A 72,089-nucleotide genomic window follows, 5' to 3' on the forward strand; every position below is an offset into this window, starting at 1 on the left:
ATAGGTTACCTTGTTGTTTTACCTATCAACATGGGTTAATCAAATTTTGCCTTTGCTTCATACAACATAATTTTCCATCTGTGATATGTGGTAGCTAAAAAGTATAGTGTTAAGAGAGACATGGAAGTTTTACCTGAGTGGTTCAATATAGGATCATTTATTTGCACTTGAGGGTTATCACAGAAAACACATGTTTAGTCTCGATACCAAACTGAGATTTAATTAATAATGCCAGAAATGGGAGAATCTGTGCTAGCCTTAGGCAAAACAACCACTATAAATGTTTTTTATTTGTTTGATTAATGTGCTAAAGCCAATGTTTGCACAAGCAACTTAAAATATATCTGCAACAATATCAGTATTTTCAGTTTTAGTGATAAGGATAAGGATCCAAATACTTAACACTACAATTGCAGTGTCAAAAGTCTTACATAGTTAAGAGTCTTTATGTCCTTGATGCTAAAGTTGCCATAGATGAAGTAGGTCCTGTAAACAATTTGACAATTATTTGTAGTCTGATTTCTTTGCACTTTCCTCACATTTTTACTGCAAGTGAAATTGCCACTGTTGCATTTTGTGTGTTGCTCATTTTGCCTATGAAAAAAGTTTGAGGTTATGCATAATTTTTGACTAGTTTAACATCATTCAAATATACTGCCTTTTGCTGCAAGATATCCGGTGGTACTTTTTAAAAACTATATTGTTAATCTTTTCTCACCTTGTTCTACTTCTGAATCTATTTCTTTTTACCAAATTTCACATTCTGTTCTGGTTAATTTAGTCCTCCAGGCGTTCAATAAGATCACATTTAAGTCTAATGAATTTCCATTAATATCTGCAAGTAAAAATTAATTTAATGTTTTAGAATATAAATTAAATCCAGGTCCTTTTAATAAGTCTACTAAGTACAGCGGAAATAGTAGTGGTTCTACTGTGCAAATGATGATTTTTCTGCATACACAGAGAATAAGACAGATATTAAACAAACTTTCCAGGAAGGAGCTTTCTATACATACATGCATGCATGCATGCATGTATACCATACATTGTACATATATATATACTATGCATAAGAACCGTAGCGGTATAGTGTTTAGAATGCAGTATTGCAGGCTAACTCTGCTAACTACTAGGGGTTTGTTTCTCACTGGCTCAAGGTTGACTCAGCCTTCCAGCCTTCTGAGGGCGGTAAAATGAAAACCTTGATTGTTGGGGTCAATATACTGATGCTGTAAATTGTTTAGAGAAAGCTGTAAAGCATTATGAAGTGGTATATAAGCCTAAGCGCTATTGCTATATATATTTGCATACACACAAACACATTTGGTTCCCATGTCAACATCTCTCTTTGATATATCCACCTGCCCCTTATATTGCATTGTTTATTTAAATATTTGTTATAGGAAGATTCCACCTTTCCTTATAGAACTCAATGTGGCATAGACACTTATTCCAATTTTACTTGCGGTGCCAACTTTGTGAGTTGATAGGCTTAGAAAGTATAGCTGGCAGTTAGTGAGATCCCTGGATGCAGGCAGACCTGAACCTGGGTTTTCCCAGATCTAAATCTAAAACCTTAAAGTGCTTCAGTTGTGCCTGCTGGGGAATTCTGGGAGTTGAAGTCCAGACTTCTTACAGTTGCCAAGGTAGAGAAACATAGATGAATCTTGCTTCACAGGACTGCAGTTTAATAAAGATAGCAATCAACTGTGAGTGAATTGTGATAAAGCAACTCACTCCCACAGAGAATTTTACAATCCATGAAAACACTGGTGCTGCCCAAACTGCTGTAAGCGTCGACAAGAATAATTAGCAAGCCGTTCTCTATCCACCGCACAGTTGGAAACAAACCTCTATCCACTTAGCTGAAAGAAAGTACCCTGATCTAGAAGAAAGTACCTTCCAAGTGGTCATGTATAGAATTATATTTGACATTCCCCAAGAGAAACAGTGGACATATAACTTTTCTATGTGGTGGTTGTGGATTATTTATTTTCCTACAAGTTATTAAAATGTATAATAAAGAGTAGTAAAGGAACTGATCATCTACCCAAAGGAAGAATGGTAGCATGATTACTTTAGGGTTATTTTGAAAAGCTGATGAGACAGCAAACATTAGTGAATTCTATTAAAAAGATTAAGCACACACACGTGTGTGCGTGCACATACACATTCTTTTTTTTTAAAAAAAATACATTGCTAGCATTGGAATGGTTGATATGATTTTACAACTGAAGAGGGATGGAAATTACAGAACATCTGCAATGAAATTGGTTTTCTGTGAAAAACTGATGCATCACTTACTGCCAATGACTGGAAGGAAAAATACTTGTTTATACCCTTATGTAATGAATTTTTATGAGGTGAAGTTTGCTGTTTATAAAAAAAATACACTTTAAACTGCCAAAGATGTAAAATAATAGAATTCCAGATTCAAAGCAATGCATTACTGCAAAGACAATTACAAGTAGAATACTATCTGCTCCCAAACACCCAAGCTATTCCATTACTCTTATAATGACATTAAAGTGTTTCATCCATCCAGTTAAATGGGGGTGGGAAGAAAATGGATGGGTGGGGGGATAAACTGCATTCCAATTCAAAGTAGAGAGAAGATCTGCATTCAGGGTTTCTCAGTTCCAGTATGTCTTTTTCTTCCTCCTGGAAAAAAAGACCCAGAGAGACCAAAAGATTCATAAAGAATAAAACTATGTTCCTTAGCAACTGTTCCAAAAAAACAAAGATCAAATGTTGAGGTGCTTTTGCAGTGGACAGAATCCAGATTTAAGATGCACCTCTGCTTCGTTTTGGTATGCCAGTTTTACAACTGAAAGAGGGATGTTGAAACCCAAGATGTTTTTTGTTCTTTGGTAGCTGTAAAATGGTTTGTATGATTACATCTCTTACAGTTAAAATAATTACACTCTCTAAAGACAAGAGAACAACTTTAAATAGGAGTGCAAATTAACTCATGTTCTTGCTTGTGGCTAAGGTGGGGAGACTGAAGCACTGTGCCAAACTGGTTGCTACACTAATGATTACAACAACTTAATTACCCTTAGTGTGCTTAATATCAAACCCCCATGGATTCTTGTCAGAATGCAAACTGTAACTCTAGTCCTTGTTGGGCAATTGTTTGAGAAAATTAACTTGCTTAGTTAGCAGGATGTATATATCATATTGAAGGTCAAAAGTTATCCGATTGAAACTGTTATGCACTGGATGACAATGAGGATAATGAGATGATGTTTTTCTGGCAGAAAACCTCTGCAAAGGTATCTTCACTGCCAGGGTTTTTTCAATGTAGGTACTACTGGAGCAATCAATCATTGTCCATTCTATGGTGGAATCGGACACTGTTATTTTCCTAGATAAGTGATTCACTGCAGTGGCTAGGGACTCAGAAGCATTAGGTTGTGCCATAGTTCATACCCTGCTTCCAATCGAAAGGCAGGCTACGGAGTATTTAAGAATAACATTGTTTTCCTGTTTTCCTGTTTTGCAATCCCTTGACTGATCATCAAAATGGTTATTCTTGGAGAACTTATTGAACACCCATTTTGGAAAACACCTTCTATCAGTACTACGTATGAGGATGGCATATTCTTCTGATGACTTGGCAAGTGTTGATGTCATATGGTCCTGGGTTAATTTTAGTTTTAATCTTTGGATTCCATAATTTGATTCCAAATTTTTCTCTGACTACATGTTGAGATACACAATTACAAATCAATTTTATGTAAGACTCTGTAACTTGTACAGTTAGAATAACATATGGAATTCAGAAGTGCTCCAATCTCGAAAGAATGTGATGATGCTTCATAATAATGAAATACATATGAACTTTGTAGGAAAAGTAACCACTTGGGTACATTGTGTTTACCTATCCAGGCAAACCATTCTTAATTTTTTTTATTGCATTTCAAAAAGATATAAAATACAAAGAAGTCGTAAAAAAGAAGCTCAGGGGAAGGGAGAAGGAAAAAAGCAAAATTGGGAATGCAGTTAAAAAAAAGGGAAGGAGCTATTAAAGAAAATAACTTCTGCTTTTTTGGTGCAAATACAAATATAAAATAGAATAAACTTTTGAACTAAGTTAAATTGTTAACATATCATACTTTTATCATTAAACAAATATAATAATCAAAACCAAAAGTTAAAAAAGAAATTTAATTTCTTTCAATTTCCACAAAAAGTCGAGGACTGGTTTCCAAGTAGAGAAGAAGCTAGACAAACTCTTTTGTCCAATCAAAGCATCAATTTCACCATCTCCATTATTTCATTATCCATTCCTACGTTAAGGATACTTATGAATCTTTCTATCACTGTCCATAAAGAATCTTTGCTGCTATTATCATGCATAAAAACAATGTTCTATGTTTTTTTTAAAAATCTGTTTATCCATCAATTCTTAATAAAAAGCTTTGGCTTTACTTACGCATTTAATTTAAAAATATTAACTGAATTAAAATACATCTAAATTATTTGAATTGAAATGTAGATCTATTCTGATAATTCTTAGTGTTCTTAACATCTACCAAAAATGATAAATGGTACTTTCAGACTGTTTACATTTCCAACATTTGGCAAACTCTTATACATCTTAGACAATTTATTAGTTGTTATTAAGTACCAATGATATATTATCTTATAAACATTATCTTTTTAATCAATAAATTTGAAATACATTTTATTTTTATCCTTTACTATACACATTCTCCTACTAATCCAACATTATACTCCAACAAAAACTTTTTGCTTATTTAATCATACAATCTTTGACATATTCATCTTTAGTATTAATTTTCAACAGCAGTTTGTACACTTTAGCAATCACGTTTATCATTAGTACATACTTATCTCCAACTCAAAGTCAGTTTTCTCATTGGTAAATGCATAACTCCTTATCCAGTTTAAATCTTCTATTAGCTGGACATAAGCCAACCATGGTCAAGGCAGACCATTCTCTTTAAAGATGTTCATGCTGTTAAAAGTTAATCTAGTGCAATCATTTTTCCAGATTCATTGACCCTTCAGAAATGGCTTTCTCCATTATTACACCTACCCTACTGGTAAAAAAAAAAAAAAAAAAGGCTAGGATCACTACAGGAATGGCAGAAAAAAAGTGGCTGTAATGTAGGCTGTTTGAATTACTTGATGAGGATCAGTAACATTTCTGTCTGTCCCTATTTCTGCAACAAAACCAGGACAGTTAATAATTAAATAAAACCAATTTCTATCTCACAAGCTGTGACTAAGATCCTGGTTACATAGAATTGTGAAATGCCACTTATTGAAAATAAAATTATGATCTATATTAAAAAAGAGGTATTTTTAGAAAATAAGGAAGATAAGATTATTTGCTTTATGGGAGTTGTTCAATCTTACAGGAGCAAAACCAAATAATAAACTCAAATACAAACTTCCTTTTGAATTGGGCTATGATGAACTAGAAATGGACTAAAGGCGCAAGTCAACCAGAAAGAACAGGCTGTTGATGCTCCTACTGTGCCAGTTGTCCATTTTATCAAAGCAGAGCATTTAAAGTAGCAGTAATTTGTGAAGATCAATCCAGAATCAATCCAGAATCCAGAACTCATTTCCATGTCAATTTGTAATCTGTCAATTGAAATTTAATTGCAAACTAAAATTTAAATATAGAGGTAAAATCTCCTTTGAGTTGCCACATTCCTGACTTTACAAATATGTCCATGAAATCTTCAATAGTAATACAGTGGGGTCACAATATCAACATTTGTTGCCAAAATGTTTATGAAAGACACTGAACAGGTGGCTTTATAATCCAGGCACTTACGGATAAAATGTTTTAATATGTTTCTACCTTTGTTGCCTGGCTGAAAGGGAAAACTTGATGAAATTTCTAAACCAACTAAGGGAGCAACACCAAACCCTAATATTTACTACGGAAATTGTGAACAATAGTAGTTTGCTATTTTGGAAAGTTCTAGTGTAAAGTAATGTTATGAGCTTCTTAAACTCTGAGAAAGCAGTTAGCAGTTTGCAAAATATTATTAGCTCAGTACATTCTGTCAGGAAAATGGTTAACCAGCTACCCTATCCATCATATGGGTGTTAGCAAAAAAATTAAGCAATCCAACCTCCAATCAGTTAACAGTTAACTTGGGTGCTAAAATGGAAATAGCCAGTTGTTGATACTTGTGTAACCTACTCTCTTTTTCTCTTTCAATAAATCTACTTAAAGAAGATTTTGTGAGAATCCTGCTTTCTGTTGCCAAGAGCTTGCCAAGAGATAATGATGTAAATCTAAACTATAAAGTCTATAGAAAAAGAGACATAGACCATTAGCTCAATACTGCAAAATACCAAGACCCCAAATAAAAGACCAGTTAATAGGTCACCGATAAGGAGGGCTGACAAAATAAGTGATGCCACTAGCAAACCAAAGGGAATTCAAAGCTCTTCTAAATAATGGCTGCACTATACAAAGCTAAAACAAAAACAAGAGAAATATCAAAATAAACTCCAAACAGGATTATGAACAGCATGCAAGGAAGTGCTAGATAAGAGATAAAAGATCAGGAATGATAGAACTATTACCCTTTAATAAAGATAAATTCTCCAAAGTAAGAAATAGGAAAGTGTAAAAATTTAATAGCTGTATAAAAACATTGGATAAACAGGATATTTTACAGTTAAAGGATATGAAAGAACATTTAGCTTAAAAACATAGGACAGTTAAGTTTAGCTTAAAAACATAGGACAGTTAATAAAACCAGTCAGAATGGCCAGAAAATAGGCTTAGAAATGTCAGCTTCCTGGCACAATGTAATGTATATTTCAGATTTAATATTTCCACTTTCAACATGTTACTTAAAAAAACCCTGAACTGAAAAGTTGCAAACGAAAATAGTCATTTTTTCATAACTCTTCAGATTAGTCCATTAGATTTTCCACTTCCTCCCACTGTTTTAGAACAAGATATGCATAAAAAAGTTAGTTTTCAAATCTTCTGAATCTTGCATGTTTTGAGAAAAAAAAATGCAAAAATTAGGTAAAAAGCACCAAATATGACTTTATCTTTTAAAAATCAGTTTATTAGGTTTCAAGTACATGATATTATTAGCACACCTGTTTATAATAAATAAAAGTCTATATAGGAATGAATTATAGAAAGACAATTGTGGTGGTGGTGGGTAACCCAACTAAAATATACAATATATGTAAATTATTTCTGTCAGTTTTACGAATTATATTCGTTTTAGGAAAAGTCAGTTATATCTCTTTCATTTCTAGCTTATATTTTAATGGCTGGAGATCTTGCATCTCAATGCCACATTTAGGACAGGTAAAGTATATATCTGATAAGAAGCAACTTTTAATACAATAGTAACAAAAAACATGTGAGCAACCAATAGTATGAGGCATAGTAGGCCATTCCCTGCACACAGAACATTCCTTGTGACTTATTTCTGATATATTTTCATTAATGAAGTTTTTCCTAACAGGTAAAGACCAAGAAGAAATCTTGAGCTTGAGTTTCTGCATGTTAATAAGTGGCAAAAAGAACACCAGAAACTCAGCAAATCCATGCCACAAGAGTTCTCGGTTCATGTATTCAAATGCAATTGGACGGATACCCTGTGGCTGGCAGAACACTGATCTGATTCCTAAAATACGTTCAGTAAGTGTAGCAAATTTTCCCTTCTGAAGAAAAATTAGGAAGTTTAGCAACTCACAGAGTCTGAGAAGCCTGACTATCAAGTTAATAAAATATTTTGTCCTTTGGAATGACTCCAATGGACGTTTGCTAAATAAATCATAACACCTTTCTTCCAGCCATTTCCCGCCAACAGTACAAATAAGATACCATAATTTCTGTTGCTTGCTCAATGTCTGGTATTTCTGTATCTGGGATAAATCATTTGTGTATTGAATGTTCAGTAGAGCCTGTCCCACTGTTGCATTCTTGGAACAGATGGTGAATCTCCACAAAAAAAGCCATAGAGATGCTTTAATTTCTGGTTCAAAGTGAGCCAAGAGTCCAGGTTTAAATCCATGAAAACAGCAAGTGAACTGGGACCAAACTAGCTGTTCCAAGGCTTTGTTCAGTTCAAGTGCATCCAGCTGACTAATTCTGAGGACAGGAATCACTTTGTTTGCAATGTTGTCCTTCAATGCCATGGTCAACACGGTGCCCTCTATAAGAAAAAATAAATTCATCAACATATTTTCTATTACATTTTGTTGTCCTTTAGAATATTTATTCTTTTCATTTTGATAAAAGTTTCATGAGTTAGACCAGTGAAGAGCAATTCAGGCTATAAAATGTAACTATCCCAATCTCACCAAATGGAAAGCAAATATTTTAAATCTGGATCTTCAGTTGTCATGTTAGACATTAAAATTGAAATAGTCAACATACGCCCACTCAGGTTAAGTCCTTTGCTGGTGGTTTTTCACCAGCACATACAATGTATGTTCAACTGTACACGTTTTCACACAAACCAGGATCCTGATAGTACATGTTACTGCACAGAACACACACTGGTTTCTACTTCATAATGCAAATGTTCAGATTTAAAACAAATATAATAATCAGGACAAGCTTCCCTGAGGGATAGCATGTTCTTAATTACCATTCCTCCATCCCAGGTATTTGAGGTCAGAGGTCCATAACATTTTTTAAGGCCAAAGGCCGAGTGTGGCCTTTGAAAGATGTGCTGAAGGCTATACTCCAAAAATGGTTACAAGATAAAAATTAAATTTTATTTCATTCCATTTATATCTAGATTTAAATAAAATTAAATAGTTAATATAATTGCCTTCTAGATAGGTATTTAATCATTTCTCCCTTCTGTAAATTAATTACAATTTGGCATCGACTTTTAAAAATCTCTGAAATGTCATTCAAAGCTTTTAGGGGATACATTTGGTCTTAAAATCTGTATTTCAGGTGCACCTATAATTCTTGTGATTGGACAGTTAATATCCAACCAGGTTTTGTACAATATAAAACATTTTTATACTTTTAAAAAAACTATTTTATACTTTTAGACTTAGGTCCACCTGTCATTATATTAACATAGTTAAATCAGAAGGTGCTATTTATCATTTTTATTCATGCCTTTCAATTTATTTGAGTCTAAGTTTCTAATATTTTGTTATCAGACTGAAGGGCCAACGAGGTACAAAAGTGAGTTAGAAATCTAATAAATAGCCATTGTGTTAGGATACAGCTAATAGAGGGGTGGCTTTGAATCATACCCTTTCTTCTCACATTCCATTCCCATGGGCTGTCCCAAAATTTCCATCATAAATGTCAACTGCAAGGACTGCAACATTAGTGAACTAATAATTGTCCGAATTTTCTCCTCCTCTCATTGCCCTTATGTTTGACTACCTGAGCACAGGAAGTTGCCATTTTTTAATGACCTGCAATTCATTCCAGATGAAAATTCTCATTTTAAAAATTTCTTTACATTTAAGAAACTTTAGCTCGTTTAAATCCCTTTTAAAATGATAGTTTGCTATGCTTTAGACTTTAATGATATTGAAATTCAGGTTCTTTAAGAAGTGCTTTCTTTTGATTTATTGTTAAAACCTGGCATTCTAGAGTACTTCTGGGCTCCGGTGACCAGGTAGATCTGACTAATATTGTACCTAATACACCATCTTTATATAGGCTTTCCTTGTTTGGTGACTGTTTAGTTACAACAATGATGAAAATGTATCTTTTTCATCAATCCTTATATTTATATAGGTTCTCCAACACCTTAGGACATGCCTCCCAAAAAACATCAGTTTGCCTATAGGGAGAACAGATCGACAGACGATGCCATAGCTACTACCTTACATTCTGTAGCCAGCCATCTGGAGAAACCAGGAAACTATGTCAGGGTGCTTTTCATTGACTACAATACCTTCAATACTATCCTGCCAAACATCCTTATCGAAAAGCTGACTGACTTGGATTTTCCCTCTTCCATCTGCGACCTGGATCAAAGACTTTCTGAGGGACCGACCATAAACAGTGAGGGCTGGGTCTGTCACATCCACCTCCCTGAAGCTTAGCACTGGCTCCCCACAGGACTGTGTACTCAGTCCCTATCTGTACTCACTGTACACATGATTGTGTATTGTCTGACTCATCCACTGTGATTAAGTCTGCAGATGATACTACCTTATTGGCCCTTATTACAGGTGGAGACGAAACAGCGTAAAGGGGAGAGGTTCAAAAATTACCCTCATGGTGCCTAGAAAACAATCTGCACCTAAACATCAGCAAGACAAAGAGTGTTAGACTTCTGGAAGAAGCGAGACGAACCTACTCCACTTTACATCGAGGGGGGCTGTGTGGAGAGAGGTTCCTCCTTTAAATTCCTGGGAGTCTACCTCAGCAGAGATCTTACCTAGAAAATCAACACAACCCATGTAGCCAGAAAGGCCCAATAGAGACTCCATTTCCTTAGGGTCTTATGAAAGAATAAAGTGGAACGACGACTGATGACTTCCTTTTACCAGTCCACAATAAAAAGTGTCCTCACATATTGCATTACGGTGTGGTATGCAGGCTTGACAGCCGTGGATAGAAAGACATTACAGAGGGTGGTGAGCACAGCACAAAACATTGTGGGCTGTTCCCTGATACCACTAGATGACATCGCTAAGGTTCACTGCCTTAGAAGAGTGAGGAAAATTCTCAGGGACAACTCATATCCTGGTCAGCACATCTTCACTCTCCTATCATTGGATAGGAGATATAGAAGCATAGCCAGCCGCACCAACAGGCTGAAGACAGTTTCTACTCATGGGCTGTCAGACTTCTGAATGGAAAATAACTTCATGTCAACATAATATGATAGACTTGCGGGGCTGGCGCGTTGTGCAACAAGGTCACATATAGTGTAATAAGACTGGGACTCGGTTAGGGACTTCTGTCCTCACTGTGAGTTGTGTTGGAGGGGAGTGAACAAAAGGAGGCTCAGCCAATCTCATTGTACACGTTGTACTCTGACAAGAGTAATAAAATAATAATAATAATAATAATAATAACAACAATAATAATAATATTTACAACCTTCACAGTTCTGTAAAACAAAGGGTTAGGGTTATGAAATAAGATCATAAATAGAGTTGCAGTTTCTTTTAATGGCCACTCTGCTTAATGACCAAGTTGCTGGTCCTAACTGTAGTTGTTAAACGAGAGAATATCAGCACTGCTACTTGTATCTTCTATGATCCCTGTTTCATATACTGTAAGATGTAGTGACATGGTTAACACTGTTTCTGCATAGACTTTTTCACTTCCAGTTTTGAAAAGGCTACCATCAAAAATGCCTCCAAATGTGGCATCAGCAGGGACTTTCACTCGAATTTGTATTTGTATTTTCTGTGAAATGTTGTCATATTAACTGCCAGACAGTTATGAAGTTATATAGTGATTTTCCGCTTCACAATGTATTAAATATATAACCAGGGAGTTTCTAGGCTATGCAGCCCTACCCAGACCATAACTTTACACAAGTTGTGCCTGACATCTTCACTGCTCTTTTAATTACCAGGTACATTGTACTTAATTTGTTTTAAAATGCTGTTATTACTAGTATTTTTATTTTTACCAAACTAAAGGTTCCTATTGACCAATAAACATTCTAGAAACAACAAATTGTTGAGTAACATTAATTAAATAAGTATGTTTTTCTGATATGTGTTAACATTGCTTACTGTGTATTATACAAATTATGAATGAATGTATTTTATTTAGAAATGCATTATTGACAGAAATCTATCAATACTAAAGTGGGTATTGTCAAGGGCCTGTCGATATTAATGTAATTATGATTAAGGGGATAACATGGATTTTAGCTTTAATACCAAATAACATCTCCTACATTGCTGCTATCAATATAAGCATTATTATTGACCTGTTCTGAGGCTCAGAACTAGATGTATTTCCATTAAGCATATCTGTCAATGAATCCTGCCTACAAAAATTCTACATTTAAATTTACAGGCCTGTAAACTTTGGCAGCAGAAATGTATGAGTTCAAGCAATCTCCAGAGTGTCATTCCTCCCACGCCGTCCCAGCAATTCTGCTGTAATAAACTAATTTATGCCAATCCAGTGACATTGCCATCTCACGCCTACTCTTTAAAGGATAATTAGCAGAAAACAAACAACATTTTCATACCAGAGGGGCACACAGTCCAATGCCTACATAGCAAGCCTTAAAAGATCTTCAGAATGTAAAACTTAAAACATACCAAGCTGTCCCTCTTGGTGTTCTAAATTTGACTACTGAAATATTTTAATTGTGTTTGTGATGCACGGAACAATTTATAAGTTAATGTCTATAAATAATACACCAGTGAATTCAAATATATTTTCCAGGAGTTTTAGTCCCATGCATCAGTTACATCAATCAGGTAGTATTGAAATATGCAGCCAATAATCATTGCAGAGTAAACTGTGTCTTCAGCTGCCTATCAATGTCACATCTCATTGATAGCACTGTCTTACAAAAATGTACCATAGTGTGTGGGTACAAAAACCTGGAAGGATTGGAATACTATTTTCATTTACATATATCAGGATCTATTCCCAGGTCACCTTAGTTTATGAGAGCATGACAGCAATTGCAGATTTTTAAAGCTTTTTTTAGTATAATTAACATAAGCATTAAATACGGAATTTCAAAGGGAAAGTCAGCCTGTGTGATCCATTCATCTGGATGCCAACTAGTACCCATCCCTATGCCAATAAAATGGGAAGAAAGAGTTAAAAGAATTTCTATTAAATAAAACTGCACACAAACTGGAGTGGAGAACCAGAGGCTGCTGTGCTATAACTTCCAATATCCCTCATGCTGGGACTGCTGGGCATTTTAGTCCAACAATATCTGCATAGTGACACTTTCTCACCCCTAACATAATGAATGCATGGGGACAAAGGAAATGTACTGTATATGTAGTAAGTGCTATTTATAAATATATATTATTAGAGAATGAGCTGTTAATTTTTAAATATGTCTCTGTCTTAATTTAAAAAAAATTTCCAAGGAATTCAGAGTATTCTTTTCAAATTCAGATGCTAGTTAAGAATGATCAAAGCTACACAAACATCTACACTTCATCTGTCTATCACATACTATATGGGTTGGTTGTAGGCTATCTCAGATCTATGGATTTTCAAACCAATTCATCATAAACAACCTTCTTAAAGACCTGTGAGAGCTGAAATTGGGAAAATGGAAAGCTAGAAGGCTCAGACATAAGCATTATTGCAGGTGCTATTTACTTCCCAGTCTGGAAGCAGAGCAGCAAAAAATCCATTTCTATGAAAAAGCAAGAGAAACAAATCTATGATTTAAACTCTGAGGCTCATACGTATTGCATACACACTGATACACACACTCACTCACTCACTCACAAGCATGAATCACACATAGATACATATATTCACATGGCTGGATTCCTGGTTTCCATAGCAGCTGATATTCTGCATAAATATAGTTTCCTCCATTTTCAGTAATAGTTTATATTTAATCCTTAATTAAACTACATAGCATTCTTGAGGGTTGTGCTGTTAAGCTAACTATTGAATGCAGGGAATTGAATAGTGAAGAGGAGTGAAGAAACCTGTGCCTGCATGTAGTCTGACAAGACTGTCCTTTGTATGTATACATCCAAGAAAGACAAGTAGGAAGCTTCAACAAAAGCCTCACCAGAATTATATATTATCTTTTCATCGCTATAACATTGGTTTGTCATTACTATGTTTATAGCTTAAATAACCTTCAAAAAGATTAATTTCATATTATATTTTGACTTTCTATATGCTTCAATTAAATGCCTTCTATCATTTGAAAGTATACTACAGACTAAGATTTGCTAACCACTCTGCACAGCCTGCCAACATTTATAAACTTGAATAACTTGAACGTTTATCGAACATTACTTGAATTTCTGAAAATATTTTTAATGATTATTTTTACATATTTAGTCTTTTTACTATAACGAAAGGAAAAAAATGAAGTTTTATAACATGTTATCAACTGCATACAAATTTAATAAAACAAATAAATCTAAATGGAATTAGAATTTGGTTACTTGGTTTAGTAACCATTTGAAGTTACAATTCACTGGAAAAGTAACTTTGCAATCAGTCTGTGCACTTATGACCATCATAAGAATCCTCATGGTCACATGACTGATATTTGAGCACTTTGCAACCAACAGTTGTTTATGACTGATCAGAATTCATGTCTATTTTTAATGTATATGTTCACTATCAACGAAGTAGCACAGACATCTACTTTTTACCCTCCCCTCTTTTTGGGGGGAGGGGTACTTTAAATTCAGTCTTACCTTCTCCAAACTACATGGATAAATCTACACAATTTTCTTTGGAACTTTTTAGAAATAGTTGCCCATTGTCTTCTAAAGGTGACAGTATGTGCTTCAGCAAATAGCTAGTCTTTTTTAGTAATTACAAGTATGGCTTCTAAAACTTCTGCATACTGTAAAACAGTTTTGTAACAGCCTTGTCTTCAAAGGCTAAAGGCTGTTACAAAGCTGTTTTACAGTGTGCAGAAGTCTTAGAAGCCATACCTGTAATTAATAAGAAAACTAGCTATTAACTTAATAACTAAACATCTTTATAGGTGCATAATAAAAAATATCTATTAATATCAGGCTATAATATGTAAAGAAGTTCCTGAATGAGTCACTGTGACATTTCGTACTACATGATGACGTATGAACCTATAATGGTTTCAGATAACTTAATTCATGTAGTCTCCAGTGGCATTGCCTATTGGTACATTAAATTTCTCTATAAACATTCCAAGTTTAGAATTTCATGCATTAAAGGCTAATTTTTAGCCTTCCACTAATAAAATGCACACAATTTCTATAACATTTAATAAGAATCTTCCCATTTTTGATGAATTTGTAAAAATGAATCACTTTTCAAAACCTCATTCCTTTTTACATCCCACATAAACAGGGAGATACATTCTTACACTACTGCTTAAATTAAATGAAAACTTGATAAAACTGATTTCCTAAAACTGTTTATTGTAGCAGCAGAACATCAAATGTTTAAACCACCAAATGTTGAAACCAATTTTTTATTTATACATAGGAAAGTGCAGAAAATAATTTCTGATATTTTTGATAAGGATAATGGCAGAAAGCAACTTACAATGTCCTCTAAAAACTCATTCACATGTTTATCTTAAAATCTTATTTTAAGGGAAGTATCATGGACTTCAAAAGGAAATTAAATGTGCCTCCTAATGTAGCATTAATATCCTTATAGCTATTTCTCTTGGATCAAGATTGAGCATTGTACATTGGCCATACTTTGAATATGTGATTTAAAACTAGAACCTCCCTTCTTGTATGTCATCAGTTTAAGAAGTTTGAGATATTTCTGGCATATAATGAATGAAATGGGTACAACCACACATATAATATAAAGAGTGGCTCTGAATTTAAAAAACAAATTGTAGTGGGAATACCAGTTAGTGAAATGCCATGGAAACTTCAACAAACCCTTCTGTAAATTTCCACTAAACACCATATAGATATAGTATTTGGTAGAGTTGTGTAAAATCATGCAGTTCCACCTGAAAGCCTCACTTCAAATAGATAAGAGAGACAGTTCTTTGGTTCAGAAAATAAAAAATCACCTTGTATCAACTAGAAGCACTGAGAGGGTCAACTTGATTTAGCCAGTAACTTCATTCTAGCAGGAAGGGCTTTTGTGTAGGAGCAGCAGCTCTTTATAATGGCAAGACTGAAGCAGTATAGCCCTTCTGATGTCGTGCTTAGGATGGAACCTCTGCTTCAAGTTGTGGCATCCCTTTCAAGTTGCATACAGCCTTAGTAATCAGCAAACCCTGTTCATGGTGATAGGACTGTATCATATTAAAAAACAGGAACCTAAGTGAAAAGAATCTTTTAAAAATATTTTAGTTCTAAGTCACCCCAACCAATTAGGCACATCACAACTACTATATACAGTGAAAAACCATAATATAAATGGCAAACAGTTAAAACATATATCAGTGGTACATGCTTTTCCTGGAACTTGAAGGAGTGGGGGCTGCTCTTGCTGTTTGCAGCAGCCAGGCTGATTCTATCTTGGCAAGGCATTCCCTGATATTTTACTTTCTATTTATTTTACTCTCCTAATCAAGTTTTTCAAGATTAAGGTGGTTTAGCTTTAAGGAACTAGGACTCTTTTCCATGAACAATAATCCATTTATACAATCTCTCATTTTATGGGTTGCTGTTTGAAGTAGGCTGGGCAGGCACTGCTCAGTCTTGGGAATAATTTTTGAGATATCCCCAAGTTTGGCTTCACCTAACAAGTAGTCTTTACACACAGATTGTTTCCTACAATCAAATTCAAATCTAGAGCGAAGAACATTGGAGAGCTGATTACGTGGGTTGTGAAACTCTGAATGGCTCTGAGCAAGACCACCAATAACATTTTATAACCATTGCCTGACATCTTTTAATAGCACAATCCTAGGCTTTGAGGGAGATGGGCAGTTAGTAAGTGAGGACTACCTGTACAGGTATACTAAGTAACTACCATAAAATCATTTCCTACTAAGGAAGAAGGAACTGTATAAAACCGGGGAAGGTGCAATTACAACTACTTTATGGACTTTTTTTGAACCAGTAACACGAAGCGCCATGATTTTCAAGCATTTTTAATTCCAGTAGTTAAAGCAACAACGCAAGTAATAAAACACAGTAAAGACATTGAGCGAAACAACAGTTAAAACCAATCACATTTCCAAGTCAGCTTATGAGCCAAATGGGTTTTGTTTTTTGGTTTTGTTTATGCCAATCAAAGGAAAGTCCCAAAGAATTTAAGAACGGCCATGGAGGCGGCCCTTCTTGTGCTTCTAACACATGTGTCCCACTGGGCCGAATCCCTAATTCTGTTTTTCGGAATATTTGCTATTGTCCCTTTCCCAACCCGGGGGGGGGGGGACTTTCCATCGATGAAGCCCCTATCTCGATTTTGGGTCAAACATTCGCAGGGCTGTCCAAGGATAAACCTGACCGCAGCCAGCTCACCCGGGGAGGAAAAAAAAGGGAAAACAAAAGCGTTCCCCGACAGGCAGAAATTCAATTGGATTGGCTCTTCGACGCAGGGCAAGAAGAAAGCCGTTCGTTGCGTTTCTGCCTGTCCCAGGGGCGGGGGGAGGTAAGGAGACCCATTCCCCTCGCGGTTCAGAGCCGGTCTGCCCGGTGGAAGGAAAGCCCCTTGGCCGCTCTCCCTCCATCCTCTTCAGCCACGGCTGGCTCGCCCTCTCCATCCCTCATTGACTGACCTCGGCTTTCCTCCTGAGGGAGGGGCTTCTGGGGAAGCGCCACCGCCGCCTCGGCCTCCACAGCTCGCGGCTCCAAGGGGGCGGGGGAGGGAAGAGATGACCCGGATTTCACACCGAGCAACTGAGTCCGCTAGCCTAGAGCGGCCGGAGTCGCCTTTCTTCTTTTATTTCCGCTTTCGTCATCTCCATGGCCCTCCGTGGTGCCGCGCGCCCCAGCATTTTCCGGATGGGGAGCCGACAATTGGAAAAGAAACAGGAAACGCTGATTAAACTCGCTCCCATCTCCTAGACAGGTTGCTTCCTGGCCGCTTCTGAGTCTCCGTTTTGTTCATAGAGATAGGGAAAAAAAACGAAACTTCTCCATTCCCCTCGCCAGGAGATTCTTCATTTGCTCTTTTAGGGAAGGAGGAGGGGGAATTTTAAGGAATTTGTTTTTAGAGGGGCCGGTAGGAGCTCACGGTCTGCTTCACTGGACTCGGTTGTTGTTGTTTTTTCCCTTTCCTTTTCTGGCTGGATAATCTGGGAACTTGTAATGATGATGCCAGTAATTGCGGATCAGCAGAAGGCTTTAGTTTTGCTCTTGAAGAGCATCAGCTCACCTTGAGAAAGCCCGAAACAACTATTGGGTGGGAGAATGGAAATGTTATATCCTCTCCCAAGCAGTCACTCTGTTTGGTGGTCTACGGCGCTGAGTCGTTGTACCGAACCAAATTTGCGATAATGAAAACAACAACATTGCCTTTCATTCTGCCACATTTGAGGACTCTTGTTTAAATCACTCGCCCCATCCTACTCATGTCCCCAGACACCCTCCAAAACAGAATAGAATAGACAAATAATAAAATAATAGATAATAAAAACAAGTAACTTGTGGGTTACAACTAAACTAAAAGAAGACACGGCTTTGAAAGAGCGCAACCCTTATTTTGTTGGGGGGGGGGGGAGGGGTGCTACGGCGATAACACCATTTCACCGGCTCTCTCTCTTTTTGTCTCTGCAACTCTCATTTCCGCCCCGGGGGAGGGGGAGAATGAAACATGGCTTCCTAAAGAGACCCGGAATCTCGCTTATCCGTATCGGGAACTAAACTCTTTCAGCTCACGATCTTTCCAAAGGCTGTTAATAGAAAAGAGAGAACTGAGATCCGAAGCCCCTCGATGGGAATCGGCTACTTGACGAGCAGTGTACGAGTCCAATCCCAGCTGAGGGGCGGCACTAAATAGTAACCAATGAGCTACCGGTTGAGAAAAATAGGACTCGGAACGAGAGGGTTGGGCGGGACGATTCCAAATACGTCACTGGGGAAAAGACTCTTTGGAGCCCAACGGAGGTGGTTAGTTTAGCGCAGGTGGGTTGGTGCATCCTTGGCTGGGTAGTAGTGGTTCGCTCAAGCCTTCCGCGAGGAGAAAATGTACTCATTGACTTTATTTGTCCCGCAGCAAATAATATTTGAAGGTAGACTGCCTGTGAAGTCGGAGGCTCCATTTAGTTATCATTAGTAAATAACCTTGGGAAGCATGACCATGATTTTGTTTTTTGTTTTTTTCCCGAAGGCATCCGTTTCTAGAATGCCACATTTTATTTTATTTTTATTCAGTGTTTTTTTTTTTTTTGGCAATGCCACTCCCCCCCCCCCTTTTTTTTTTCTTTTTAAAGGTGACTTGTTTAGCCTTGCCAATAGTGCAAAAATGTTTGGGAGTGGTGCAGGATATAAATTTAATATTTTTATTAAAATTGTAAATATATATTTGAGTCAATAATAATTCAGAGATTAATTTCCTCCCATTGTCAACCCGAGAAATTTAGAGTTCAGATCATTTCAGGAGTTTGAAACAGTTTAATAGTGTTTTAAAAAAATTAGTTCATGTATACAAGTCATCCTCGGTTAAAGATAGTAATTGGGATTGCTTTCATTAAGTGATGCAGTTCATGTGATTTGTGCTTTTACAACTGCATCACTTGGTGATAGTAATCCTGGTAGTCCCCATTGTCGTAGTTAAATGAACATTGCAGGTTGTTAAGCCTCTCTTGCAAGCAAAGTGGCAGGCAGGTAAGGCTAAATGAGTGTAGCAGGACAGGGTAGTTGGCAGGTAGGAAGAGTGTGTGTGGCCCATGAGATGCAGCTTTAGGGGGCTGGGGATGACCACTATCAGGTGGAAAAGATATGTAAGTAGCCCCTGCAGTGCAAGAGTGGCTGGGTTGGGGGGTCATTGCTGCTAGGTGTGGAAAAGTGCACTGGTGGCAAGTATGGCCAGGCAGGTGTATGAATACTATAGCATTCAGGTGAGTGCTGCAGGCACATACATGCTATCAAATATGAGATCTCTGGGATTTTTTATTCCATAGCTGGGTCTCCTTAGGATGAAATGGTGTGGGACTAAGCATAAGTTACAGTACCAACTTGCAACCTTCCTTGCTGGCTTCTCTTTTGACTTTGCTTGTGGGAAGCAGGTAAGGAAGGATACAAATGGTGATTATGGGACACTTCAACTGTGTAAGTGCAAGCCAAAGATTCACATTGCAGTCATGTGACCATGGAGCTGCTGGAATAGCCAAACTTTAAGACTCAGTCATCCCAAAGGTGCTTTTTCAAGAGGCAACTGGACTTTCTGGTTTTTGTTTTATTAACATATATACATATATGGTAGCACTTCTTCAGCTTCTTGGATGAGAAGTAAAACATCTTCAAAGAAAATCCAAAAAGTCCAGTTGCCTCTTGAAAAAGCACCTTTGGGACAACCATGATGACTGAGAATCTCCATACACTAAGACTCAGTCATAAATACCACTCATTCAGTATCATTGTAACTTTGAACTGTGACAGAATAGTGAGTAGTCATTAACTGAGGATTACTTATGTATAGCATCTTGTCAACAGTTGCTCCTCTTTCACATGCCTTGCATTTTTTCTGACCATATACAGTATGGAGTTACGTACTTGGACAATGAACCTCAACATGCGTTTCATATTAAACAACATATCTTTCTGTACCATTGCATTAATAGCAACAGAAATGGATTAATCATTTTTTTAAGTATGCTACCACTTGGCAGCCATGTTCCGTGCTGGTATAGAACTCATATTCCTATGCATGTTTTGAAATAACTTTGAATATTACTTTCATGAGTTGGGGTTGAACATTTTGTACTGGCTCTAATTGACCCATTTGCTCCTTAATATCTGCACATGATTCTCATTAAAGCTAATGGAGCTATATAGATTCCTAAAGGTAAAGAAATAACTTAGAAGGATCTGTTATAGATATTAATGATCTCTTAATTGCAGACATGCTGCAATTTAAAAATGGGGCAAGAAGGAATTAAACATTGCAAATATTTAGCAATTTATTTACCATAAACATTTGTGTAGTTGAAGTTACCATTAAAAGTTAATGTAAGAAGTATTTTCTGATGACCCTAGATGACTCCACTTTACATTAATTTTTCCTGATGAATTAGACAAATGGAGTTTGCAACAATAATATTATATCAAATCTGAACTCTAATGCATGTATATCCTGTCAGTGGGTCAAGGGGCCAAAGCAGATCCTAATGGGTACCAAGAAAGGAAAATACAGCTTTGGCAAAGTGTTGTTGTTTTTTCCACAGGAAGAGGAGAAATATTTCACCATGGATATAACGTGTTTGTTATTGACTATAAGCTTGTGTAGAAAGTGGAATGTTAAAAGAAAAAAGTATTCAAGAAGTATTTGTAAATTAAATGGATTTTTCAAGGTATTTTAACATTTAATTTGAAATAGGCAGTCCTTCAATAATTGCTTTCTCTTTCCCCTAGTCCAGGAATGTCAAACTCACATCATCATGTCGTCGTCACGCGATGTATTGGGACTTTTTTCCCCTTCTCTAAACAAGGCGTGGGTGTGGCCAGCGCGTGATGCATCTGGTTCGTAGGCTGGGAGTTTGACAGCCCTGCCCTAGTCTGTTGGTCATAGCTTGCATCATTCTCTACTAAAATTTCAGACCAGGGAAAAGAGCCTTTATCTGGATTTTTCATTGGAGGTGGCAATATTATTAGAGATGTATGTTTTCTCTGCTTACTTGTATTGGAGTTTATTAATCAGGAATCTAGATAGTTATCTTCTAATTTAAGAAAAGTAACTTGAAATAGTAACAAGAAAAGTACTGTATTATGGTTACATGAAATCCCATACCTGGATTTCAAAATAAAGCTTTGATGGCTTGGCGCCCCAATGGGGACATTTTATTCTGGAGAAGGCCGGTGGACTAAAAAAGAAGATTCCACCTCTGGATAAGTTATGTGTCTGGTTCCTAGTTTTGTCCAAATCTTATGTTTCTAATGCTTTTTACATTTCTAATATTTTATGTTCTTGTTTTTATAGTGATTTAAACTGCTCAGAGTCACTTTGATGGTGGGATGGATGGCATATAAATTTAACATTTTTTTAAAAAAAAAATAAGGTCACTTCCCATGTCTGTTCTTCAGTCCCAACTTCTGATAATCCCATAGCTATGTACATACATATATGGTAGCACTTTTTTTCTACTTTACTTATTATGGGATAAAGACAATAGTTGTGATGAAGAAAATTGGACCCTATAGTTTAGAGACAAAATATATGTCATGATGTTGCTCCAATGTACAATACTTATATCAGATGTTGAACAGAGGTATGTAATGGTGGTATTTGGACGATGGTGTCAACATATCCATCCCATTTTGTTATCACCATTTGTTGTGGTTGTTGTTAGAATAGATACATAGAAGAGTTGTAGTAGTTCTTAAATTGGTTGCTGAGATTCAACTGTGGCACTACAATTCTGGCTAAAAGTGGGGCTATAGTAGATGATTGGCTGACATTAACAATTGGCTGAAATTATAAATTGTATTAATACATAAATCACAGTTTACAAAGCGCATGGCTAGATTAACCCTATACAGTAAACCAAAACCAACCCAATCATATTTTGCTTAATGGAATACATGCCTCCAATCATATCAAGACCACCTAGGGAAAATTTGGATCTCCTCAGATGTTATAAATTATGACGTGCTTACTATACTCCTGTGTACTATTCTCATCTACTAGGATACTGCTCTTTGAAGGCTTCGTGGTTTTCCCAGACATCAAGGGTGATAACTGAACAATTTAAAGAAGGGTAGGTAGAAACAAGTTTGCATTTTATAGAACTTGGTGGTAATTTACCGTTTGCAGGCAAACATGTAGTTATCAGATAAGCTCAGCTTCCTCTCCACCTTCTTTGAGTTAAACTCTGCTTGCATTATCCATCATTTTTGGCTCGTGGGAGAGCTTTGAAACCTATCTCCTTTTTTCGAACTTCTATGTAAAAAATTACTCTTGTCTTTGTGCAGTTCAAATCCTTTTGTTAATTATACTGAATCCAGGTTTCCACTAAAACTCCAACTGTAGTGTTATCAGCATGTGATCTATCAAGGCCCCATGATTTCTTCTTCAATGGCTTTTGTAAGTGTAGTGCTTTTTCTGTAGACTTCGTTATACAAAAGGTGTGCTACTGTGCACTGTTTTGATCAAAGTTATATGAGTATTATTTTTTAATAATAATTTCTAGTTGTTTCTAGTTATTGTTGTTTTAATTTTAGCAAGTTGGTTCCTATTTTTGTCCTTGCATCTCAATCTGCGCTGGAAACTAGAATTTAATCTTAATCAGAAATTAAAATGTTAATCTGTTTTGTTTAATGAAACACATATTAAGTGATTTCAAGTGCAGTATAACAGCAAAATACAGAGAAATATATTTTTTGCTTACAGATACTTAATAGTGCCCATTAAATGTCTATTTTAAATATGAATATACAGAACATTAGAATAAAACAGGCAGATGTTGGGGGGAAACCAATAAAACATACTTAAACTGAGAAATTAGTATTTATAAAGCTGATATAAACTGCATGACATATCCTTTTCAGAAGGATAGCAGAAAATATTCTGCTAAGGATGGATACTGGCCAGAGAGATTGACTCATTCATATTTTGTCTTTTGTTCATTTTCAATACTTGAAAGAACATAACCTGTAGTAATGGTTGATAATCCTTGTCTTTCCATCTGTATGCCCCTGCTTTTAATAAAATATGCTTTGGCCAAGGTGACTTTAAACTTAATTATTGTTTAATTAGTACATTAATTAATGGAATGAAAGCAAAATAAATGCTTTAGGACCAACCACTTTTGATTCACATTCAACTAATGCCTATATTACATTGGGCTTCATCATTTTACTTCTGATTCTGTAGACTGGTTTTTTTTTGTAAGGTCTGTAGTCCCTTTTCTTTTAGTTATGCAAAGATCAATGCAGACCATTACATTTGGAGACCTTCGGCTTGGGATATTTTCTAGCCTTTTTGTACTCAACTAAAGAATTCAAAGCATCTGAAAGCCAACAGATACCCTAACCCAGGGGTGTCAAACTGAAGGCCTGCAGGCTGCATCTGGCCTGCAGGTGCTTAGATCTGGCCCATGGGGCTGACCTGGAAGCAGCGAAGGACCGGCCCACGGTGCCTCTGGTAATGAAAATGGAGCTTGGAGGGCTGCGCCCCTGCGCCCCTCTTGAGTTCCATTTTCACTGGCAGAGGGCTGCAGGAGGCCATTGCAGCTGAAAACAGAAAAACGTGCGTGGTCCTAACGAGCTCCGTTTTCACTGGCAGAGTGCTAGCAAAACAAACTATCAGCAAAAGTGGCATTTGATCACAAGAGTGATGTTAAGCTGGCCACGCTCACTCTGGCCATGCCCACCCCAGCCCCCTTCGGTAAAACACAACCCTGATGTGGCCCTCAATAAAATTGAGTTTGACATCTCTGCCCTAGCAAGTACAGATTGTGTGGGTTTATTTAATTTAATTGTTTATATCAGGGTGGACTTTATTGATATTTGCTTTTTATTTGGCAAATAGAACTTTTAATACATGAATACAGTATATTTTCCTTTGTAATGAGAGTGTCATGACTGTTAAGTTTAGCTAGCCAGCCAACCTCTCCCTACTACAAGTGGTCCTTGTTTAATGACCATAATTGGTACTGGTCACTCAATTGTTAAGCAAAGGTCATAAGTATGTTGTAAAATTATTTTTCCATCACCATCATAACTGGACTAGTATGAGAGAATGATCTTGAGGGACAGGGGGAAGAGATGTTAACTGGGAAACAATCTGACAAGGAAGCCCACAGTTGCTTAACCATCAGAGGAATAAACTACAAGATTGATATCAATCTTCCTAGGCAAAGCAGATAGGAAAGCTACATTAGCAAGTCTGAAGCACAACTGCCAACACTTTTATCTGCTTGGGCGGGTTTTTCCTTTTTCTGACTGTTGAGCAATTGTGGACTACCCTGCCTTTGCCTGATAGTTTCCAAGGAAGCATCCCTTCCTCTTGTCCCTCAAGGTCATTCTCACATATCATTGCATCAACTGTAAAACAGTTGTTAAATGAGGCAGTCATTAAACAAGAACTATTTATATGGCCACCCATCTCACATGGAGAGATTCTAGGCAGTGTACAGCAATCAGATAAAACCAGCTTTATAAAAGCACCCATTATAAAAATATAAAATAACCATTATTAAAATTTTATTGTTGATCAAGTTTATACATCTGTATAGCGTATCATACTCCACCCTATGGCTTCCTCCCACAAATTCTAATGTGATTATTGACTATCTATTAAAAACAGGTAGTCCATAGCTTACATCCATTTGGTGACTGTTCAGTTATGGCAGCACTGAAAGTCATGGATGTACAACCAGTCTTAAAGGTTCTAACCACTGTAGAACCTCCAGAGTCATGTGATCATGATCCGGATGTTTGAGTACCCATCTTATAATTATGACATTGCAGTCACATTATTACCATTGTGACCTTCCCTTCCAGCTTCCCACAATCAAAGCCAATGGTGAAACTGGAAGGGAAGGTTGCAAGTTGTTCTGGTAAGTCAGTCCCCCTTTTTACTGCCTGCAAGACAAATCCTTGTCCACCTGCAGCGGCCCTTCCAAGCTTTCCCCTAGCCTCCCATGACTCATAGGGTTCGCTGGTCTTCTCTCCAGATTCCTGGCACCCCTGCGGCATTCCCAGTGGCACCTCTACACTCCTTACTTGTACTGCTTACAATTCATATCCCTTGGGATCATGATGATAGGATTTACATCCCTAAGCAATGCAGTGGAATGATGCTGCTCTTTTCAACTTTAGAGATGTCAATCCTAGCCCCAATTTTCATAACCCGAAGACTACCTATACACTTATTCTTCATTAGCTGTGGATTTGGGGGATGGGATTTCTTTGCTGATGTTAATAACTAATATCCTCTTCTTTGAATTGCTGTTTTGAAGAGGGACCAAATTATCTTCAAATGACATAGGAAACTTCTCATAATTAATTCTTTAGTCTGATTCTTTAGGAACATGGAGCTGAATAGTGGTAAATGATTGGGGATGTGGAGTATATGTGAGGGGAAGCTTTTTTCTTTTTAATTTTTAGATCCATCTTAGATCAGATTGTTCTGATGCAGAACCAATGTTTTATAGCCTGTCACAATTTAATAATCAAATTTGATGCTAGATCTATGCAGAAACAATGTGATTGACAGAAAATGCTGTTATGTAGGTATGGGATGCTCTCTTCCTGTATAACAAGATCTTTGAATGGCAGCTTAACAATGGTACAATTGCCACTGGACATGCAGTAAATGATTTTGATTGTGGTACTAGCAGTACTGCATCATCTGTATTTGGTGTAGAATATTCTTAAGGCGAGCTTTAAAAACAACTTTGTAGGTTGTGACAACTAATCACACATTGTGAAGCAATGTAAAATATCACTGCTTTCGAAAAGGGTACCAAAGTTCAAAGTTGTGTACAGTATTGAAATACATTGGCCTCTAAATCAAATATTCCAGAGAAACTGTTTTCAGTTTGCATTTATTAATATTAACTTTAGTGTGTTTTTAATATGAGAAAAATGAGGTTCCAAATCTGATTTTGATGTACCTTCAGGTGTTTGCAATGAACATCTTCTCAGGCTGCTAGTAAGGAACAAGATATCTTGGAAGAAATTAAAATACAAGCTGGAAAAGAATTGCTGGCTTCCTCAGCCGCTTGATATTATCCCTGTTGAATGGTCTACTGTTAAGTGAGACAAAAAAGGCTGCAGGGGGAAAAAAAGACTATAAACAATTTCCCTGTGGATGATCTACAGGCCATGGCATAACCCCCACCCCCACCCACCATTTTTTGCTTTTGTAATATCAAGGACAAGACTGTTTAATATAATAGAGCTGCCTTAATTAATGAAATTCAGTAGGAGAAAATCAGGAGCTTCAGGGGATAAAATAAAAGAGAGCATCCCATTTACCATGCAAACAACCTAGAAAGGATGCCCCTATTAAATGTGGTCTGTAATTCCCCAGTGCTTATTGTAATGATTCAATATATTCAATAGGTGAAAATAAAAATTTACAGGAACAAAAAATGAGGGCATTGATGAGGAACTGATTTTCCTCGGGCTCACCTGCTCTTTCCAATTATCCAAGCAGTGACAAAAGTGGGCAGATAAGTATTCCTCACACTGCCTTGAACTCTTTCTTTTGTGTGATTGTGCAAACTAGAACTAGAAGAAGAGAGAAATGTCAAGGAGGAGCCTGGGATATAACTAAATGAAACTTTTATTGAATTTTTAATACTTCAGAGGTGGTTATTACAGTGAAAAATCTGACCCAGTTTTTATATATGGAATACGGTTTACACAGAAGGAAAAATAAATTTTCTTGAATAGTCTTGGTTAGAAAATTTGAATGCCTTATTAGAAAACCATTTTACTTATTTATAGATGTAATCTCCCCACCTCTACATTTTTCAGTGCTTACAAAATGTCTACACAGAAATGCCAAGCAAATTTTGAAGAATATGAAAACTAAATCAGAGGCTAGATAACTAATAGAAATTGGCTCTGAGGGACATGCTTTAACTTTACCATATAAAAAAGGAGAAATTGTGTTAACTGAATGTTCTTGGTGGGGCATGTTAAAAGTAGAACTGCAGAACCAAAACATTCTGCCTCCTATCACTGCGTGCCTTCTGAGCACTTTGGAATAAGACATCCGTTCAGCTTCTTCAAATCTTCGGTATATTACCTACTGGAACAGCAAATAATATATAAGCCTTGTGCTTTCTCAGAGTGGCTTTTTAGAACACGATTTCTCAATCTCAGCATCTTTAAGATGTGCAGACTGGAGTTCACACATCTTAAAGTTGCTGAGTTTAAGAAGCACTGTTCTAGGACAAAGGTAAGGATTCTCCAGATGTTTGGGAAGAAACGTTTACTTCAAGGTGAAATGACCCACAACATCTGAAAGGAGCCATGTTTTCTTCTCTGTTTGGAAATTCACACTGGGAAAGCACAGGCTAATGTTGCCTATTCAAGACAGAACTTAATTTATTGACATTTAACCACTTACAATTCATAGCTATGTATTTTTTTAAAGCAAATTACATTGTTGTGGCTTGTAGGTTTCTATAGATGTTTAGCTACAGAACAGTGCAGTACATGTAATAAATGTTTAGTTTAATTCTGACATCTAATCTTCAGAATTTATTTAGCAAGGCAGCATGTTGTCAGACCAATAAAAGTTCCAAATAGTTCAGGCAACAAATTCTTCTTTTTTTCTGTATTGCTAATAAAATGCTGTTAAATATAAAGCATACTATGCAAGTATTTGTGAAAGAAATAGTCAGTGACCCATATTACAGAAGAAAACATTATGCATATTTTAAAAATATTGAATATCATCATGGTCATTTGTTTTCATAGCAGACTTTGCTTTCTTTCTCAAATCATCAGTGACAATATTGATTTCACACAATAGCCAAAAGTTCTATTTTGAATAGATTTAGGGCTCTGCATTGTTTTTCTTAGGTTAGATACCAGTTACAACATAACCAATTTCAAAGATTATTTTTAAAATATTTATTGCGATATTTATATAGAGCTGACCATAGACAAATACAATGAAACAAATACTTAAAACCAGTAAAAATATCCAATCCTCCTTCAGCACCTAGAAAACAAGCTAGATTAAAAGTTCTATAAAAAAACCCACTTTTTTTTTTGCTTTGGAAACACCACCCAGCTATCCAGAGGCAGGTTGTTCCAAATGGATGGAGATGATGGAATTAAAAGAACATAACATCATCATCAATCATCACCATCAATGCTCTTTATGCCCAAGCAATGAGAACTTTCAGGAGTTTACAGTGTTCATTTAAAAATCTGCTTCCAAAGAAGGAAGTTACTGAATACATAGTGTTTCTATTTAATAAATCCAATTTACTGCAGACATAGGAAACTTCTAACTTTTTTGAATGAGGATTCTATTAGGCATTTGAACAGTTTGCCAAGTATTGTGAAAAAGTAGGACAGAACCTGAATTTTATTTTATTTTATTTAAATGTAATAATAATTGTGATTATTTTTCAGTCATTTATTTTACTAATTTTTTTTGTATCACATTACAAATTTTAAATTAGCATCAGCTGTTGAAGTTCTCTAAGTTCTGTATTGAAAACTATGGCCTTGTGTTCTTTAAACTGTGGTTTAAATAGCAAAGATAAGTTTAGGGCTCACAGTATTAACATATGCTAACTTCCTGTTTCTGTTTCATATAGGAATCCTGCAACTACTTCCATCCCTTCCCTACAACATTTTAATTTTATTTGCTTTTCAGGCCTTCCTTGAAACACATCACCCAACCATTACTATCAGTTTTCATTTATCAAGAAGCATTGCTATGTTTATGGCTCTACTCAAATCATATACTCAAGAATTATAGACGGGGAAGGGCTTGTCTCTATCAGCTTTTTAAAATAACGATTTGTCTAAGATTGGATTCATGGCTGAAAAAAAGAAATGTTTCAAGTTCTCTTACATTTAAGATAGTCACTTGCAGAGTGCAGAGTTTTTTCCCTTTTGCATGTAAGATACCAGGGGGAAAGGTTTTATTTAAAAAAGAAATTCCACCAGTCAAACTTATAAATTTCCCTTTCCAGAAAATTCTGGATTTTCTATAAGTGTAGCAAAAGATACATAGATGATATGCACCATTTGTACTATGGGACCTGATATTCCAAGTCAGTAAGATATATAAACAATTTTCCTTGGGGCTTGTGTCATACTACCAGCATCTTTGTCTCTAATGATAGAACTCTGTAGTATCTTCTAATTGTTTATTTAAACGTTGCTCTCAGTCTGCCTTCAATAATACATTTCTCTGATTATTATTTGCCTGCTCTGATTTTTTTTTAGAACCCAGAATAAATTGAGTGGTGGTAAAAAAGCTCATTGACTTGGAAATTTTAGAAATTATTTACATTATAAGTATATACAGTTAATAATTTTGGAACTATGTTTTGTTACATGAATCTTGTTCTTGCTCTTCTATCTGTGGACTGGTGCTGGTATGTAGAGACGAGACAACCTACATATTGTGTATATTGGATTTCTGTGTGATGTGAAACTTTGATAGCATAGGCTCTTCTCCATGCTGTGGAATTTGAAGAAATAAAGAGCATGCTTCTCTAGTGTGAGCAGAAGGTGGTTCAGGAGTTTAATGGTGGGAATAAGATGCAGCTTTTCATCTTATGTTTCTTGTTAACCCTTGTGCAAAGGAATATAACAACATTACTGCAGATAATCATAAATGGCTTTTAACTGTTCCATTGTTGTTTTATCATTAGTTTTATCAGCTAATTATTTTATTACAGAATGGACAGTTTCTTTTTGTCCCTTTATGTTTCACTCCAGCATTTGTCACTATTACCTTGTTCTTTGTTTAGGGACATGGGTAGTTCATTTGTTCTAATTTCTGTTTTGTTTGGTTGCTTTTAAGCTGCAAAGTTTTCTATTGATTTTAAGGCGTGTGTACAATGAATATTGGAACCATAACTTTAGAAATGTGACTATGGTTTCTCACTAAACCAAGAAACAAATCCTCAAGGATACAAAGGCTAAAGAGAATATTAAACATATATATTAAAACAACTCACAATAACTAAATATTTAAAGCTTTCAAAATACATAAGCAAGACTCAGAATGGAAGTGTGAAATTAACATCTGAAAACTATGCACAGAAGCCAAGCTTCTTCCTTTAAAAGATTGGTTATGAAGCCGTGTAAGTTGCTTGTTCTGAATCACCTGCCATAAATTACTATTATAGATGACTAGTTTATTGATCAGGCTCCCAGTTATTGTTACACATTAAAATGTGTGGCAGGGGAAAGATCACGTCTCAGCTCTATTAGTATAGATGACCAAGCACCATATGTAGAAAAAAAACTACAACTTGGTAAATTGGCTATTTGCATTTGATTCCAATGTCCAGTCACTGGAATTGATTGTTCTTAGCTCTGGTTTTGAGCAGCCTCATGTTTATTCTTGGAATAAAGATGCTGCTCAAGTGTTCAGTGATATAAATAGATTTATATTTTCCTTAATGGTGGTTCTTTAATGTACATTTTTCATAGAAGCTCACAAGAATATTACTAGGAATAAAGCAGTGTTAAGTATGAGTCCATAATTAATTCTTGAGGCAATCGGGTTGGTTCTATTAAAATTTCCCCATCCTAAAGTTTGCAGAGATGTTGGAACTGCAATGCCTAGAAAAGTGTGGTATTGACAAGCAGTCAGCATAATATGAATATAGGTGGACCTCATTTAATAACTGTTGTTTAGCAACTGTTAGCAAAGTTATGTTGGTCTGAAAAGTAACTTTACAACCAGACCTCAGATTTATGACCATCTAAGCATCCCCACAACGCACACAATTGATATTCAGGCATTTTGCAGCTGGCAAGCCTTTACAACCATTGCAGCATCCTGCAGTCACATTACCACCATTTGCATGCTCCATAGCTGGCTTCCAACAATCAGAATCTCGAAAATCTAGCAGTAAAATCCCAAACCATGATCATGTGATTTCTTAACCATGGTGATTCATTTAACATCTGAATGGGAAGTGATGTTGATGTTTTGTTCAGTGACTGTGTGGCTTAGTTATAGAGTTTCTGGTTCCAATTACAAGCAGTAAGTGAGACCTTCCTGTTATGTTAGGCCTGGGAATCAACTGGAGTTTGGAACAATCAAGAATCTTGATAGATTCCTAGTTGCCATTTTCATCTTGCATAAAGCTTCCAATCTAGTACTGTCTATGACCCATTGTAACAAAGCACGAGGCTAGCACCAAATTTAAAACACAAACGGCTGCAAAGCCTGACACACAGACGAACCCAATACACAAGCCTGATGATGGCAGATGAGATTCTGCCGAAAGGTCACTACAACTTTAAAAGCATAACTATAATGACGTGGGAAAATACCCGAACAAAGCTGAATACCATACATACATACATACATACATACATACATACATACACACACACATACATACATATATATGCATCTGTTTTTTCTTATTCATCTTACCTAAGTTATCATTGCTCCTTTGCTCGGTGCTGATTTCAGGTGATTCTTGGTGCACAAAATAATAAATGCTTTTAAAAAGCAATATATAATCTTTGCTCTCTTGTTTTCTGTTCATAAGTATTAATAAGAACAAAAGTAAATTCAGTCAAATCCTGGGAAATTTACAATGTATTCCACTAATAGTTCATATGATGTTTCATAAATGCTAATTCTATTTTGCATTTTAGTAGATTATGACTTTTTTCATATTATGAAAGCTTTGTAAAACTATGTGATGTGCATTTTGCTGTAAGAGAAGCTAGACTTTTTGTTTAATACATTTTTATTTTTTCAACAAGACCATACTGAAAAATATATTCCTCACATTACTTCGTGTATTCATAATAAACCACTTTCTAAGCTAACTTAAGATACAGTTGTGCTTAAGGTGTACTTTCTTATTGTTTCGTACTTTTCATTAAGCAGAGAAAGCAGGACCAATTCAACTTTTGTGGACAATGAAGCACTCACAATAGATAGTGTCAATGTATAAGTCTGTTGACAAATCTCCAGGTCAAGGAGGTATTAAAAGTTTTATAAAAAAGCAAAAGCGATACCTTTTATAAAGCCAGCTTATTTCAGACACTTCTGAAATCTGAACAATTCTTAACAAGTAAAAGCCAAGGGTTTCACATGGGAAATCTTTATAGTCAGATAAATACACATGCATTTGCAGTTCTGAGGAAGATACCATGCTTTCTAGGTATATGGCTAGCAACTACCGGTACATTTGTTGAAGGATTTTCATTAGAAGAAAGTTTACAATTCATTATATCATGCACTAAAAAGTGAAAGCTACACTATACCAAGCTTCTTTCCAAACTAGGACAGTCTATTTTGTGCTTATTTTCTGCATTCTGCTTTTCCATTGATATAACTAAGTTAGTTATCAAAAACAAATACTGTGTACAGAAAGATGGTATTTTAGAACTTCATATATACATTTTAATATGTTCACACACCACAATAAACCATAGTTTGATTAATTAAAAAATAAGCTAATTAGCTCTGCAGATAATAGTCTGTTATTATAGTCTAGTTACAATGTAATTAAAGTCCAAATCTAAATCATTCTTGAGAGAACTATTGTATAGTTACTTTATTTTTCCATGTCTGCTATGAAATAGAGTACCTGAGTAAGTTCAGAAGGTACTGCAGGTTTTATATCAAACTAGAATCATGATAAACAGAATCACAAAATGGAACTACACCAGTACGTACAACCATAATTGAGCCTGGAATTTTGGTTGTAAGTCATAGTGTCATAAGTGGAGTCCCCATATGACCAGATTTGATTTTACAATTGTTTTTATGACAGTTGCTAATTGAATCAGATGATTGTAAATCTGAATCCAGCTTGCTAAATGGCAATTCTCCCCCCCAGAAAATAGCAAAAAGCATCACAAATGTAATCATGTGTCTGTTGTTCATTAAAACCAGTAATAAATGCAAGCTGATTTCTAAGTGTCTGAAATGCAATCATGTGACTGCAGAGGTGGTAAAGGTGGACAGATGGTAAGTAAAAAAAATTTGACTCATAATTTCAAATGGTTGTTAACCGAACATAAGTCAAGGACTATCTGTATAGAATTCCCTATTTGGTATAAAGAAATATGAGTAGAAAAAACTCAATTCTATTGCATATTTTGGGATTCCTTCCAAATGAATAGTGTAATGGACCTTTATCTTCAATTTTCTGATCTTGGTGGACACTTCCCTAGCAACAAGGTGGACAGCAGCACTCTGAAAAGCACCAAGCTATCTTTCCACAATAGCAATAGCACTTATATTTATATACCTTCCCATAGTGCTTTACAGTACACTCTGGCCACTTTACAATGTCAGCATGTTGCCCCCAACAAGCTGGGTCCTCATTTACCGACCGTGGAAGGATGGAAGTCTGAATCTACCTTGAGTCCCATCAGGATTGAACTCTAAGCTGTTGGCAGAGTTTCCCCGCAATGAAGCATTCTAGCTATTGTGCCACCAGGGCTCTAGAGCTAAATAATTTAATTAGCTAGATCACTTCTCTAAGGTTTCATAGCAGTGATATGCTAGGACAGGGGTAGGGAAACTTGGCTCTTTTATCACTTATGGACTTCAACTCCCAGAATTCCTGAGTGAGCCATAAAAGGTTCCCCATCCTTGGCCTACTGGTTTTTCAGTTGTGGGGGAAATCAATTTTTGACTTGAATGGGACTGTTTAATATACAAATTAATATACAAATGTGGGGCATAACTACACAGCTGTTTGGATTGTTAAACTAGAACCAAAGGTAATCCCAGGGCAAAAATTATAGTAGGCATGATGGTATTCTTTTAGGGACCCAGGAATCTGGCACATATGCCAGAACTTGCTGATACTTACTATATAGAGTCATATTTAGTCTGCTGCTTTGCTTGTACAATTAATTCTGGAATTTCTCCTTTTAAAACTTGTTTTATGTCAAAAAAACTACATGTGAAATATAAAACTACATATGGAAATATAATGTGAAATATAAAAACTATACATGTGAAATTGCATTCGTTAAGGAGAAGATAGTGGCATGTCTTTCTCCCATGAGCTGTTCAGAGCATCCAGGAGTGGGAGGTGCTTCAGTCTGCGCATGTCTAGGCTGGGCTTAATTTGTGGAACGCTCCTCCTCCTCCACGGTACTCCACCCAGCGTTCCCCAGTTTTTGCTCAGCCTCGTGAGAGATAGGCAGTGTTTTTGATTCTTCCTTGGCCGAAACAGGAAAAATTCCTTCGTTGCCAGCAGGTTTGACAGTTAATCAGCTTCTCTCTAGCCTTCTATTCCATTACAATTTCTCAAATTGGCTTGCATTGTGAATATCGCAGCCAGACAGGTCCAATTTAGGGAAGCGCCAATTCGTGCCCCAAAACGGCGGGAGGGTTCAGTGCTGCTCCGCGCCCCCTCCCCAAAGCTGAGATTCATACCCCTGCCATTTTGATTGCCGCAGCATTTTTTCCTTTAGTCAGCGGCGTGAGCTTTTCGCTCCAAACTGAGTCATATCGCTCTCCCCCCCCGGAATGCCATTTGGAGTGGAGGATTAAAACACTTGGTAACTTCCACTCTTCGCCGCCGCTTAGCCTCATTAAAAAAGCATCGGAGGCTATTCAGTCACAAGGCGGGAGTTTGCTGCTGAGGACCGCGCCAAAAGATTAACGGCCGGAGGCCATCTTTTCTGTCAAGACCTTGTGGCCGCATGCCTGTATCATTTCTCGTGCTGTGTGAGGTAGTTCTGCTCGGAGCAGAGGTTCCCTTCAAACATTCTGGGAACTATTATACCCTCGTCTTGGTTGTTATCCATTCGAGGCTATTTTTTACATTTGAATTGTTGGCTCAACCCTCACAGCCCAATCAACCCAGCGGCACAACAGCGAGCACCCAGGCCTGTGTCCACATGTGCAGGGAAGCTGTTGAAGGCCCCTACCCTTATCAACCTGGGCCTTTAGACGTTCGCAATTCGGCTGTTTGGTTTGCTCTGCACGTAACATCGTGCCACTTAATTAACATTCTTATACTTATTAATATAGATATACATATCATATTTCAGAGATTGCAACCTTGTCTATCAGACAAGATCTTTGTGTTTTCCATGCTGACCGGGTGGTCCTTCGCCCTGATCCTACATTTATACCCAAAATTAACTCTGCTTTTCATAGGGCACAGGAGATGACACTTCCTAATTTTTGCCCCAGACCATCCCAAGGGATGGAACTACAATGGCATAGGCTTGATGTGAGGCGAGCATTGCAAATATATATCAACCAATCGCACAGCGCCTTTCAAAAAAAACGGCGGCCTTATTCGTGTCCTTTCAGCCCAACACTCAGGGATGCAAGGTCTCACCTTCTACGATAGGCCGTTGGCTACGGGCCACAATAGCGAAAGCGTATCAGAGTCAATCCCTGCAGGTGCCCAGGGGCATAACAGCTCATTCAACAAAGAGCGCTGCAACATCGGCAGCATGGGCCACACAGGCGCCAATAACTGAAATTGTCGAGCCGCAACTTGGGCCTCCCCATCGCCATTTATTAGACATTATAAAATAGATGTGTTTGCATCCGCTCAGGCTTCCTTTGGCAGAAGAGTTCTGCAACGGGTCCACAGGGGACCAGGAGGAGATTCAAGGCCAGACGGAGTCCCTCCCGTAGGACAGGCCAAGCTTTGGTATGTCCCACTACTGGATGCTCTGAACAGCTCATGGGAGAAAGGGTGTTGGTACTTACCTGACACGCCTGTTCTCTTTGAGCTGTGAAGAGCATCCAGCCCCACCCTTTCTTTTTTCCGTCTGGTGGGGTCCTGTTTTGGCCAACGAGTTGTTAGGGCATTGAGGACGAGGGCGGTTAGGTATCTCGTCTTCGCCAAAACTGGGGAACGCTGGGAGGAGTACCGTGGAGGAGGAGGAGCATTCCACAAATTAAGCCCAGCCTAGACATGCGCACTACTGGATGCTCTTCACAGCTCAAAGAGAACGGGCATGTCAGGTAAGTACCAACGCCCTTTTCCTGTGGGAGGAGAGGATAGTCACATAAGAAAATCTTTAATGAGAGGTTTACGTTAAGAATGTCATTAATAGAGTATGCTAAAGGAATGCATCAATAAATGTTGAAGTAGAAAAAGCTAAAAAGAAATAGATAGTCTTGGGATATTTTTAGTAATGCAAAACAAAGAATGTTCATATTTCTCACAGTACATAAACAATTAATTAAAGTGCTCTAAATTGGATGTCCCAGCTTTCCAGATTTTTCTAAATGAGTGGTGTTAGCATGGAAATGAATAAAATGAATAAAAATGTTAGTTTCAACTTTTTTTTACAGACACTAGAAATGAAAAATACACTGCTCAAAAAAATAAAGGGAACACAAAAATAAGACATCCTAGATCTGAATGAATGAAATATTCTTATTAAATACGTTGTTCATTATTGTTCATTATTATAGTTATTTTTATCCTTTTATGTTAGAAAATTGACACTATCAATAAATATACTTGAGTACTCAACAACGAAGCTAGAAGTACAGACATCTGTTATATAAGGATGTATTGCCAAGATGAGTAGAGAAAAAATGTTGAACTTTTTTCATGTAGAAAAAATAATGATTAACGGAAAAAGTGGATAAAATGTTTTTCTATCTTTTTCATATTGGAACCTGGAGCTATTGATTGAAGAGGAATGGACAGAGATGCACAACAGTGAGGAATGTATTATCACAAAGTATAGTAATGTTCACTAACTGTGTAGCTTTCAAGGAAGATCAAGTGAATAAAGCTATTAAGAGTGGTAATTGCTATATATCCTATATAGCCCTTTAACTCTACTGCTGGAAAACACTAGCAAAAGGATATGGTTATGGTTATATCCTGCTTGTAGTCACTATGGTGAAAGAAAAATAATTTATGGGAGCCTTAGCTTGCTCTAATGTACTTATATTTATTTCTAAATTACACTGCTCAAAAAAATAAAGGGAACACAAAAATAAGACATCCTAGATCTGAATGAATGAAATATTCTTATTAAATACTTTGTTCATTACATAGTTGAATGTGCTGACCAAAAAAACAAACAAAAATTATCAATGGAAATCAAATGTAGCAACCCATGAAGGTCTGGATTTGGAGTTACACTCAAAATCAAAGTAGAAAAAAACACTACAGGCTGATCCAACTTTGATGTAATGTCCTTAAAACAAGTCAAAATGAGGCTCAGTAGTGAGTGTGGCCTCCACGTGCCTGTATGACCTCCCTACAACGCCTGGGCATGCTCCTGGTGAGGTGGCAGATGGTCTCCTGAGGGATCTCCTCCCACACCTGGACTAAAGCATCCCCCAACTCCTGGACAGTCTGTGTTGCAACATGGCATTGGTGGATGGAGCGAGACATGATGTCCCAGATGTGCTCAATTGGATTCAGGTCTGGGGAACGGGTGGGCCAGTCCATAGCATCAATGCCTTCGTCTTGCAGGAACTCTTCACACTCCAGCCACATGAGGTCTAGCATTGTCTTACATTAGGAGGAACCCAGGGCCAACTGCACCAGCATATGGTCTCACAAGGGGTCTGAAGATCTCATCTCGGTACCTAATGGCAGTCAGGCTATCTCTGGCGAGCACATGGAAGGCTGTGTGGCCCCCTAAAGAAATGCCACCCCACACCATTAGTGACCCACTGCCAAACCGGTCATGCTGGAGGATGTTGCAGGCAGCAGAACATTCTCCATGGCGTCTCCAGACCCTGTCACGTCTGTCACATGTGCTCAGTGTGAACCTGCTTTCATCTGCAAAGAACACAGGGCGCCAGTGGCGATTTTGCCAATCTTGGTGTTTTCTGGCAAATGCCAAATGTCCTGCATGGTGTTGGGCTGTAAGCACAACCCCCACCTGTGGGCGTCGGGCCCTCATACCACCCTCATGGAGTCTGTTTCTGACCGTTTAGCAGCCACATGCACATTTGTGGCCTGTTGGAGGTCATTTTGCAGGGCTCTGGCAGTGCTCCTCCTGTCCCTCCTTGCACAAAGGCGGAGGTAGCAGTCCTAATGCTGGGTTGTTGCTCTCCTACGGCATCCTCCACGTCTCTTGATGTACTGGCCTGTCTCCTGGTAGCGCCTCCATGCTCTGGACACTACGCTGACAGACACAGCAAACCTTCTTGCCACAGCTTGCATTGATGTGCCATCCTGGATGAGCTGCACTACCTGAGCCACTTTTGTGGGTTGTAGACTCCGTCTCATGCTACCACTAGAGTGAAAGCATCACCAGCATTCAAAAGTGACCAAACCATCAGCCAGAAAGCATAGGAACTGAGAAGTGGTCTGTGGTCACCACCTGCAGAACCACTCCTTTATTGGGAATGTCTTGCTAACTGCCTATGCTTTCCACCTGTTGTCTATTCCATTTGCACAACAGCATGTGAAATTGATTGTCAATCAGTGTTGCTATCTAAGTGGACAGTTTGATTTCACAGAAGTGTGATTGACTTGGAGTTACATTGTGTTGTTTCAGTGTTCCCTTTATTTTTTTGAGCAGTGTATATAGAAGAGGAAGTTTTGAAGTTATTGAGGAAGTTTATATTGAAAACTATATGGGAAGCTGTTCACCTTAGAATTAAATACATGGTGGCTTTTTTGATAGTAGCAGACATTTAATGTAATTATACTGTTATTAATAATAATAAAAACTTATAATGTTACAATGTGATTATACTTTTAATATTTAAAAAGGTCTAATTTTGAGTACTTGCAATCAATACTATCAGCTGAAAATTAGATGTGTATTGGAAAATGTTTCCATTTTGCTTTTGTTATTTTGGATTTATCTTTATTTTTGTATTTTTTTTAGAAAAGGTAACATTCATATTGAGTTCTTAGCTCTTTTAAGCTTTGTATTTTTAAGATTAGAGATGTAGAAATACATCTCTTTTGACTTGCATGTGAATAAAATAAATCAGGACAGTGAGAGACAGCCATCTATATCAAGGCCTCTTGTGTTTCTGAGATGTTAGGCATTATTTTCCTTGTGTGAAACATGTTGAACAAGCCTATACAAGTCTCCTCATCAAGCTAAAATGCCTTGATAAGCATTTTATGCCATCTCAAAACCTAGGCACAAGGAATGGTAGACAATGTGGCTTCATGAAATACTTTCATGTTGTATTCTGCTACAGGAGAAGCAATTTTGTAAAGGTTGACTCAACCTTTGGATCGAGAGCCATTGCTTGAGATCTGTTCTGGTGTGAAGATTCTTTCCAGTAATGGCAGTTTCGGTGAAAACAAATTTCCTGTCCTAAAAATGAAACAAATTATTTAAAATGGTATTATTGATATAGAAAGAAAATTAGATCCTCTAGAGCCTGAATGGCATAACCTATAGTATTGCAATGATGATGGTAGGCATGATTAGCAATTTAAATTTCCAACGGAGGATAGCCTCAATCACATACGATGCTGCAAGCAAGGTCTCATTTGATGACTAGTAAAAGGGAAATTGTTCTGCTCTGGGCAAAGTGCCACATTAATGCTTGTTAGTTCCTCATTATCTCCCTGCTGCTATGAGACATTCTCTAGTTACTCATAACTCCTAATGAAGTGCTGAAATATTTGCTGTGGAGAAATTGTGAAATTGATGGGTTTCTGAACATTGGCACAATCTGTGACTCCTCAGAAAACTAAAAGGGAGTGTAGTGCCAAGATTTAGGATTCCTTATTGAGGACTTACATATATGGCTATGTTAATTTAAGTTAATTTTATGCGGTTGTTTGCTTCAGAATTTGATTTGCAAGAACACACTCTGGAAAATAGATAGGGCAACCTAGTACCTTCTCAGTGTTTAAGTTTCATGCATATGGCATATACTGTGAATAACGGGAATTAGTCCAAAACATCTACAGCAGTAGGTCGTCTGTTTTTGGCCTAGAAGTGCATTTATAAATTGAACAATTATTGTTGGATACAGCTGTCCAGGGCAGGAAAATAAGGTATGTATGCTTACATTCTTTACATTTTTAGGATGTGTGGCTTGGGATTTGGACCCATTTCATTAATAGATTAGATTAATGATTAATTTATCCCTTCCACTATTTTGTTGCTATAGGAATAGGGATTCTACATAATTTTTTTTTAAAGTTCATAACTGTGGTAGAGGTTTAATCCTATGTTTTAGTTAGGATTTGGGGGAAGTAGGGTAAAGATAGCTTCCGATTGGCTCATTCTCATTTTCTCATTAAGGGAGTGAAAAGCAGAAGAGCAGAATTTAATAAGGAAAAGATGAACATAGATATCCATAGCAAATACTCAGTGCTATAGCAGTCACAGTACAAATGAAGACAGAATAGAGGTGGAAGATAATAGAAAATACTAGAAAAGAAAACCATGGTTTTGTAAGTAGCAATGTCACAGTATAGGAGGAGAAATATTAAATCCAGGCGCCTGTTTTTTGTTTCTTTATGAGTGCCACTAAAAATCAGCAAAAAATACTTTACAAGACTTGCATATTTCACTATAAATAACCAATGTGCCAAAGATAATGCTCTTTGAAAAATACTGTGCAGAAAGGATGCATAGTATTGCTGGACTTCCATTTTTTTAAAAGTATCCTTTTAATTTAAGGTCAAAACATAGGTGTATGGAAAACTTCATACAGGAATAAAAACAGGGAAAACTGTTCACTGTATTACCCATTCTTTATTTTCTATAAGAATTCTTTTAATGTATGGCTCAGGAGCCAGTGACTTAATCATTAGATTTATATTTCCTGTCTGTAAAGTGTTAAGAGGTTAGTGAAATCAGAAAACTATGCCTTTGGCCATCCATTATGAGTAACAGACTTGGCCTACTTTGTTGAAAGCGATTATCAAGCTAACCAAGAAGCATTTCTTTAAAAACTGGGCCCTCACTTCTTTTATGGTCTATGGAAGAAAATCTCACAAGAAATTGAAGCTTCTTAGCAATTTGCTGAAACAGCAAGCAATCTGACTGATCTTGCATTGCTATTTTATTAATGCTTTTGAAGAAAATATTTTCCCCATTCAAACAATGAACAAAATCTTGAATCATTTTGCTATTGTTTCAGTTTAATAGATGGCAATTATTATTTTTCATCAGAAAGAAAGTATTAATGATAATATGTTGGCCAGAAGCTTATTTTATAGTACATATTAATGTACGGATTGAGTTGCTTGTGAAAAGAAAATGAAGCAACTGGGTTACAAGGGACAAATCTTGATGCTGCATTTTCTTATTTGCGTCCTGCTGAATGTGAATTGTGACTATATGATCTAATATAAGTATGTATATGTGTGTCTATCTAACGATCTACTCCTGTGCTGCTTCATGTTTTAAATTGCAAATCAGTATTCATATTTATTTTTTTGTTTATGGCCCAGAGTCACTTCTGTGAGGTGGGCAGCCATATAAATTATCTAAAAAGATAAGTTAATTATTTTTTCAAATGTTCCTGTTTATTTATTATTTATTAAATATTTTTTTTTCTTGTATACTTACCAATTTCATTCTTATTCTATAAATATGTGGTTCTTTGACAGTGGTTGCCAGTAAGTTTGCTAGGGAGGCTAATTGTAAGTCTAGGCCCATGATGGCAAACCTATGGCACGCATGCCACAGGTGGCACGCAGAGTCATTTGTGCAGGCACACAAACCCCAGTCAAACTTACCTGCATTGCGCGCCTCCGAGCTGATTTTTGGGCTGTTTGAAGGTGTTTTCGCCCTCCCAGAGGCTTGAGGGAAGCCTCTGCAGCCTTGGGAGGCCAAAAAAGTGGGCCTTCCGGAAATACCAGAAGTGCTGAAACGGGCCCCTTTTCAGCCTCCAGAGACTCCAGAGGCTTCCCTTGAGCCTCCAAAATGGTGAAATCCCACGGGCTCCAGAGGCCCTCCAGAGGCTGAAAATGGGTACTTCCTGTATTTCCTTCTCTCGAACCTCCAGGAGGGTGAAAACGGCTTTAACCAGGCCGAAAATCAGCGGGGAGGCACGTACTTACCTGCACTGCATGTGCAGTGAAGGTAAGGGGCCGGGGCAGGGTCTTGCGTGCACATGCACAGGGGGTGGTGGGGCGCATTGCATTGTGGGTGCCGGCATGGGGCTGACTTTCTGATAATACAAGAGGACAATTTTAAAGTCTTAACGTCTAGATGAATTCCTAGAGTGTGCTCCAAGACATATCCAATACTATAGTGTAATTTTGCTGCAAAAATCCTATTTTTTATCCATATAATATTTGCAATACAGTTTACTTTCACTTGACCAGATGTTGGTGTATTAGTTATTCTGGTTGTTCTAACAGTTATCGTAATGGAACAACCACATTTGGGAAGAGGAATTTGAGATATATATTTTCCTTAATTTTTTCCCTTTGATCTTTTTCTTACTTTTCCAAACCTTGGACCTGCGTACATTTTCGTGCTTGTGGGTAATTCTGTTTTTTTGGCACAAGAAGAACTGGCACGATGCGACTAGCAGTGGTTTTTATTTTAAGGCTTTTGTAATTTAAAAATTCTTTTCAGAGGTTTGAAAATATGTATAAACAAATGACTTTAGAAGACCATTTATTTAGCGCTCTCTCCCTCCCCCCCCCTCTGTGTTGTATGTGTATAAAAAATTTCCTCCTTGTCCTTTTGTCTGTTAGAGATCTGGGAGCTTGAGGGTTCTGCACTTTATCTTAGCTGTTGTGAGGACTGCACTCTGATATTCCTTGGATCTGTTGAAGTCAATTTCCCACCTTAGAAATCAGAGGAGACCCAAGAATATGTGTTTCTGTGTATGCATGTACATACACAAGGATACATGCATGCATGCATGCTCTGAATCTCAGATGTGCAGCATAGGCCACATGTAGTACCCTTAACAATACTTTGTAGGCATTGTAGATACTGTTGAGCAGGACCAACCACTGAAGACTATGTAAACGTACAGTCTGGGCAATTGAAAGTGCTCCAGAAAGAGATGCTCCCTGGTGATGGCCTTGGCCCTATCTCAACAACTTATATCCTGGTCAGCACTTCTATTCTTTGGAAAACCCATTTTGTTTTTGTTGATCACTTCCATCACAGGTGCTGCTTCTGAGGTCACACTAGGATCTGAAGCAGGGATATAACAAGGACATGAAGCTGAACCAGGAAGCTAAGGGTGCAAAAGGCCAGGAAGGAGGAAGCACCTTAGAAGAAGGAAGGTAAGCTTAGCTAATCTGCCAGAAAGGTTTTTAAACAAACACAAAGAAAAAAGAATAAAAACAAACTTGGGAAGGAAAATCAGGAGGAGGAGGAAGAAGAAAGAAGAAGAGGAGGAAGAGGAGGAAGAGGAGGAAAAGGAAGAAGAGAAGAAGTAGTGTGTGAAACAGTAGTGTGTGAAACAATTGCCAGATGTTGGTGTTCTGTTTAATGAAAAATGCTGCTAAGTGGTCAAAGTGAAATTTCTGTTTCACTGTATATTTTTATTTAATGGATTTATATTCCAAGACATATCATTTCTTAATTTTTGATCCAATAGAGATTTTTGACTGCAGTGTTATGGCTATCGAGCTATTGAGCAGCCCTTCTGACTAAATGAATTAGAGCCTTTTCTAAAAGTGTCAGAAGGGCTTCAGGAGATACCCTGATTTAAATATGGCTAAGTATAACAAGTGGTGCCCAAGGAATTTCAAGGGGTCAAAACTCTCTCAACTAAAAAGCCTTCTCATTTTCCTTGCTCTTCTGTTTTTTTTTTTGTTTTTTTTCTGCCCATGCCTTTACAGAATCTGAAGATCAGGCTTTCTTTTGTTGTTGTGTTCCTCCCCGCCCAAACTCTGCTTTTAATAAAGAATATGTGTATTTAAACCTCTGGATTACAGGCAGTGCCACAGGGTTTAAATCCAGGGTTTAACAGCTTTCTTTTTAAATTGGATAATTTTAATGAGTATTAAAGAGAGGGTAGATCTTGGAATAAAATGATCAGGATGTAAAATTAGTATGCTTATGCAAATGGCGAAGCCATGGCTTCATAATTTGCAGTGGCATTAGGCTTGGCAGTGTTTACACTTGTTAATGAGTTCTTTTATGAATGATAATTGATCCAACTCATTATCATATGAAACCCTTGATCATATGCCATTAGTTTGGAAGGTAATGAATGGTCTATTTGATTTTTGGTGTAATGAACTAATTAGACTAATTAAAATCAATATGTGTGCCAATATTAGATTTCTCATCCAAACACCAGTGTTGTCTGCAAGTTGAAAATCAGCAACTCTGTAAAAAAAGGGTCTAGTTTGATTTATGGCCACTTGATGAATGTGAGGTGGAATAAATTGTTTGCAGTGGAGGAGACATTATTAGAGAGGAACAAGATAGTAAGTGCTTTGTAAGGTCAACAGTAAGGTCGTACTTACATATGTAGCTGTGTGGTGCTTTGAACCTTGCTTAATAGATCAGGCTCTTCTAAGGATTTATTTAGATTAAGCCTAAAATATTATATTTCAATGTGTACATGCAAAATATTCTGAAAATACCAAATATTTAGCATTTAAAATATGTTAACTTTATATCATTTTACAGGTTTCCACCATCTTTTTGTTGCAAATATAACTTGTAGAGATACGTACTTTGTCAAATATGCTCATCTACGAAGATACCAGATTAATCATCTTGGCAATGTGATAGTAATGCCCATCTCATTGAATTGGAATGGGGCCAAGGAGCAAGTGCTTGTTTATATCTCTCCGGCTTTCATTTTTTCACAGATGGCCATAAATGGATGCCAACTGAATTCTGTCTTAAGGTAATAGTCACTGTAGGGTTTAACCTTGTTTCTTTGTTTGATTTTAGAACAGAAAGGACAAACCTTTGATTTTGAGGAAATTTGGCTACCCTTGAACCAAAGGCCCATGCTCAATACTCTTCAGTTAATCAAAGTCTACATCAGGGGTGTCAAACTCAAAGCCTGCAGGCCAAATCCGGTACACTGGGCTGCCCTGGAAACAGTGAAGGACTGGCCCACAGTGCTTCTGCCAGTGAAAATAAAGCTTGCGAGTGTCTCCCGAGCTCCTTTTTCGCTGGCAGAGCGCTGCAGGAGGCCATCACAGCCAAAAATGGAGCCTGGGAGGGATGCCTCTGACACGAGTGACATCGCACTGACCACGCCCACCTGGCCCCCAAGGTCAAACACAACCCTGATGAGGCCCTCAATGGATTGGAGTTTGACACCCTTGTTCTAGGTGGATCACCATAAAAAGAAGGGGATTAGAAAGAAATTAAAACTAATGGAATCTACAAATTTTATGGATTTTGTCCATTCTTAAAAATGTTTTGTATTTGTATAGCCTTCAGCTTCATTATAATTATACTGCATCCTCTGTAACCTTTCCTATTTATTCTTGTTTTCAAACTGCTTATTCATCATTTCAGAAATTACTGCAGCAGCTTTCCTGAATTACTTAATACTTATTTCCCCTATGTTGCTAGAGAAGGAATTGGAATTGAATTAAAGCTTTCAATTACTTTGAGAATTTTCAGAACAAGTGACTGTTCTAGTTGTACTTTTTATCCAACCTTTTAAAAGTTTTTTTTCCATAAATGATTGTTCTCATTATGTGCTACTCTTTGCTACTGAATGAAACTTTGGTTACTGCATTCAAGTAAAATCATTGGTTTTGAATGAGTGCACAATTAACTACTCAGTCATGATAAAAAGTTGCAATTGTGAACATACACATGTATTATTTTTATAAAGAGTAATTAATGGGGATGGCATGCTTAGTTTTCTGAATGCTGCTGCCAGGAGAATTGCACCGTATCTGAATCAGTTTTTGACAGTGCAGTGGCTTCTATATTTGTATATAGCAGCCTGTGTTCATGCTGCAAAGTGTGTGCTTTGATCAGTGTTTCCTTTTAGAGTCACAGAGACAACTTAGATATAGTGAACATGAATTGCAAAACCAGACTATTCTTCAGAGAGTTTATGTAGATTGACTACTGTCCCAGAGAAAATACTTTCTTTTGTGCCTGAAGCTGTATGCCCTGACAACATAAATGAGATTTTTTTGTCTCAGATATATTCAGCATGCATATAATAAAGTCTGCAATCTAAGGCATATAACCAATGTCCTTGATTCATTTAAATGTATTGAATACCCCAAGGATTAATACGGGTTTGAACAACCCACAGTTGTTTGTGAGATGTCACCAGTTCAAGTATTTTAGTTCATGAAAGGGAAATTGTACTTCTATTCAAAATAAGGAGAATAAAGCTGTTTGAAAGCAAATGTTATCTATTTTTTGCTATGTTTCACTGCTTTCCTCTTAATGATTTGGGTTGAATTTTAGAAAGCTGTTGCATGTGCAGAGAAAGATAAAATCTGTTAGATTGCAAGCTTTATATACGTATTTCAACTTACTTCTTTAAGAAGGGATCAAATTTTATTAAATATATGAAGCCACAGTGGATTTTGAGCAGATAGTGTTCTAATGATGCATAGAATATTGAAGAGATGTATCTTTGACTTAACTTGCAAAATTAACCAGTCACTTTGCTGTTAAAGAAATGGGGGAAAGGTTAAGAAGAAAAACCGTCAGCTGCTTAGCAGTTTTATCAAGTCTATTTAAAGAGAAGATAGAAATCAACTCCATTTCTGCTCTGCCTGTGCAATATAATATGGAGGAGTAGGAAGGATAAGCATGACAAACTACATTTAACTGAAACAATCCTGGTTTAGAAATGCAAAAGGAATTCCTTCTGTCCTGAAGGAGTTTTAGCCTCTTGTTCCATTGGATATTGTTATCACTAGCATTGACCAAATCTCTTCCAGTCTAGAAAGAAGCAACTTATATGTCTTGGTAATTGCAACGTGGATCTGAGCTTTGTATTTTTTAAATTTTATTTCAAACAAAAAGGGTTGAACTGAAACTATTATAATTATATGGGGAGGTTCAAATCTTTGCCATCTTGTCACTCTTCTGAAATTTTCCCTTTTTCTATTACAGGATTGAAAGAAAGAAAAAAGTTATCTTTGGTGCCCTTAGAAATGGGATGGCTTCCCTGATTGTAACCCGCATTTGGGCAGAAATTTTTTTAAGAATGAAGTGGCATATCCTATTCACTGAAAAGAGGTAGCATAGGTACAACTATATTTGTCTTCTGCAGCAAAAATAAGAGTTATGGCATAATGTAATGAAATGATGAAGTTATTGTTTTATATACTTTTGTGTATCATATATATGCAGTATGTTTTAAGAGGATTGTTTGATATACATGAACAGCTTTTATTGAGGAAAAAAGCTAGTGGCCATGTTTGTAAGGAAAGGACAACAATGAAGTGGGAGATAGTAAGGCTATCAGTGCATACTGTGGTAATTAATATGTGTACATTGACCCTAGCAGTTTTTTTGCCATGAAAATGTTAAAATGTTGTATTTCATGGTCAATTCAACATTCAGAGTTATCAGTTGGATTCTTACAGTCCTATATTCTTTCCTCAGTTGTGTCCTGAGAAGTTTTGAATTATGAACCATGTCCTAGAAATGTCATTTATGTTCATTTATTGAGGTCACTTCCAGCCATTAGTCTTGTCATGTCAGACATTTCTTGGGAATTTCCGCTGGCATATCAGGTAGCCAGATGTTGTGGATGATTATTCTTGCTTGGCTACAAGATGACTGTAGAGGAATATTGGTATTTTAATACAATTTTGTCTACCAAACTTTGATATTTTGGAAGTCACATTAATGATATTTTTGTCACATAGTTCTGTATATTTTAGCCCTTCCTACACAATAGGATTGTGTGGAGTCAGGAAGCAGTGTTTCTGTGTGTGACATATTGAGTTGCTATATTAGAAGAGAACCTTAAAATAACTTTGCTTGATAAACTACTTTTAAAAAAACTGTTTTAATTCCTACTAGTAAGTAACAATACAGTATTTCTTTTTATCTCTGAGCAAAAATTCTGTTTAGTTTCACAAAAGATTATTGATCTGCCCTTGAGCTTTCTTTTTCAGGAGTCTGAAATTTGATTATTGAATTTTTATGATTCTGTGTATTACATTTAGACAGCAATGACATATTTTTACCATTCTGATCTATCTTGCTAATCTATTTAAGGTAGAATATAATCATTAAACTAATAGTTGCAAACTGAATGATTTCAAAATTTAGAATAGGAACAACATGTATATTTTTTCCCCTCTCCGTTTAGAAGACACTTAGCACAATGGGCTTATATTTTATTTTGAAGCCAACAGTCTTTTAATATGAAGAAACAGTAATATTTTTTGACCCAATAAGACCGGGAGTGGGTTAGGGACTTCTGTCCACACTGTGAGTTGTGTTGGGGGGGTGCACAAAGGGAGGCTCAGCCAATCTCATTGTACACATGCTGTACTCTGACAATAAAGGTAATAATAATAAAAAGAGCTGTGGTGGTGCAGTGGTTAGAATGCAATAGTGCAGGCTACTCCTGCTGACTGCCGGCTGCCAATAGTTCAGCAGTTCGAATCTCACCAGGCTCAAGGTTGACTCAGCCTTCCATCCTTCCGAGGTCAGTAAAATAAGGACCCAGATTGTTGGGGGAATATGCTGACTCTGTAAACCGCTTAGAGAGGGCTTTTAAGCACTGTGAAGTGGTATATAAGTCTAAGTGCTATTGCTAAGTAATATTGCTATTTAGTTACTATCACTTCTCTCTCTGCTGTATGTCTCTGGGGACCAACTCAGCTATTATACAAATTGAAATAGTTATTGTGATAATTATTTTTATGTTAAAATATGTTTAGTATTATAAAGAAACTGAGAAACGATTCTGGGGTTAGAACAAAATGTTCTCCATGGTCTCAGTTTCAGGCTACTCTGATGAATAAAATGAAGCGTGAATGTTTGGGGTATTTGATTTGGTTTTTTGGAATGGCATGGAATGTAGTTCTGCATCATGTCTAATGGCGAACACAGAGCTGCTTGTTGGCAACAACCGACAATGTTGTTAGAATACACACTAAACTTTAGCAAATCTATGTATATTTACACCAAAGAAATTCTGTTTTGTTCAATGTTTACTCTCAAAGTACATACAAGATTACAGTTTCTACAATAACTTTATTTTTGTTGTAACCAACTTTTTATATTTTTCCTCATGTATTATCAGTTGACTATACGTTTCTTTCTGTAAATATATAATGCAATTTTATCAATTCAAAGCATAGTGTATGAATTAGGAATTAAAATTGTAATTTAATGAACTATATAAATAGATCACATAAAATACATACATGATACAGATTAATCTAATAAATGAAAAAAAATAAGTTTAATCACTTGTTGAAGTTTATTTATTTATTGATTGATTTATATTGCCACCTATTCGCCCATGGTGACTTTGAAATTTGTCCATTGGAAATGTTGCAGATATATAACAAACAAGATGATGCATTTATATGAAAATGCATCATCTTGTTTGTTAGCAAAGCTTTTGGGCTGTAACTATATGTAGTTTGGAACAATAAAAATATAATGTATGTGCACCTGCAAAATGCAATAAATAAATAAACAAATGCTATTGATTTGGTTGCTTAATCTGAAGAATATTTTTTTCTGCCTTAAATACAAGATATGATGTCTTAGCAATAATATTTATAATGTAAAATCTAATCTCTATATCATCTTGATCTCTACCTGTATCTCTACATATATTTGATTCACCAGATTTTGCTATATCATTTAGGGATTGTTTGGAAGTCTGTACTATATAACAGGTTCACAAAAGGACAAGAAATTCATTTAGAACATACTGCATGTAAAACTAGCAAGTTTTTTTTTAAGTTGTGTCTTAAAATGTTTTTCCAATATTATCTTAAAGTAGCTAGAAAATTATGAGATTTTGCATATTAGGTCTTTAATTTATATTTAGCTTTACCGGTTATGTTCCAGTAATATTGCTTCAGCAGAATGTTTGCTTTTAGCTTTGATTATTAGTGTCATACTTTTTTTCTTTTTTAATTTGCATCATGCTACTTGTTAAACCTCTGCTTGACTGATACAGTATGACAACAGGTAACAAAAAACAGTGATGATAAAACCATAATAATCACTGCTGGGATTCAGACATTCCCTTTTCTTCTTTCTGCCTCTGTTTTCCACCCCCCCCCCCATTCCCACTCACCACCCCCCTTGAAAGCTTTCCTCAGCTGGAAAGTTCTGACATCTGCTGGTTTGGGACATGGCTGAGCAGCTGTCAGCAGTAGGGTAGCTGCTTTCAGCAGCAGTTGGCCGGATGGCAGGGTGCCAGCTTGTACCATCTGTGCGCCTGACATTTCATTCTAATTAACAGTAGGGTTAATTGTTCTGGCAGGCTCAAATGTAGTGTCTAACATTACCCAAGGGAAACATGTACAACTGCAGGAGTGGCAGGGAGCTGGGGAGCACTACGAACAAACCTATTGAGAGAGAATGGTTAACAACAACTAATGATTTTACTAGCTAGCCTCATGCAAGAAAGGCGGAGGTATTCTCTCCCCTCCCCCCCATGAATTTTGCCAAGCCTGTAATGATGTTGAAGGAATCAGGCACAGAAAAGCTGAGACGGCTGCCTTGGGGCAATTGTGAAAGAACAATCTGCATGTTATTACTGCATATTCATACCTAATTGTGTTAGGCTTTGCTAATAGAGTAGAATGGCAGTATGAAAAATCGAGCAGCAGCTTTATAGCCAACAAAGCCGGTGGCTTTTTTTTTTGTTGCCCCCCCCTCCACCCTTTGTGCTAGGATTGCTGACTGATCATTTAGACATTTAGTTGCTCAATATGACACGTCTACCATTTGTTAGCTTGACATATTGTAATTTATAAAGATGTGTTCTAATTTTACTTTTAGTTTATTTTCAATTTTATACAATATTCATGACGGCAATATGAAGGGTGTATTCATGGCCATTGTTAGGAACTATGATTCAAATGAAAGTATTTCAGTCTGAAACATGGCTATTGTTTTATGATGCATTAATTTTAATGCAGAAATAATTTTCTCATGTGTTAATCCAGCACAAATGAGTTGATGAGAAGTTTTATAAGACTGAGACTTGTATGAAGTTCTTTACTTAATGTTTCTCCTTCATAATAAAACTTAAAAAAAAACCTAGTTGAGCCAATAAATGGGGATAGTCAACAGGAGCTTGCCACATGAGTTCAAATGAGAACAAGAGTTAGATCACAGAAACTGTATTGTGACTGATTGTGGTGCTCAGCTGTGAGGGGTAAAAAACTAATCTCTGGACAAGCTGCTGATTGCAAGACTATGATGTCCTAAGAACTGGTGATGCCCATGTGAGTGATTGCTTCCTACTGAGTAAGCAGAGACTGTAAGAGGAATATAAAGCAGCCAACTTCCATGGAGTAAAGTCACTGAATGAGTGAACAGGTAGAGCGATTAAGAGTTTGTCAAGATGGTTGAATAGAGTTGGGAGAAACTGTCCACAGAGATTGTATGCTGCACTATGACAAGACCCCTAGCAGGTATTTGTTATGGGAATGCAACAGAAATGTTTAAATCCCTCGGTTTTTAAAGATATAAAAGACTAATAAAGTTTATTTAAAAAAAAAAGAAATCCCTGATAAATCTTCATTAAAGTTAAGAATTTGTGTTTGACTAACAGCAAACAACAGAGTGAAAGAGAAATGAATAATGTTGGTAGTGGTAGAACATCACATGATTGCGACTGATGATTTTACTGCCAGTTTCTCCTATGACTCAGCTTGTTGGAAGCCAGTTGTGAAGCTTTCAAATGGTGAACATGTGACTATGGAATGTTGCAAAGGTTGTAAAAGCCTGCTGATTGCAAAGTGCCTAAGTTTTGTTCACATGACCACAGGGATGCTGTGATGATTGTAACTTTATGCTTTGGCCCATAAAATCTATGATCTGCATTGACTATTCATACTACGAGTGTGAGCAGTAAACAAGATGAGGTTGACGTGTTACTACTATTTTAATAGATAACTTGTGCAATGATTTCTATTTCCCCAAATATAACAACTCAAAAATGTAACTTGTTCAGAGTAGGAGAAAATGCACCTTTTTTCCCTAAAAAAAGAAACCAATTTCTAATCACAAATCCAAATGAATGAAACTGACAATGCTACAGAGAGCACATGACTTAAATTAGGCAAAGGAACAAATAAGAGAAATACTGCTGTTGATGTCTATTGTAGCCTGCCCCAAGATGTGTATGGTACCTTGAAAAAGCAGATTGCAAAAGATGTGGATGATACCATCAAACTCAAACTAACAATCTTTCAAACAAGCAAGAAGTAATGGGAGAATTGAGATACCCTGATATTTATTGGGAGACAGATCTGGTTTTTCCAGTTAATTCTTGATAACTTTCTTCCTATGCAGAATGGAAGTGTCAACAGGAAGGAGGCAGAAAAGATTCAGTTTTTTACAATGTATTATTTATTTATTTCTACTAAGCAATAGAAAAAGTCATAATTGAAAAACTAGAAATAACAAATATTTGGGATATATTGGAAGTTCTTGATTTTAAGGAAAAGGGAAGTGTAATCAAATAGGTATCTCTTATTTCTAAAGAGCAAACAGATGTAAATAAGCTCAGATGATTCCACAGAAGGAGAAGTTGAATCTGATTAATAAATAGAGAGAGAGAGAGAGAGAGAATGAGAGAAGGAACTCAAGATGAATGGGAGCTCTTAAATTAAGAGATATAGAATATAATAGAATATTCTTTATTGGCCAAATGGGATTGGACACCAGTGGTGGTATGCTACTGGTTTGGATTGGTTTGGCTGAACCAGTAGTAAAAAAACCCCAACGATCAGCTGAGAGGAGGAACAAAATCCTCCATATCAGCTGAGAGAAAAAAATTACGCACAGAATTGGTCCTCCCACCCGTCCCTGCGCTTTTCTCTTTATCCTCTCAGCTGATTGGCACTGCAGGTCTGTGGGGAAAGCTTCGCACCAGCATTAGGAAAAGCACGCCCACCAAACCACGCCCATCGAACTGGTGGTAAAACAATTTGAATTCCACCATTGTTTGACACACAATGAATTTGTGTCCGGTGCACAAGCTATACATACAAGCAACAAAGAAATCCTATATCATATGATATAATCCTAAATCCTAAATTATAAGATACAACCAACTAAGTGATAGTGATAAGACACCAATAGGAGTAGGTAATAGGAAAAAAGAGAAGGATAATAGTAATGCAGTCATGCTACATGTTTAGATATCCTTAGGCATAGACAGTGCTGTGGGAATTATGTGTTTATCAAAATAATGGCATGGAGGAAAAACTGTCTTTGTGTCTGTAGTGGCATCCCAAAGTGAGAAAGTTGAAACAGTTTATGTCCAGGATGTAAGGGAGATAGTTTCTCGGCCTTCTTTCTAGCTCATGAAGTATTCAAGTCCTCAGAGAAAGAAAGGCTAGTTGCATTTGCTTTTTCTGAAATCCTATCTGTTGATGTCTTTCTCCTGTTTAGTTGCTGTACCAAACCAGACAGTTATAGAAGTACAAATATTAATATTTGTAATATTAATATTAACAAATATTAAACGCCAAATTGCAAACAGTTCCACTTGGGAAAGAAAAATAAAAGACAACAAAAGAATTTGAAGTGGTACCTCAAAAAGCTTGGTCAGTATTTAAAAACAAAACAGTAAAGGAAATATTTTGTAAGTAACAGAATGAAACTTGTCAGAGAAAAAGCAGTGTCTTTAATCTAGGAAACAAAAATCAAATGTAAAAATATAGAGTGAGCAATATTTGATTTAGTAATTGTACTTGCAGAAAATACAAGTTGAGAGTAAACTGAGCAAGCAATGCGATGTGCCTGTGAACAAAACAAATGCTACAGGAGTCCATGTTTAATGCCTTCCTCGTTTAGCATCCATTGCGCTTAAGATGGTAATGAAAAAATAATTTTATGACCAGTCGTTACATTTATGACCTTCACCAATCTGTAAGGCAAATGAAAGCTGAAGTAAAATCATAAGTAGTCTCATGGTATTTATAATACTAAGTGAACTGCTCAGATGAATGACCATGTTGCTGGTCTCAACTGAGTATCATGAGGACTACCTGTACTTAGACAATATCAAGAGACACATCATTTCAAAGTCACAGTAGTAATAATTCCATCTATTTTCTTTGTAACATCCTATCTTGTGTATTGGTACTTTATTATAAGAAGGACCAAGTGGAATTGAAACAGTTTCAGAGAATGGCAACCAAGATGATCAGGGAATTACAATCAAGTCCTACAATCAAGTCCTACAAATAAGGATGGAAGGAAATGGGAATGTTTAGCCTTGAGAAGAGGAGAATGGTGAGGCTATGCAATAGCACTTTTCAAGTACTTGAAGGAAATCATGTTGTTAAAGTTTAGGGCCTGATCTCTCTTGTTCAAGAGTACAGGGCACAAAATAATAACTAAAAGCTACAGAATGGCATGTGCCAATTAAAATGCTTGAAAAAAGTTCTAATAGTAAGAACAATTCAACAGTGGAACCAATTATCTAGAAAGATAGTGCTCCCTCCTTCATTGGATGTGTCCAAGTGTAGGTTAGGGAGCCGTCTGTCGTAGATGCTTTAAATTCAATTCCTGAATTAGGCAGGAGGTTGGACTTAGCCTTAATATGTCAGGCTTCACACCAGTGCTTTGCAGTAAATCACACATTTCCAGATACTTAACCCATAGTTTAGCTCTTGGCTGGATGTGATAAAAGACTTCCAGGCATGACTCAGCGAATGTAGAATTGTTATTAGAGAAAGTAATGAAGCTTTAAGGTGTTTTTTTTTTTTTTTTTACTGTAGAGCAAGAATTCATAGCCTTCATATAACAGTGCTCTAGCATTTATACCCTGAAGTTCCTGTCTTCTACCTTTCCAAGGTAACAAATATGTGATAGTTTCTTGAATAGTCATGGGTGGCTGAAATAGGTTTCTATAGCAGTCCTCTTTAGCCTGGGTATCACTGGTTTCTGCCTCTAAGCTTTAGCCTTTACAGAATGCTAAAGAAGTTCTCATTCTTCTCTTCCGAAAATATATTTGGAGTCTGTATTTAGGATACATCTCTATCAAAGCCCTTTATTACATTTATTTTTTCTTATAATTTTCATACATTTATTCATATATATACACATGTTGTCAGGTTGTGCTCCCTTCAAAATCCAAGAAAGAAATACTCAGACTCCATGGGTTAGAGCAAAGTTATCCTTTTACTGGAAATCAAAGTGGAAGCCACAGATTTAATTCCGAATCTGAGGAATTGGCGCGCAGATCACATATACAAAGGAATAGAATTGTTCCCACCCCCCAAAGTCCAAATGACTCTTCCAATTAAAAGTTCTAAATATGATCATGTGGCCATCTTCAGGTGGTGATGAGGCCTCTGTCCGTTGACCTTGACATATTTTGATAAAACTCCGCAGCTGCGCAAAAGGGGATAGGAGCTAGCCAAGAAATGGAAAGTTAAAGACAAGAATTCATATACCCCCTCCCCTTGCTACCCACAGCAAAGGAATGCAAAACACCTCCAGCTTTCTTCCCCTCCAAGTTCCCCCCTCCCCCCGTTGGTAATGACAGCCGAAAGAAATAGTATAGCATAGCAGCAGAGAAGATGCAATAGTTAGGATGCAGAAGATATAAAAGGTGGAAGATATCTTGAGGCTGACACATGTAAACATACACATATACATAAATACTGGCATTGGGCTGGAAATAGTCCTGCCATAGGCAAAAAGCCAGCTGGGTGACTTTGAGTCAACCACTTTCTCTTAGCCCTAGGAAATAGGCAATGGCTAATGACTTCTGGAAAAAAAAATAAGAAAATTGCAGGGACTTATCCAGGCAATCCTTGAGAAATAGACATGATTGAACAGAAGAAGAAAAAATTCTCAGTTAATGATCACATATTCAGTTAATATCTGAAATTACAATGGTACTGAATGAGTGGTATCTACAATCAGTTCTGGTTGCCCCAGCACTCACATGGTCATGTCACCTAAGTACAAACCAGTTATTAAGTGGCTTAATAACTGGCTCACACTTATGCCATTTGCAGTATTCCATGGTCATGTAGAATGGTCATGCAGTTGTCATTTGTGACCTTTCCTGCTGGCTTCCCACAAGCAAAGTCAATGGGGAAGCCATCAGAGAAAGTTGTTCCTATAAGTTGCTTACTTATTCAGTTTTTTCCCTCTGAGAAGCCCAGCTACAGAGTATGAGACTCTGAAAATCATGTTTGTGCACTCATAGCAACGTCCTACCTACAGAAGACACCTATGCACCCTCCCTCCGGCCTTGCTGTGGTTGCTGCATTGCAGCAGCTGCTTACCCACTTACAGGCCTACTTATGAGCCACCTGAAACTTGCAACTTATTAGTGGTTTCCCCATTGACCTTTCTTGTTGGAAACCGGCAGGTACCCTGTTTCTCCAACAATATGGCCTTCCCCAATAGGAAGTCCCAGCATGTTTTATAGGCATGAAATGAAATTAAGCCCCTCCCCCAAATTAAGGCCTATATTAAAACATGCAAAATGGGGGGGAATGGTGGGGGGGGGGCTTGCCGTTAGGAAGTACTTTTGATGCACACCCAGATATGGTGCTGCCTGCGTTGACCCCAATATGAAGTGCCCCACCAATGCCGAGGTCAACATCCAAGCCATCGCTGCCCGCCCGCCCAAAGATGCAAGGGTGGGGGAATTAAGTCACCCCCAAAAAGATGGCCTAGCCATTTTTTCGAGGCTCAAAAAAAAATAAGACCTGGCCTTATTATATGAGAAACATGGTAATTGAGAGAAGGTCTTAATGACCCATGATTCTTGCTGTTGAGATTTATTTATTAATCAAATTTATATAGCTAAATTTCTCACCAAAGGCACCTCTGGAATTACTATCACTTAGCAATGTGGTCATGTGATATTGCACTTTATTTAGCGATGGAAATTCTGGTCCAGTTACCATTGTTAAGCAAGGACTACTTTATGCTGTGTTTGTGTATGTATGTGTGTACATTCATATAATCACACACAAATAGTGAAACAGATAGATTGATCCATGACATCTTATAGATTCAGATAGATCCATGTAGGATATATCCTTGAAAGAAAAAGAATGAATAACATATCCTTGTATTTTAGCATTGTATGTCTCACTGTTGAAGGCTTTAACATTCAACACTGTCATCATTCCACCAATTCTCATAAAATGGTTGTCGGCCAGAATACTTTCATTCTGTTTCAGTGCTTTTAGTCATTTGAGTGTGTGTGCTCGTTCCTTTGGGGGTTACTAGGCAGAGTAGTGTTTTCAGTGGCAGTATTCACATTTTGAAACTCTTCCTAGAATTCTGTGTAATGTCTTGTCTATGGGGCTTTCGATTGCTCCTGAAGACTCTAATTCACAGTTTAGCAGTTTAATTTCTGACTGCTTTAACTAAATGAGACTATATCTTACACATTTTCAGTGCTAGATGTAGAGTTTAGTATGATAAAATGTATGTGGAACAGGAATGATAGACAAAAGTTATACGATATTTTAGCTTTTCTGAATGCTTAACATATAACTTATAGATGCCTAGTAAAATACAACCTGATCTCAATGTGCTTTACTTGCTGTCAACAATTTCTGATAAACATTTTAATTGCTTTTGAATGGATAATTCATGTCATTTGACTTCATTGACTTGTTTTCTTCTTGATGATTCTGTAATTTTTGCTTAATTTTCTTGTGAAGCCAAATGTTGATAAACCAGGGTTGAAATTTTATAGATAAATAGATATATTTTCCAATGCACCTGTACTTGCACCATTGTTGGGTTCTGCACATTTTTTAAAAAAATTGTTAAGCTGAACCTTAATCTTTTTTGTTTTGTTTTGTTTTAAGTGTAAAGCTGAAAGCAGCAAAACATATAGCTATAGTGGCTGCCTGCGTATGGTCAGAAAAAGGATGTTTTAAAATTTACATATAGTGATTTATAGGTGCATTAGAAAATTAACAATAAATACTATAATTTAAACATATCACACTATGAAGGTCAGTAAATGATCTGTTATGCTAGCTACTGAAGATAACTTCAAGCCCCCGGGATTTATTTTTCTGCTTTAGCTTTGAACCAACTTGGAATAAACAATCGCTCTAAACCAGAGGTCTCATTCTCGCGGCCCGCAGGCCAATTGCGGCCCGCAGGACGATATCCTGTGGCCCCCACTGTGATATGAAAGTATAATATTAGTGTATAATATAAATATAAAGTATAATATAAAGTATAATATTATGCGGCCCAGCCTCACCCAGACTCTGCCTCCAGCGGCCCCCAGGTAAATTGTGTTTGAGACCCCTGTTCTAAACCTTTACAGCAGTGGATCTGAGAATCTAGATGTTGTTGACTACAACTCTCATCAGACCCACTGGAAAATCAGTGATAAGAGAGCCACAGGTACTCCCATCCCACCTACAGAAATTCCATTAGAGAGATGTTTTCTGTATAGCCGGACACATGGCTACCTTTTATTCAACCATCACATCTTTTTCTGCGTAGTGCTACCAGAAGCATATGATTTCACTCAAATTAACTTTGGCTGTCCCAACTGATGATGTATTTCTAATGTGTCCTCCACCCAATTCCAAACACTGTGGTTACCCTTGATTTACAGCACATGACAGCCCCTTCTTTTTATACTGGGATCAGCAAAAAAGTGTTTGTTCATTTATTTTGTTTGTATGCAATTATAGCTAAAAACAAATGTGGTCACTTTGACATTCCAAGTAGCTATTTTGAAACCAGCATTTAGATGTTCTATCCATTATGCAACTTAATTATGTAGTAAAATAGTGCAGGATTATGGTCAGAGTGCATACGATATGGCTGCAATACTCAGTTAATTTATGAGTCCTCTAAAATTGTGGATATTTGTGGATAATTTTAGGACTTCAGACATGAAAATATGGTGCCAAACATAAGTTTTCTTTTTTTGTGGTTGCAAGAAATCAAAGTATGTTTTGCATTTGTGTTGAGCATCTGAAGTCACAGCTGGCATCCAAGGATAATATGAATCACTTCTTTCCCCATTAATTATAAGTTACTGTGAAAGGGAACATTTTGGCATTCAAAGTAAAGAAGCCTGTCAAAGATAAACAATGCATGTTTATATAAAAAAAATCCTCAATAAATGGTATAATAGGTAAATATATACTGAATTGCAGTTTCAACCAGTTTCATTCAGGACCTTCTCTGTTTTAAAAAAAACAACTGTATAAGGAAAAAATACTTTGAGTTATTTTGAAAACAATATAAACAAGCCTGGAGCTAATACAATTTCTTATGCATGGAAGATGCTAAATACATTGGCCTTAAGGAAAAGTAATAACAAATCATGATTAGCTTGAATGTAATTATTCTAAAAAAAAGTATTCCTACTTCACATGATTTCTGCTCCTTGGTGCACTTAATTTCAGAATCCTATGTAACCAGTAAAGAGATTTGCCAGTTAAAAGTACTATGGTAAAATCAATCTTGTTTTATACAGTGTTTGATTATGTGCTCCATTTTTTAGCAATGTTTCTTTTTTAAAAAAAGGAACTCTAATATTAGTTTCAACATTTCTGAATTTAAAAAAAATTAGTGACCAAGGTAAATGTACAGTTAGTGAATAACACTAATTTAAAATGCCAGGTGAGCTAAAACATACTACAGTTGTTTTGTTTTGTCTACAGCTGGGGAAGCGAGACTGTAATTATGTGAATTGTGGATTTTCTACGGTGCAATAAATACAGTATATTCAGGTGTGTAAAATGGAGAATCTATCACCAGTGATGGAGAAGCTTCACAGGTTAAAATGACAATCTGGCCAAATTTAGAATGAAACAGCAGTACCTTATTATTTTTTCTCCAAGTACTGAAGAGACTTGCTTGAAAGTCATTATAGAAATACTGAAATGATTCGTGGTTTCTTTGTGCAATATTTTCTGCAATATTTTCTTTGTATTTGACCTGTTATACTTATTGGGAACCAATAATAAATTTTAAGCCTAAATCTGAGTCGGTCTTACGACCTTCGTCTGCAGTTGCAACATTCCTATTATTGATTCCTGATTTTATTTTACTGAATGTATTCTGTTTAATAGTTCGACTCAGTAGTGCACAACGAATATTTTTTTCCAGAATTTTGTTGTTGTTGTTTTTAACTGTTTTACCACTTGAATTTAAGATATGTTCTTGGTTTTAGGGAATAATGATGTTTTAAAATCTCAGCATGTTTTAAGATCTCAAAACTTTTTTGATTCTATATCATTTTCCACTAATATGCTTATTTTAAAGATTTATAGCTATGATTATTGAAGAAAATAGAATCTAATAAAGGAGACTATTTGTAGTTCAGGGTTGACATGAGGGGTCCTTGGTGCTCTCTGAGCTTGCTTGTTTTCTTGCAGGTGTTTAATTACCCAAACTACATAACATCATCAGTACTAGCACTGATGATATCTAATTTGGGTAATGAGATGTCTACAGGAAAACAAGCAAGCTCAGAGAGCACCAAGGACCCCTCAAAATAGAATCTGTAAGGACCTAATTCTGTAAGATTAAAGGGTTTTTTCTTTTTAGCATTTTTCTAACACCTTGTTACAATTACAAGCTCAATAAATGATACTTATTGAAATAGTTTTTGAAATTTGCTTATTTACTATAGTGCTTATTTTATTTCCAATTTTGGATTACTCTGAGAGAATTCAGCAAATAGCAATTTATTGGGATTTCACATGTTTGTCACTTAGTGGGATTCTTGAGCTTGATAAGATTTACAAAGCCTTTTATGTCAGGCAGATTTCTGGACAAGCACACTTTGCCAGATGTAATCTCTCCCTTTTTGCTGTTTTTGAACCCAATCCATTGGGTTCACAGAAAAAGAAGTGCAATATCTATTACTCAGACAAAAGCCAGGAAAAGCATCAGGGCCAGACAAGATAACTCCTTCTTGCTTAAAAGTCTGTGCTGACCAATTGGCCCTCATTTTCACCCGAATCTTCAATAGATCATTAGAGATGTGCTATGTTTCTTCCTGCTTCAAACGCTCTACTGTCATCCCAGTGCCAAAGAAGCCCTCCATCAAGGAACTGAATGACTACAGACCCGTTGCTCTAACATCTGTAGTTATGAAAATCTTTGAAAGTCTTGTGCTGTCCCACCTGAAAACCATTACGCATCCGCTGTTAGATCCCATGCAGTTTGCATACCGAGCAAATAGATCAACAGATGATGCTGTTAACATGGCTCTGCATTACATCCTACAACACCTTGAATCTCCAAATACCTACACGAGGGTCCTCTTTGTAGACTTCATTTCAGCATTCAATACCATCATTCCAGACATTCTTCTAAGTAAATTAAACCAACCAGCAGTACCTGAACACACTTGTAAGTGGATCATAAGCTTCCTAACAGACAGGAAGCAGCAGGTGAAGCTAGGTAGAATCACATTCGATACCTGTACAATCAGCACAGGGCCCTCCCAAGGCTGTGTGCTTTCTCCACTTCTCTTCTCCCTATACAGGTGAAACTCAAAAAATTAGAATATCGTGCAAAAGTTCATTTATTTCAATAATGCAACTTAAAAGGTGAAACTAATATATGAGATAGACTCATTACATGCAAAGCAAGATAGTTCAAGCTGTGATTTGTCATAGTTGTGATGATTATGGCTTACAGCTCATGAAAACCCCAAATCCACAATCTCAGAAAATTAGAATATTACATGCAATCAATAAAACAAGGATTGTACATAGAACAATATCGGACCTCTGAAAAGTATAAGTATGCATATGTACTCAGTACTTGGTTTGGGCCCCTTTTGCAGCAATTACTGTCTCAATGCAGCGTGGCATGGAAGCTATCAGCCTGTGGCACTGGTGGCAGGGGCGCATTGCATTGTGGGTGCCGGCGCACGTGCACTTTCGGCACATCACAACAAAAAGGTTCGCCATCACTGCCTTAAGATGTTTGGCAGTACTGACATAATGATATAATAAGTACTAGAAAACCTTGAATTACGCCGTCTTCGGTCTGACTTAAGCATGGTATATAAAATCATACATTGCAATGTCCTACCTGTCAATGAATACTTCAGCTTCAACCATAACAACACAAGAGCACACAATAGATACAAACTCAAAGTAAACCGCACCAAACTTGATTGCAGGAAATACGACTTCAGCAATAGAGTGGTCAATGTCTGGAATACTCTACCCGACTCTATAGTCTCTTCCCCAAACCCCAAAAACTTTAACCTTAGACTGTCTACTATTGACCTCACCCCTTTCCTAAGAGGTCTGTAGGGGGCGTGCATAAGCGCACCATCGTGCCTACCGTCCCTGTCCTATTGTTTCTCTTATTCTTTTATTTTTCTTATATGTACCCATTTCATGTATTCACAACTATGTATACACTTATACTTATTATCTTGTAAACAATTGGCAAATCAAATAAATAAAATAAATAAATAAAAATAAAATAATTTACAGTAACATTTGGGAACATTCTCATATTGCCCTTCCTCACTTTACATTTCAAATTCTGAACTTATCACTCATGCTATTTTCTTTGTCAGTAATAAGTTTTGTCTTGTATTCAGGGGTTTACTTCATTTAAATAGTAACTATTTCATATTGTTTCTGCCTATCCAATAAGATTAAGTGGAAGAGGCTCTCTCTTGGTCCTTTCACTCAGTGGGTATCATTTTCAGAGAACTTGGAGATGAATAATAGAATAACTGAGTTGTATCTTGGAGGGCTTCTAGTCTAACCCCCTGCTCAAACAGGAGACCTTTTGAGAGACATGGTTGTCCAGTCTGTCCTTAAAAACCTCCAGTGTTGGAGCATCCACAGCTTCTGGAGGCAAGTCATTCCACTGATTAATTGTTCTGTCAGAAAATTTCTTCTTATTTCTAAGTTGATTCGGTCCTTGATTAGTTTCCATCCATCCCTTCTTGTCTTGCCTTCAGGTGTGCTGGAGAGTAGGTTGCTCACCTTTTCTTTGTGGCAGCCCCTGAGATATTGGAACACTGCTATCATAGTTCTTCTTTTCAATACATTAGATGTACTCAATTTCTGCAACCGTTCTTCATATGCTTTAACCTCATCGTTTTTACTCTTCTCTGCATCTTTTCAAGTACTATCCTTCTTCTGTCCCAAAGAGAAGCAGCCTCCAACTTGACTGGATTTTAGAAAAGTGATTAAAACCTGGCTCCTTCATCAAGATTTAGTGACAAATACATTATTTCTTTGGATATGGTATTCTATTAGAATTGAGTTGTTTATTCTGCTTGGCATAGAATTATGAGTTGTTTGTTACTTCTTTTCTTTTTATGTACATGTTTAATATCACTTTATGCAATAAGATATGTGAACCATTCAGTGTCAATTATGATTGGGGCAGTGTATAAGTTTGGTAAAATAAAATAACCTTGCAGACTGAAATTGTCTGCCAGGAAAATTCTTTTTATTGCTCAGGAATAAATAAAACAATCATCTCATTTGCTAATTCATATAAGAACACTTCCTTTCCATAACTGTTGGAGCTACACTGTGAAGTAGCTGATTTGTTCCCATTTTTCATTAAGTGTAGTTTGCCATTTTCATGACATTGTCCAGCAGTTTTCAACTCATGACCAACTGTTTTGTAACCAATACTTAGCAATGCATTTTTATAATATTATGGTTTACTTTTTCATTAACAGTATAAATCTTTTTGATGATCCAACTACAGAAGAAGCACAGTCCATGCTAGTTTCAGTACTACACAGAATTTCAGGGCAAACCAATTGTTTCCAAATAGCTTGTTATTGTTTCCTCAATGTTTTTATAATATAAAAACTGTTCTACTATTTTATAATGTGTGTGAAACACAAATGCCTATAATTAAACTTTCCTCCAATATTTATTGATTAAACTATTTGAATTACACATCACTTTTTGTTTGATTTGCTGAGATACAAATATTTTCTTCAATATTAATTCATATATCATGAATTCATTGGCTACTAATGCTAAAAGGGGAACTTTGGTTTTACTTCTTCTTATTCGTCACCCCAAAATATTTAGATTTACAATGGCACTACAAGAATAATTGGCTCTGCAATTGTATAAAGTTCCATAGTCTTAGGTATTGATTCTGCTGGCTTCTTGAGTTTGACATACTATTATATTGTATTTAAAGCCTTGTTTCTATGATATAAAAATATCTCACAGTGGGAACTAAATTTATCAGCAACATGACAAAAACATCAAAAGAAGTTTCTTTAGCTTCAATTCACTGCTCCATTGGCCAATTTATCATCAAAAATGATACACAATGGAGTAGGATTAAATTATTTGCCATACTAAGTGATTACGATTGCTAGGAAACTGTCCAATTAAAAATATTTTCTTAGTTTTTATAATCACCATAGTATGGCTTATTGTTGGACAATTTTTTAAATCTCTCAACCATTTTCCCACTTTGCCAGTCTTCATTACTGTCACCTTCACTTGGGTTCCTATCAATGAGGTGAGGAACTTCAAAGCAATTCCAGATGTCCCCCTTGAAAATGATAGGTATATGGTCAAAATTGTAAACTGGTTGATTTTCTTCTTTTGCTTATCTTTAATTGGAAGTTGCACATAAGCAGTTCATTGTCAGTCCTCGGTCACATCTTTACTTTTATAGTTGAATATCCAGAAACTGCTTGATCATTCTCCAACTTTATTTCAGTTTCCTAAGCCATACAGTCAAACAAAATTTTCATCATTATTTTCAACTTTGACATTCTAGACCAGGGGTGGGATTCAAAATTTTTAACAACCAGTTCTATGGGCGTGGCTTAAGTGGTGGGCGTGGCTTGGTGGTCATGTGACTAGGTGGACATGGCTTGGTGGTCATGTTATTGGCTGGGTGTGGCCAACTCAATCAAGGCACGCATCTCCTTGCCTGGCCTCTCATGACTGTGGAGATGCTGCAACAAGTGTGAAAAATTGTCATAAGTCACTTTTTTCAGTGCCATTGTAACTTTAAATGATCACTCCACACAAGCAAAGTACCAGCAAAGGACGGGAAAAAAACTCCAGAGAAGTTCCTGAGACAGGAAGTCTAGTCCTGCCAAGAATGTAATAAGGGTTAGTGGAGAGGCAGTTTCTGTAAGCAACACCAGAATGTTTCCTTCCTGCCTTCTTTACAGGATTAGGCCAGTAATTTCTTCTAACAACCGGTTCTGCGAACTGCTTAGAATGTTAACAACTGGTTCTAGCGAATAGGTGCGAACTGGTAGAATCCCACCCGGTCTAGACTCCAACTACAAATAACATATGTTGTTTCCATGTTCTGTTAGTTTTAAATTGAACTAACTGTAAACTTCATCAGCTTCTTTTTCTGCATCAATAGTTGGAGCATAAGCTTGCATAATCAAAGATTAATGGAGTACTTGTTATATCTGATATTATCAGTCATTGATTACACTGTAGCCAAGTACTATTTTTGCTATATCCTTCCTGACTATAGAAGCAACATTCTTCCTTTTTTCATGTTTCTTTGTGTTTTGAGTAGTAAACAATATGACTGTCTAATTGAAAGTGTCCAATCCATTTCAATTCACTGATGCCTTAGATGAAATTTACTGCATGGCAATATCAGCAACTAAATGTCTCTGAGGCTTTAATATAGTCACATTTTAAACTCCATTAGGAATCAAATGATCCTTGGCTTTTTCTTAGTAGCCCATTGAGTGGCATCCAACTTCAGGAGTCCGTCATTAGGAACTATGTTGTTAACTCCTTTAATATTGTCTAAACATGTGGTTTTGGCTATTTTCCATTGTTTTCCCACATCACCTAATGTTCAATTGATCTAATAAATATCGATTTTAAAGAAGACATTGTTGAAAAAGCACTGCGCAATCTAAAACTATCTCTATCTATTGGACCAGACGGAATATGTGCCTACTTCTTAAAAAAGCTACCCACTGCCATAGCCGAACCTCTAAGCATAATCTTTGAAAAATCTTTCAGGACCAGCTCCTTGCCAAAACTATGGTCACAAGCTACAGTCATCCCCATCTTCAAAAAGGGAGACCCCAGCCTAGTTGAAAATTACAGACCAATCTCTTTATGCTGCGTCACCTGTAAAGTCATGGAATCAATTATTAACCAATCCATCATCCTCCACTTAGAAACAAACAACCTACTCTCTCATAAACAATTTGGTTTTAGGAAGAAACTATCATGCAATCTGCAACTCTTACACTGCAAAAACATATGGACTACACAACTCGATCAGGGCAAAGCAATAGATGTAATCTACCTAGACTTCTGTAAAGCCTTTGATTCAGTGGTACATGACAAACTACTCCTAAAACTAAAATCTTACAGTATCTCTGGACACCTGCATAATTGGATAGAAGCATTCCTGTCAAACAGACAACCAATGGTCAAAATTGGGAGCATCCTATCAAATTCTGTACCTGTCAACAGTGGTGTACCCCAAGGCAGTGTTCTACCAACTCTCTTCATACTCTACATAAATGACCTCTGTGATCATATCAAGAGCAACTGCGTTCTCTTCGCTGATGATGTAAAACTATTCAACACCACAGACAATACTGCTACCCTTCAAAAAGACCTCGACTATGTATCAGAATGGTCAAACAAATGGCAACTTCAAATTTCAACAAATAAATGCTCTGTCCTACATATTGGCAAAAAATAAATAAATCAGAAAATAAAATACAGGCTGAATAGTCAAGACTTTGTTGATGATCCAAACTCTGATAAGGATCTTGGAGTACTCATCTCAAATGACCTAAGTGCTAGAGCCCACTGTAACTACATAGCCAAAAAGGCATTAAGAGTTATTAACCTAATCTTTTGTAGCTTTTTCTCTGGTAATATTACGCTAATAACTAGAGAATACAAAACATTTGCTAGACCAATACTCGAATACAGCTCATCAGTCTGGAACCCACATTACGTATCTGATATTAACACAGTTGAGAAAGTCCAGAAATATTTCACAAGAAGAGTTCTCCACTCCTCTACTCGTTGCAGAATACCTTATGCCACCAGACTCGAAATTCTAGACTTAGAAAACCTAGAACTGCGCCGCCTTCAGTCCGATCTAAATATAGTATATAAAATCATACATTGCAATGTCCTACCTGTCAATGAATACTTCAGCTTCAACCATAACAACACAAGAGCAAACAATAGATACAAACTCAAGGTTAATCGCACCAAACTTGATTGCAGGAAATACGACTTCAACAACAGAGTGGTCAGTGTCTGGAATACTCTACCTGACTGTGTGGTTTTTTCCCCCAAATCCTAAAAACTTTAACCTTAGACTGTCTACTATTGACCTCACCCCTTTCCTAAGAGGTCTGTAGGGGGCATGTATAAGTGCACCAACATGCCTACCGTCCCTGTCCTATTGTTTCTTTTATTTTTCTTATATGTATCCATGTATTCATAAGTATGTTTTTACTTGTACCTATTATCTCGTAAGCAATTGACAAATAAAAATAAAGAAATAAAATAAAAAATAAATAATATGAAATCATGTCTTTATGACTATTATTCAAGTCTTTCTATAATGCTGCTACCCAATATAGGTGTCTGCTTCCTTTAGCTGAGCCTCTGGAATGACCTTAATGCCTTTGATTTTCCTGGGATTTCCTGAGATTATGGCAAATTGTAGAGCAGGGGTCCCCAGCCTCTGAGTCGCAACCTGTTTGGAACTAGGCTGCACAAGGGGCAGGTGAGTGCGTTCATGGGAAAAACTTTATTTGTGTGAGCGGCAGGCACATGCACTTGCCACTTGTGCAAATTGGAGCTGTATGCACATGTATTTGCCTGCTGCTGCTCATGCAGAATGATCTCTCCCCCACACTGCTGCTGTTGGTCCATAGAACCGGAATAGTTAAGGCCCACTCTTGTAGAGGGCATAGGGGGTGTCCTGAATGACAAGATGAAAGCTGCTACTGAAGCAACAATCACATAAGCAAGATTTGGTTAAGAAACTAACTTGAGAAAATAATGGCAAATAAAGAATTACAATTCTGTTCAGTCAGCAAGAATTTGGATTTAAAATAATACAGTGATAATATTTTTATCTATAAGAACTTGTACTCCAGTAACCAGTTAAGAGCACAGCTATCCAGCAGATAGATAGATTAAGTAATTAGATACTGGTCAATCCTAATATAGAGATTCTATCACTGACTGTTAATTTGGGATAATATAATTAACATATTACAACAACAAACAAATCTTAAAAGAAATGACTTCCACTACAACTACAGCTCTGAAAACTGGAAGAAAGGTCACCCCAGTGTTAACAACTACGTCGGCAACAGCTTCGCCCATGGCACAAAAAATCATAGAAGAAACATTACCAGTGGAGAAACAAGCTAACATCTTGAACGCCAACATCCAATCAATTCTGCTGACTTTACAGGAATCGATGATGAAGCTGCAAGACACAATGATGAAAAACCATAATGAGATGAGAGCAGATATTAATGAACTAAAAGAGGAGATGGGGAAATTAAAAGCAGAAATGAAACTGGACATCTCCAAAGTAGAGGACAAAGTTGGATTATTATAGCAGGCCTTGGAGAAAAATGAAGCAACAATAAAAGAGGTAGAGAAAAGGACTAAACGAACTGAAAAGAAATGAGAAAGGGTAGATGAAGAATTAAAGAATGTGAGTAAAGAAATGGTGGACTCACTGGTCTACCTAGAGATGGGTAAGGCTGCTACATACTTGAGATTCCAAAATGTAGTGGAATCCAAAGAAGAAGACTTGGAACAACTAATGGCAGGAATATTGGCTGGACTATTGGAAAAGGATAAAGATGTCATCTTGAGGGAGTTTGATGAAGTTTACAGGATTAGCACTAATTATGCGAGATTCCACAAATGCCCAAGAGAAGTCCATATACGATTTGTGAGAAGGAGTGCCCGGGATATCATATATAGGATGTCAAGAGATGAAAGAATCACATATAAAGGCAAAGAAGTCTTGGTTCTCAAACAAATACCAAGAAGAGTAAGAGAACAAAGACGAGATTATAAATTCTTAGCAGCTTACCTAAATAAGAAAAGAATCGTATTTTAATGGCTAATCCCAGAGAGGATGTTAGTTTCTTGGGACAAAAGGAAAATCAAAATAGACTCCATGGAAAAGGCCCAGGAATTTTATGAGCGATTGGTAGGCCCAGAAGACTAGAGCAGTAAGGATGAACTGGAAACAAACTCCCAAGAAGATCAAGGCTATCATAAAAACAGAGATGGAACTTTAGGAAATCAAGGAAATACTCAATTACAACAGGAGAGAGAAGAAAGTAGGACACATCTTCAGGCACAAGGAGAGACCAGAGCCATTACAAGACAAAGAGCGAAACAGAACTAATTAAATGGAAGAAGAAAAGAAACTACTATCAATTAATATAAATGGTTTAAACTCGACGATAAAAAGGATAATAGCCAAACTAATCAAACAGAATGCTGATATAGTATGAAACTCATATAAAGAAAACAGATGAAAAATACTTAGAATGTCCGAAATTAGGGAAGCTATTCACCACACCAGCAGATGTGGGGAAAAGAAAGGGATTGCAGTATATGTTAAAGAGGATTTAAAAGCAGATTTAATATGGTCGGATTCTGAGGGAACTCTGGTTTTGCAGATCTGGATTAATGCCATCCCAATTCTCTTAGTGGTAATCTACGCCCCGAATGGAGACCAAAAAGAGTTTTTTAAGCATCTTTATGGAAAAATAGTAGGATTGGAAAAAAGAAATATTTGTATTATAGGGGACTTTAATTCTGTTGCTGATTATCAAAAAGACCACAGTAATGGGGGAAGGAACAAAGGGGAAAAAAGAGAGCTTCCCAAGATATGTATGGAAATGATGACGGAGTTAAATTTGATTGACATATGGAGAAGATTACATCCTGAGGAAAAACAATTTACATTCTATTCAAATCCTCATCAAATATGGACACAAATTGATATGGCATGGATGAATGGGGAAATAGCAAATGAGATAAAAGGGATTGAAATTTTGCCCAATGAATGGACAGATCACAATCCAATTCAGATAATATGGAAGGGTAGGGAAAAACCCAAGAAAAGATGGACGTTAAATACTCAGTTAATAAGAGAAAAAGAATATACCAACAAACTCAAGGAGGAATTAAACTATTTTTTAAAGGAAAATGATAATGGAGCAACTACGAAACAAAACATTTGGGATACAATGAAGGCAGTAATAAGAGGTATAACAATCTCTTATAACGCCAAGAGGAATAAGGAAAAATACGCCCAGCAAAACAAATAAAAAAAAATTAAGGAATTAGAAACTCAATTACAGAATACCTCATAGGATTCAAAATTGCAAAATCAGATAACAATAACTAAACATAAATTGTATTTAATTGAACAAGAGAGAATGATTATAAATTTGAATACAACTAGACAAACTTATTTTGAGCATGCCAATAAGCCAGGGAGATGACTATCATATAGACTTAAAAAAAGGAAAGAAAAGAGATTGATATACCAGCTAATAGATGGAAAGGGGGTTATACAACAGGAGATAGAACAGAAAAAAGAAATTGCCCATAAGTATTTTGAAGAGTTATATAAAAAGGAAGAAGTTAACGAAGATAGGATAAGAATCTATTTAGATGAAATGAAAGATAAAGCGATTAGGAAAGAAATGGAAGAATTATTAAATAACGACATTACTTGGTTCGAATTGAAATCAGCAATAGAGAACCAGAAAAACAACAAATCCCCGGGACCAAATGGGATCCCAGGGGAGCTGTACAAGGCAATAGCAGAACAAATAGGACCTCTTATGGTGGAAGTTTTTAATGACGTCTTATTGGCAGCCAGGATGTCGGACTCATGGAGGGGGGCATTGATTTCACTTGAAGGAGGATTCAAATCCCCGATATATACAAAATTATAGGCCGATTTCATTGTTAAATACTGATTACAAAATATTTACTTCTATTATAGCAAGTAGACTAAAAAGAATGTTAAATGAGCATATACATGAAGACCAAAATAGATTTCTCCCGACCAGACAAATCAGGAATAACAAGAATAGTATTAGATGTTTTAGAATTTTACAAAGCCCACCCCGAAAAACAAATTGCACTTATGTTTTTAGACACAGAGAAGGCCTTCGATAATTTAAATTGGCAATTTTTAATCCAAAAAATTTATAATATGAATTTAGGCACTAAATTTGAAAATATTATAACAACCATTTATGATACATAACAGGGTAATATTATAATAAATGGGGAATATACCCGCCCAATAAAAATAGAAAAAGGAGTCAGACAGGGCTGCCCACTCTCACCCCTGCTCTTCATATTATCACTAGAAGCATTATTAACGCGAATTAGACAGAACCCAGACATAAAAGGATTAAAGGTTAAGAAAGAAGAATATAAGTTGCAAGCATTTGTGGATGATATTATTTTTTTCATTGAAGAACCAATAGAAAGAGGACAAAAATTGATGAATGAATTAGAACAATTTGGAGCAGTAGCAGGACTACAAATTAATAGGAAGAAAACAAAATTAATGACCAAAAATTTAACAAAAAAACAAATTAGAACTAGAAGAAGTTATGGGAATACAAGTGATAAAGAAAGTTAAATACCTAGGAATATGGTTGACAGCACATTGTAAGA

The 72,089-nt window shown here is 36.7% G+C and overlaps 1 protein-coding gene and 1 long non-coding RNA gene across 9 annotated transcripts; one reads left to right on the forward strand and one right to left on the reverse strand.

The window, feature by feature from the left end:
• Positions 1 to 7,053: 7,053 nt before the first annotated feature.
• PEX2 (peroxisomal biogenesis factor 2) lies at positions 7,054 to 17,495 on the reverse strand. 8 transcript variants are annotated; one of them, XM_087961887.1, is made up of 4 exons: positions 17,340 to 17,495; positions 15,678 to 15,905; positions 10,307 to 10,391; positions 7,054 to 8,180 (listed from the first exon to the last, which is right to left on the reverse strand). In XM_087961887.1, exon 4 carries the CDS (start codon positions 8,161 to 8,163, stop codon positions 7,255 to 7,257), a length of 909 nt encoding a protein of 302 aa, XP_087818013.1. In that variant the 5' UTR covers positions 8,164 to 8,180; positions 10,307 to 10,391; positions 15,678 to 15,905; positions 17,340 to 17,495; the 3' UTR covers positions 7,054 to 7,254. The 8 variants fall into 8 exon arrangements, with proteins under 8 accessions (XP_087818013.1, XP_087818011.1, XP_087818010.1 ...); XM_087961885.1 differs by lacking the exon at positions 10,307 to 10,391 and adding an exon at positions 10,163 to 10,253 and having other exon boundaries at positions 15,678 to 15,930; XM_087961884.1 differs by having other exon boundaries at positions 15,678 to 15,930.
• Positions 17,496 to 18,582: 1,087 nt separating this feature from the next.
• On the forward strand, positions 18,583 to 46,616 carry LOC148131499 (uncharacterized). Its single transcript, XR_015748956.1, has 3 exons — positions 18,583 to 18,687; positions 43,432 to 43,550; positions 45,181 to 46,616. It is a non-coding gene; the product is annotated as an uncharacterized LOC148131499 (long non-coding RNA).
• The last annotated feature ends 25,473 nt before the right edge of the window (positions 46,617 to 72,089 follow it).

This window comes from Notechis scutatus, chromosome 3 (assembly GCF_049901735.1).
Source record: "Notechis scutatus isolate UNSWTSFEM ecotype Mainland chromosome 3, rNotScu1.2, whole genome shotgun sequence".
NCBI classification, from domain to species: Eukaryota; Metazoa; Chordata; class Lepidosauria; order Squamata; family Elapidae; genus Notechis; species Notechis scutatus.

Coding starts and splice junctions, on each gene's coding strand:
- PEX2 (XM_087961889.1), bottom strand. CDS start 8,163: ATGGCATTGAAGGACAACATTGCAAACAAAGTGATTCCTGTCCTCAGA.